Here is a 55,936-nt window from a genome sequence, read left to right as displayed (position 1 = left end):
CTGAAAACAGGACAGAAATGGCCACAAGTAAGACCAATCAGCAGCTACAGTGAGCTCTAGCTGCAAACAGCATGCACTGCCCTGCAGCTTACTAGCTAAGCCCCACGCAGCATCATGAACGTGACAAGTCCAGGAAGATTCAGGCTAAACTTATCAAAAATCAACATCAAAGTTATTTCCAGAGTGCAAGCATGCAGACAGAGGTGAGCAATCTGGTGTGAAACACGCAGTGTAGGAGATAGAGAACCCCCAGCATTCTTCATAGACACTAGCCAGAGCCTCATGCATCACATTTTTTTTGGTAAGCATTTTTCCTCCTAGTCTTTGTAACTGTTAATTATGGCTCACCAAGTGAAAAAGGAGTCCAAGCCAATCTTTCGAATCATGAAGTCCAGTTTCTGGCCTTACATGAAATGGTACCACTGATACTAAGAAAGCTGCATCTGTTTTTACCAGATCTGAATCTGATAGGCAATCTTAGGTACAAAAGCCATTTTCCTGTTCTTTATGTAGCCATAAAGACATTTATATTCTGGAACCAGTTTTCTTTCCTTTTTGCACAGCCATTAATACATTTTTTTTTTCCTTTTTTTTTTGTTTCATCACTGCCAAGTCTTGCACTGCTCCATGTGTGAATTTATGCAAATTTCAGAATGCGCTAATTCACATATTTGCAAATTGGCAAGTGATTGGCAAACATGTAAATGAGCTCATTTAGTCATTTTCCTCTTACTCTAAACTTCAACTTGAGATCACGATACCCTTCCCCAAGTTACAACAATGAGGGATCACGCAACTGCCCCAAACCTGGTAGGTGCAGTCGGGATTTGAGATGGCATGTCCATGTGCCAGGCCAAGTATGGGAAAGATGGACCAAGAAGATGTCCAGATGTGACAGGTGCCCAACAGCTGCAGAAGTATCAGCAGTAAATGGCCGTGGGAATGGCTGTGTTTAGTACACTCAGGCTAGGGCTGGTAGATGAGCTATCTGATGGCGTGAAGCAACCAGAGTTATGAGGGATGCTTATGGTTGGTTTCAATGCAGGGAACAGCAGTTTGGAACTTAGCTATTTTCTCTGGAGGGGAGAGAGGTGGCGTGATAGAAGCAGCCTTTGGGATCAGGGTGTACAGTGAATGGGGCCATCTCTTGACACTATTCTGGTATAGCCCAAGATTTTGCCAGAAAATAGGCTCAGCACTGGCAAGCAGAACATTAAGCTGTGTTACCTCTGGAGCTTCCACTGGCTGGAGTTTCTCTCCTTACCCTCCAAGCTCCGTAGCCCCACAGTCATTCACCACAAATGATTCTGTTTTTCTGTCTTCATCTACCTAATATTTCTAACATATTAGAAGCCCTATCATACCATATGCTGAATTTGCCTGAATTTGTGGGCTGAGGAGTTTCCAATGACAAATGGTTCAGTTTTGCTGCTTCTCCTCAAAAGCAACCTACTTGTACTTCTGGGTGGCAAAACTAGCAGACAGTAGGCTCATAAGGTTAAACAAACCAAGGTTGAGAAACTCAGGTAAATAATAAACAAACAGACAAAACAAAACACCACCACCAACAACAAAAAAACAGAATACATACAATTCATCTTCAAGTTATCTAGGGCAGCTTGCCTTAGAATTAGCTTAATTAGCTTCATTACCTTGTTTCATATGGAAATATTGTAGGAACGGTATTCTTTCTGTGGCACTCAGGTAGTTAAATCCACACAATTTGCTTTTTGAAGCTTGGATTCTGCTGACTTTATTTCAAGCAATCAAAAGTATCTAATTTGCATTCACATTCACATTAGTGGTCCATATGTTAGCCCTGTTTAAAAGCTATATGCTGCATTCATTATGAAATACTTGGCTTCCTAGCTTTATCCTTTTGCTTTGAAATTATTGTGATAATATTGCAACTCTTCTATTTAGACTATTCTCAAATACAAGGATTTTCTGTGTGATTTGATTCTTTTTCAAAGTCTTCCAAGGGTAGGGCTTTTTAATTTTTGTTTACAGTGTTATGAGAACTTGCAAATTGGCAAAATAACTCACTACTGACATTTAATATGACAGTGTATTATTCCTCATACCTAAAGCTTCATTAAAATATCAGGATTTCAATCTGTCTCTGCATAAGATTTCAGACCACACACAGCTTCATGAAGTACATGCCCTTCAGAGTTCATCATGCTACTCACTGAATTGAGTCAGCCTCTTCGAAATGATAAAACCGTGTAGTGTCACATGATTGTTTTCAAAGTTTCTTCTTTGTGCAGCGTAGAGAAAGGCACTTTCTTCTTACAGAGTTCATAATACAAGTGAAACAGGAGATACCACGGACAAAAGAAAAAAAAAAAAAGAAGTAACTGCCATATACAATGCACTGCTTATGGTCATATAAAAAGACTCTGAGCCAAAATTTAAATCAAGCTCTTCTAGGATGTCCTCTGTCTGGAACAGAAGACCACACACCCTCCCTTTACTGTGACCAACATCATCATGTCATCACTTTGCCAGTATATACTCGTATAATGCATGTGTTAAAGTTATCATCAAAGCACTACTTCCAGAGTTTAATGTATATCACAGCTTGTTAGTATTCACCAGCTTAAACGTTGTACATCTAATGCTTGTAGTTGGGGAAAATAATAATAATATTTCTTCCCTCAGAGAAGACTGATGTGTGTTACACCCTTGCAGATTCATTAGTACATCCCTAAAAACATCCCTTCTTCCTCACTCATATATTCAATGCTGATTCTTACATCTGGAAAATTTTTTCTCATTTCAACATTTGGGAGCTCTCTGAAGATCCTACGAAGTGTAGAATACTGACATGTCTCCCACGAGATGAAATCACAAAAGGGTATCTGCTTTAGGACAAATATCCTAAAATTAATGCCTCAAAAACATTCAGAAAACCTCAATTAAAAATATAATGATCAGAAAAAAATATATACAGTTTGTTGGCCTTGCATTTTTACAAGCTATCTATTAATGGAATAGGTGGAAAAGAAATGGAAGGTTTGTTAGACAAATTGTTTCAATGTTGTGGAGTTTTAAATTATTAAGTTTTTGTTTGGAGCCATCTCAAGTGATTCCATTAAAAAATTTTTATGGGATTCTTGAAAATGGGTTGTCATTAAGGGTCAGAGTGTTCATTTACTGTTGATTCCAGAGTGCTAGAGCTATATCTTTCATAACTGCAGCAGACAGAAACAATTAGTAGCCATTCAACATTAACATGAAGGAACTCAATACATCAGTACCACAGTCATGAAAATAAGGCACTGAATTTTTGAAGAAGAAAGGTTGTATATGGGAGGAGCATAAACAAAAGCAATTGGGTTGTGATGGCATCCATTGTGAAATAAACTCAAAGAATAAGCTCCAAATCCCACCTGGATGTTAAGAAATTTTTGAACATGCACTCATTGTCCTATATTGACCACATTGAAATTTACTATGAGATGTCCAGGCATAAAACCTGTGGTACAGAAAGTAATGTGAAAACTACAGAGCTTATTTCTGGCACACATGTTTTTGGACTAAATGCTATCTTTTATCAGTGGACTACCTCCCTGCATTTTTTAAGAACTGATTAAGAACTGAGCACTTCACAGTGCCTTCGTAGTATAACACACAGTAGCTTGCAGTTCACTTTCTAGAGGATGCTGGGTGAGGTAATAACAAACAGTGATCCACAACTCACAAGTAAGTTGTTTTTTTAATAGTTCTTTCTGGCTTTTGTTTTAAGCACAGCAGGCCAAGTTTTATGCAGTGTCAAAGAAGTTAGGAAAAAGTAAACAGGCATAATAAATTCATTGACTTTTTCTAAGTCTAAAAGAATTTAGATGGATGCTTAGTATGGGAAGGGAAGGGAAGGGAAGGGAAGGGAAGGGAAGGGAAGGGAAGGGAAGGGAAGGGAAGGGAAGGGAAGGGAAGGGAAGGGAAGGGAAGGGAAGGGAAGGGAAGGGAAGGGAAGGGAAGGGAAGGGAAGGGAAGGGAAGGGAAGGGAAGGGAAGGGAAGGGAAGGGAAGGGAAGGGAAGGTTCAGAGAGTACAGGCAGAAATCCAAAACTTGAGTGTCAAAATCAAAATGAAGCATGTGGATCTTCAACTTCTAGTGTCAAGGGCTGAAGTAGTACCCTGAAGTACCTTGAATTTGTTAAATAAGAGTGATATAGCAGGAAATGAGAATAAAATCACACACTGATATGTCAAAAATGTACTCTATCTGCATTCCATTTCTGCCTATGTAATGCCTTGCTCGATTACAGCTGTACTATCTATATCACGCACAATCACTCTCGAGAGAGAGTCACTTGAGGAGAACAAAAGATGTTTCAATAACACAAATGAAAAGACACAGATACACTATGCCCAAGATGCTTCCCACTGTGCTGACTCACTGGCAGGATACGGTTTTGAACATCTTGAAGTAATTTGTCCATAAAAATGTGGGGTCACATCCTCAGCCGTGATAAGTCAGTTCTACCAAAGGGAGCAACAACTATAATTGCTAGAGTCCCCTGAAGATAGCAGAGCAACAATGATTTAGTCCAGATGTGATTCTGGGTCAATTTGTCCAGTTTTCTGGACAGGCATAAGTGAAACATGGTAAGAAATTAAAGAGAGCTGAATATTTGCTACAGTTGGGGTCTTGCTTTTCTCTTAGCATGCACTTGCAACTCCCATATTAAATAAAAAAAAAATGGCTGGGGGAAAAAAATCTCCAAACAAGAAAGCCAAAAGATTCTTCTCTCCAGCCTACACAGTCATTTGTTTCATGCATTTGTGTCTTAGCCAGAGGCAATGTCAATGTACAGGGAAAAGAAATGAATATTTAGGTTAGGGGAGCCACTTACACACAGTAAGAAATTTTTTTTCAAAAACAGGTATAATAGGGAAGAAAAGGATAAGAATATGCAAACTAGAAGATTGTAATGTAAATTAATCTTCAAAAACAGTGTGGCAATTTTGGATCCATGTTTACAGTGTTTTGTTTGTGTGGTAACTGGAATATCCCAGCTACTGACATCAAACCAGCTCAGGTCATATATAATAATTGACAATAACTTTCAAGAAAATCTATATGTAGTCTCTTGTGAGCCTTGAAAAAAATTCACAAAATCATTTAATTTTCTGTATGCATGTGAGGATGAAGTGGAAATAGTAATGATTTCATTTCTTCACTGTGAAGCACCCAGTTAGACAAAATCAAAGAGCTCAGGTTACTAGCTAGGATTCCGTTAACGTGGATTGAGGTAAATGCTCAAAGGTTGGACCATCTCAAAGAAATTTGCACCGAGGTGTTTCATTTTTTTCTCACAGTTCTAAGCCAATATACTGTCTTAAAATTGACCAGTTTTAAGCCATGGTCAAAGACCCAACTGTATGGTTGGCATGTGCTTAGTAGAGTACAGTTTCCAGTGGTTGACTGACTATCCTCATGATCTCAACAAATCTAATTCCTAATCTGATATCATCTAATTTCTGGAACGCATACACTATTCTTGGATGCCTTTAAACACTTTTCATTTGAACAAAAAAAAAAATCTACATCTGCTTTAGGAATATTGTAAAACATTCCCATGAAGTGGGACCTTCTCCATTCACAGTACTTGAGCTAAGAGTGTATGAATTTCTCCCCTCTGTCGGTGAATTTCAGTAGTTAGGTGAACTTAAAAGGGGAATATGCTGTTATCTCTCATGAGTCAGGCTGCATGGTTCTCCATCACTCAGTGAGCACATCAGATAAATCAGTTTGTTGTTGCCAGTTGGCAGGTAATACATAGGCAGGTTAGGAGTGTTAATAATTTAAAAGATCTAGTCCTGTTCCTGTTGCTAGCAAATCCTCCCCAATGATAGGAAGCCAAAATTGACTCTGAAAAGCTAAACTGTGTGGCAGCTCCTGTCATATATATATATTTTTTTTTCCTGAAAGTTTCCTTCATACTGCAGCATAATATCAATCCTCCCTTTTCTAACCCATGTGAAAGCTATGCAGTATGCTACTGCTTCTACTGAAGTCTATAGCCATGATGATGTGGAGGTTCTGGACCATGGGTTACATATACTGTCTGGACAGTATGAGAGAGTTAGTTTCCAATTTTAATGGTTCCTTTCTCCTTAAGTAGAAGTGACTTACAAAAGATAATAATAGTAATGATCAATGTTTCTCTCAACACTATATCAGAACTTTCCACAACAGACAACAGTCAACACAACAGACAATTCTTTCAGGGCTTTCCAAACACCATCATTAATCTAGACTGAATTCTTCAAAGAGTACCAACTTTCATTAGACAATTTGGGTTTTAGTTTTTCAGCTCTCTGTCATTAGTAATTGCTCAAACAGTTCACAGCTAAGACAAAAAAAAACAAACTATACATTCAATAAGTATGTTCTCTGTGGTTAAAAGGAAGTTTACTGCAGGAATAAAGCCAAAGGATCTACTCTTAAGCTATTTTATTTTTCCCTATGGACAGCATCATCTATTTGCACCGTTTGTAATGCTGAGACCAGGGTAGGAAGGACAGTGACATGACCACCAAGACAGCTGTATTTAAGATAGCGTCTTTGACAGATAATTACATTCCATCTTTAAGGATTGTCGTGTGAAACAGACAATTTATTTTCAGGGTTGCCTGAGTGCTGCATCATGTACACTCATTTTTCATTGGAAATGTGCATTATGGACAGCTTGTACATGCTATATTGTAGATAGGGCTCATTTTTCTTCATTAAATGGGATGATTCCTGTGTTTCTATTGACAACTTCTGAATCACTTTAAAGCACCAAGTCAAACCATCATCGTGACAAAGCCACACTAGAGAACCAATGATCTTCTCAGCAACAATCACAGACATTGGGAAAGCAGTATTATCCCATGGTGACAAACTGGGACAAACAAAGCAAGACAACCTAAAACAGCCTTCATTGTGCACCATTCTATGACTGAGGAAGTTCAAATATGGCTTCAAATCATGCCTATCCTTCCTGAACTTGAACTTCTTTAATGAAGCGCAGAGCCAACAGACAAGGTTTGGAGTGGATTCTCCAGAGCACTGAGTTGATGTATTGTGTGAGATGTTTTTCTTTGTTTTCATGTCTGGCTACAGCTGCAGCAAGCTCTATTTATTGAAAAACTTCTACTAGGAACCAGTTGCTAGCTGCCTGATGTCACTCCCACTCCATCTACTACAATACCTTCCCTGGAGAAGGGCCTAGGTGAGCTCTGAAGGACTCCCACAACCACCACAAATCCCCAGAAACTGGGACTAGATGCTTCATATGGGAGAGGAAAGGTGGGAAATGCAATGGATGCAAAGTCTGAATTCTTAAATTTTGCAGTTTCTTACTTGATATTTGAACTGTGTATGTAAACTTGCAGCCTTCAGGTACTTATGGTATAAATCAATTCATTCTGTCATCACATCACCTTCTATAATATCTGTATAGTATCATATACAATCCTCAGCTTACATTCAAATAAATAAACATTGCCTTAATATAAATGGTTCTCTTACCATATCAGAACATTGGGTAATTAAATCATCTCACTGGTAGTGTGTACAGATGGCTTAATTTTCTGCAATACTCACTAAAGCTCAATTGACTTAAAAGGGACTACTAATCTATTCAAAGTTAAATCCACAATGGATAAATCTGTAGCTCAGAAAAAAAACTGGTGCCTCCAGTAGACCACCATTTTCTTAAAATCAGTTTGGAGGAAAAAAAAAAAAGAAAAAACAAAAAAAGCTGTTTAGAATTTCTAGTCACTTTAGAAAAACGAAATAAAAAATTAAGAGCCAACCCTGTGGCTATTAATGAAGCAACAATGCTGGCAGATGATCTCTCTCTCCCTCCATAATCTTTCACTGTGAAACATTTCTTACAGAATGGAAACCACCACTGAGAGCAAAAAGCAAAAATTAGGCTTCTTTCAGACACTTCTGCATATTTACACACTTCCATATCACAACACAAGAAGAGAAAAGAAGAAAAATATGCTACAAACTGAAGTGAATTTCAAACCAACACATTGTTCAAAGGTTTAAAGATTTTTCTTAAAGTGAAATTTAACATCTCCAGGACCTGTGCACTGAGTTCGTTTTCTATTTTTATTGTATTGCAGCTTTAAAAAATTGCCAATTAAGTCAAATTAAGCTGTTGTGCAGTAGTCTTCTATAATTACTAGCAATAGTTTATGTTAGGTTCAAGCAAACAGAGGGTGTTTGGGTCTTTGGTTTTTGTTTTGTCCTTTTTTTTTTTTTTTTTTTTTTGCCAGAGTAGTAGTTTCTTTTTGTAGAAACAATTATCATGGCAGTGCTTCTCAGCAAAGAAACACATAGCCTGCAGCCATCCTATATTTCATTTTCAGTCCAGCAGTTTTAGAGAGGCTTTTTGCTTTTCTAGCGAACATACAATAAGAAGAAAACAATCAAAGGTGACGAATAAAATGCGGGGCATCGTAAAGCAGGCAAAGAGACAAACAAGGCAGAATGGAGAGGAAACAGTGCTCATCTGAATAGCTCCTTCTGCTTATGCTCAGAATTACAGCAGCAGTGTTTGTCCTATCGCACATCGTCAGGATATCATTGATTCGCACGTTCCTCCTCACAGAAACAATATTATTCCCACAAATGAAATAGCTGCATTGCAAGCCCACAGGTGACAGAATTGTCACAGAAAACAAAATGAAGACACGAGTATAAATCCAGAATTTGCTGGTCTTAGGCAGCTCCTGTCCCACCGCCCTTTAAAAGAACGCAGAACTAAAAAGTTAAATGGAATGGTGGGAAGTATAGTCAAATATAGGACATAGATTTCATACAACAGTTTTTTTCATAAGAGCAATGTCTAAATAGACTAGGACTTTTCCAGAGAAGCATGGGACGATGGCATGTGTACCTAATATACAGCCACGAATGCTGTTCTGATATCAGGAGTGATTATCTGCCACATCTTCCAGTGTAAGAAGCAGGGGACATACAATACAACTAGCAATGGCCAGTTCAAAATTAACTGAAATAAATACCTCAACATGCAAGATGTGGTTATGCTGCGGATCTCTATATTGGTGGGTATTGCAGATGCAGCAAGTCAGCATAAGTTCAAAAAGGAGACAGAAATACACAGAGAAAATTTTTCTTTTTATCACATTTGTACTATCTTGGAGTACCGTGTCCAGGCCTGGGACCCACAGTACAGGACCTGTTGGAGTGGGTCCAGAGTAGGGCCACTAAGATGATCAGAGGGCTGGAGCACCTCTCCTTTGAAGATTGAGGGAACTGGCCTTGTTTAGTTCATTCTACTTCAGAAAAATTAGCAGCTTCCCAACAACTTCCTTCCTGGTACTGAGGTATTATGCAGACTGGCAGCAGATAGAACTCTGAAATACACAAACACTGAGATCACCCTTCTTTTGCAGAAGGAGAAAGCAGAATATGCAGATGTTAAGTACCTAGCCCAAAGTTACCTATCAGCATAGCCAAAACATCAACCACTGCATCTACCTCCCAGCCCTTAAGTCTCTTGACTGATCTGCTCTCCAGCTGACAAGCTCAACGCAGATCTCTGCATCACACTTCCATCCAGTGCCTGCTAAGTGGCATATCTATCACCAACAAAGAGGTACAGAATGCAGCATGAAGAGTCAGTGCCTGCCTGGATTCTAGCTCCAAGCAGCCCTTTCATCATACACCTTATGGGTTTTCCCCACCAAGAATGAGTAATTTGTTTAATTAGCAAATGCAGAAAACAGTGCTGAACTAGTCAGTGCCATGTTAGGGGCTATTTCAATGAACCCAGGTAGGCTGAGTCCTCCACAATGCATGGCGTGTTTCAAGGATCTGTACAGCAGTCCTTCCTCCATCTCCTTGGGAGGCAACTTAAAAGAAATTGCTTCTGCCCCAGTCCTGCTGCTGGCCAGGAGGATGCTTTGGTTTGTACCCGTATGCAACGTCTGCCAGAATTTGTTTTTTATGCAATAAGATTTACTGAAGGGTTGTGGAAGTTTTTTCCTTCCTCCAGGTCTTTGTTTAAATTACCCTAAGAAATGCATAATTACAGATTAATTGCAAGGGAGAAGAGAAAGGAGCAACAAGAAGTCCATTTTTATTCTCCTTGAATTAGAAACATGAATTTTCTTCCCCTCCCACTGATTCACTGCTCAGCATTCAGCTAAGATGATCACCGAAAAAGGAAAAGCAAATGAACATTGATGTTTCTTAGGGTATGAAATACTTTACAATTAAATAAGGTGCTGTGGAGTATTGCACTGATCACAAGTGATTGGTGGCTCTCCACTAAGCTGCAAATGAATTCAGCACAGGACAGCTTTCCAAATTGCTCTTACAAGCTTTTCTTTATTATTTTTATTTGGTTATGCTCTGACTCTCATCCAGAATTGTACTTAATGCCCTCGTCTGAAGTTGTTGAAATGGCACCCCATGGCATAGTGTGACAGAGAAAGGATATTGCCTTTGGAAGCTGCTAATGGTCCATGAAAAGAAAACAGCAGAAAACTGGAGAGCAGTTGTTCCAAAATAATAAGAACAAAAGTCTTTACATTTTTATCTCACTGTCTTCCCATCATAAGTGGATTGAGAATGGGCAGAACAACGTAGGTAGCTAGTGAGGAGTTGCAGATCCAGGGAGGTTGCAAGTCAAAGCTACAGGTAAAGAAAAAATAGTACAGTGCATTTAACAAAATAATATTTTTATCTATCATTTGTCACTCAAAATTAATATTTACTATGTATTGTTGTTCACAAGGTATTGTTATTCCCTGGAATGGGAGAGCCAGACTAATAAAGTGCTGTAGAGATGAGGGGTAAGGTTTGCAAAGGTCGGGCTGTTCAGTGGAACCCTCAGTTCTGATAACTCAGTTCTAGACAAAAATATTTCAGTCAATCCTAAGTCTAAGCTCTACTGAAGATAAAAGGAATTCTCTCCTTCAACTTTTCTAAAACTAGGAATATAAAACAGAGTGGCCTAACTCTGCAGTGTCTTCAGTCCAGGCTTAAATGCACACTGCTCCACTGGAAACATTTTAATCTGTGTTGTAAAAGTGGAGCAAGAACCACTTGGATAAAATAATGCAAATAAGCAAACTATGAGCATATCTGTGACTAACATACCTGTTTGTCTTAATTTCCTCAAGTGATCCATTTCCCCTGCTTTTGAACACACTTAACAAAGAAAAAAATTATAAAAGACATTACAAGATCAGCTCATTCCTTTAATACCTCAAAGTTAAGAAACATCAGTAAGGATAATAAAGTTTACTCGCATGACCTTTGTCTCCACTGTTAGACTATTTCTGTAGTAATAGCTGCCTTAGCAGAAGCTTTGGCATCTGCCTCTGCATCCCACAGATGAAAACTACAAGGCAGCAGCCAGACATTTTATGTCTCCTACCATTTACCAACTGAATGTACTGATGTAGGAGAAACAAGGAAACGCCAATCTCTATGTCCAAGCACAGCAACATCAAAGTGGAGTACGTGAGCTCTGGATCACTTGACAGCTGTCTGGCTTACAGTGCATTTCACTCCAAAGTGAAGTACTGCATTTTTTTTAAGAAATATAACCATTACTTAAATGACTTACTACCACAAAAATGTGCTATTTTCTCCCCTCTCCAAGTGACAATATGATAAAATAATAATAATAATAATAGGAAAGAAAAAACATCACCCTAAGAGACTGTTATGTTTACTGTGTAGTGATTTCCCAACAGAAATTAATTTAAAACAAATTTACATTCTACATTTAAAGAAGATATAAATAATTCATGTTCTCATATCATAAGCACTCTGCATGACATACACCGGGGTACCTGTAATTTTTCAGTTTACCCATTTAAAATCTTCATTCAGGAACTCATTATTATGGTTTTTTGCACTTCTATTCCATCGTGGTAATTTAATAGTCTTCAGCAGAATTATGTTCAATACAAATGTATTCAGTTTTACTATTCCAGATCTTTTTAGCTTTTAATTTAACTGCTGTAGGTTTCGATTTTACTCATCTATATTAACTTATTACTATTAACCTGTTCATGGATTCTGCTCTCAGAACTACAGAGAGACTAACACAGTAAAGTCTGCAGAGCAGGGTTGCATTCCTTTTAAGCCACTTTCCTGTAACTGTCACTTGCTTTACTCCAAGCCAGTGATTCCTATCATCTCCAAGAACAGAGTTGGGCCCCATTGCTTCACTATTTTAGCAACCACTCTTCTTCCTTCCAATCCTTCACCTGCTAGTGCACCCCGCCATCCTCTGAAACGCCATTCCTACATCAGCACGTGCTCCTCTGAGTTTCTATTTGTCCAGCTCCTGAATGGGATTATTGAGTATATGAATTCCTGCAAGAGCCCCTAAACTACTGATATGCTCAAAGCCCAGCATGTAAGCAGTTGCTTTGGTGAAGACAGAAGAAAACACTTGACTTTGTGTAGGCTCATAGAGGTAACATGGAAATGGACATCTTTCCAATCACTAGAGGCTTGCTATCTCAAAATTTATAAAGAACATGAATTATTTACACATGGAAAGGTAAAAACTGTAATTCAGGCTTTCTTCTTGACTTACACAATTTTGTATGCTCACAGGCATGGGAGTGGTATACCATGAGGATCCCCACTAGCTTCCATGTGTCTGCAACCAGGAGTAGATGATGTCCTAGGAAGTGCTAACATACAAACATATTTACAAATACAATACCTATCTGAAGGGAGAAAATTAGCTCTGCATCTTCTTCACTGAGCCAGCTCTGATCCTGTGCTGCAGGTAAGAAGCCACACCAATGCATACAGTAACATTACCAGGCTACTGATCTGTACCGCAGTTGATCAATATAATTTTGTAGTTCAGTTTCTAATGGTAGCATCTGCCTACTTCAGAGCTACTCTTATAAACTGACTGACTTGTGTTCAGTGGTATCAGTACCTTCCCTGCATATTAAAAACTAACTCTGAGTTCATAAATATATAGGTTATTTCAAATTATCTTTTCAAGTATACGTGGACTTGCATTTGTCAACACTCAGTTTCCTCTGCCATTGTGTCACATCCTATTTTCATTCTGGTTTTCCTTATGACTCTTCACCGTCTTTAATGACTAGAAGTTCTTCTACTCAATAGTTTACTTAAATGTCAGTCATTACAACCACAGCTCCAAAAAACTTGGAATGCTCTTTTTCTCATGATGCAAAACTATTTTTCTTCTTTATTTCTACCAAAAGGAACTTTTCTAAGAGGCATCTTATAGGAATAGATATATTTGTCTTTAAAACACTTCTTTTTTTTTTTTTTAATGTGCAAAGACATCTCAAAAGATGAATAAAAATAAAATGAGGAGAAAAATTTTGTAAAGAAACACTCTCTGATTTTTTTGGTAAAGATCCTAGGAAAGCATGCCGCAGAAATGGCTTGAAAATAACGTGGCACAAAGTTTGCTGAAAAGTTAGGTATATAGCCTTGTTGCACAGATATTTGTTGGCCCTGGCTGTGGAAGACATGCTAGATTCAAACTCTTTGTGTTCTCATGTTACAGTAGACTTAACTTCTCCCCCCAAATATCCGTATATATTGTTCATCAAAAGATAAGAGAACAACTCAAATCCAACTGGGTTATTCCAACATGCTTTCCATAGTCAGTAGCACAGGAACAGGCAGTGTACTCAGTAGCACATCTGGCTGGCTTCATTAACCTTGAAATAACTATAGATGAAAGACTGGTGGCTTTGCCCCGGCCCTTTCAGAAACATGAGGGACTTCCACTTAGGCAGGGGAACAGAGGCAATACCTTTCAAGGAAAAATATCACTTTTTCTTTGTGTGCAGTAATTGTCCATCCAGAATTACCTGTCATGAATATAGGATTTTCCCTCATTCAGCAATACTTAATTTATAAAATAATTTATAAAATACTGCCAGCAACATTTTTAATATTAGAAAGACATCAAGATCTTCAATCACCCCACAAGAAGCGATACAAGGAACTACAGGTGTTGCATTCCAAAGCAACTTGAACAATGGAAAACAAAGTTTTGTGTTTTAAGTTTCAAGCAGCGATGAAATTTAGCAAAGATTTTGCACGCCAAGCTTCAGCTTAAAGGGATTATTTTCTTTTTTTTTTTGGCTACAGTATAAGCCCTGGAGAATAGGAGGTATTCTAGAGGAAGCATCAAATCACACTTAACTACTGCATGGCAGAGCAAGTGGCTGTGTTACAACACAATCACTCAGTAAGATAATTTCTTATGTTAGCATTTTAATTAAAATAAAGAATACTTGCTTCCATCTTACACTCTACAATTCTCTTCTGAAATTACACAGACAGACAAAATGTACAAAGCAAACAGAAAATAGGATCACAAATCCTAGCAGACTTGAAGGCATGACTCAGAAGCTTTGTGAGAAATATGGCCAATAAAACCAGAGTTAATGATTCCATAAACATTTATTTCTAGGAAATATTAACAACGGTCCCTAAAATGTTTCTGGGCGATGAAGGATAAATAACACCTATTATTAATGTAACGGTAAAAAGTGTCATTTACCACACATATGCAGTGCTTTAGTTAAATACATTATTAAACAGCATCCCAGTATGGATTAACACTGAACAGAAGCTCCAGATGTAGAGATGTTTCCCTGTGGCTTTATCAGCAGCAGCATGGATGTTACTAGCCCAATCCTGATCCCAGTGTGGACAGGGCCTTTGGCTTGCTCTGTTTGTTTTTTGGATGAATAATAACACTTGTGTAGACTTTGCACTGGGCTCGGTGCTTTGATCAAAACCACTTCCCAGTGGGCACAGAATCTCTTTCTAGTGTTTGCACCTAAGCTTTCATTTTTAAAGTAAATCAATGGGCTGGGACTTTGTCAATCCAGCATTGCCTACCACCCTCTCCAGCCAAACAGATTTGTAACCTGTAGGTCCTGCACAGAGGCGAAACCAGGTCTTCTCCTACCTGTTCAGGAGCCTTCCCTACACCTCCTCCCCACCCACCTCTCCCCCAGTAGTGCCCTTGCTCAGCCACAAGGCAGCAGTGGGGAAACAGAGGATTATTGGGAAGTGTGTGGCAAGAGCTGATAACGTATGCCAGCCCACTTCTTACAACACAAGATCTCTTGGGGACAGGCAGGGCTTTCTGTGGCAACCTTCTGCTCTTCACTACCAGCCAAAGCTCTTAGAAAAGGTGCCTTACCCTGAAGCTTTTTTGAGGAAGATGAGCAGTGTGGCATGGCCAGCACTGGCTGAAGACGTGGTGAAAATTTATTCCACTGTATTCAAAGTGCATCTTCTTGGAACCCAACTTGGATATGTTTGGTGGAACAACTTATCTTGGAACAAAACCATCTTAGAGAACCAGGAAGGTCCGTGAAATCTTGTACTCACTGCAACTGCTTAGCCCCAGGTGCTTCACATAGCAGTAGGCCTTTCATTTGGGCAGCAGCACTCCAACTTGGTTGACACCTGTCTTCCCACAATGGGGATTTTCCACGAATCTCATTGTGGTGGAAGACGTGCTCTGGGTTACACGAGATCATGTCTCCCTCTAGTGACTGAACGTCTGCACTTTTGAAAGTCATGACCCCAGATTTACAGAAATGATTTTTAAATGGGGTGTAAATCACACATCTACAAACTTATCTGTAGATGAAATTCATTTTTCTTTTTACTCCTGCGTAGGAACTAAAATATGGTTTAGGTTTTTCTTAATACCACCCAATTATCTGTAGTACCTCTCAGTAAGCATTGTGTCTCCATTAAATTGGGCTTTAAAAGAAAAAAGGCTATAGCTGACCAGGAGGAATGATCTCAATTAAACAATTCAAGCTATTTACTTTGTACTTGCAGCTAATCTTTGCCCAAACATTTAAATCCAGACAGTGATATTTAACAGCATCTCTACTAAAACTGTCGCTTGTGCTTAATACAGATATGAGGATCTCTTTGTCTTATTTGGCAAGCTAGAAGACATCTACTTATCATCACCAGCAAAACTGTAGCTCAACTTCTTTTTAGAAAACATAGAAAAACATGGAAAATAACATCCAGAGTTTCATCTGCTGGAGACAAGAGCGAAGAAACGATCAGAGAAAAGACTGGAGGCTTTAAGCCTCACAAAATGTCTGCTCTCACTTACTCCAAGGGCAATAATTCACTTCACACTGTTAATAAAATGCAATGACACGCAAAGCATAGGACAGGGAAGATGCCCTGAGATTTAGAAAAATGTTTTTCTCTTCAGTTCTGGTAATACAAAGCATAGTACAGACCCTGCAGGTGTACATCAACAAATGTAAACAGAACATCAGATCATAAGACTGACCAAAAAAAATAGCATCATTTAACATACTAAGGATAAGCAACACAAAAATCCCATGGGAAGTTATGTTACATTCCTCACAGAGGGACAGAAGGAAGCAACAATGAAAATAGCAATACACCTGAGCTATATTAGAAGAAAAACAACACAAAATGATTTTTATGATTACTGGAAGCTGCTAAAAAAAGCAACCTCTGACAAAAATCAGCTCCAGACTCCTGTTTCCACATAACATTTTTAAAACTTTTTTTTTTTAAATAAATAGGATTGAAAAAAAAAAAGAGAGTTGAAATCAATGTATTCTATACGTTTTCCCTATTGAATGATTTTTTCCATGCATACAATCAATTTAATTTTCCTTGATTTTCCATCTGGCAGCACTTTTGTTCTCATTTCTGGTGGCACTGAGCTTGCCTAGCTCCATATGTAACCTGTGGGAACACTGAGAACTCGACAATTGTATTATTTCTCCTGACTTGGAAATCAAACCCTGGTTCCACAATTGCCAATGTGTTTGGCCTCAAAATTGATAGGACCCCATGAAGAGCGAGCAAGGAACCTCTGTATTCAACTCTTATTATGTTCTGAGTTTCATGTTATCCCACTTGATACAATCAATATTTTTCAGGGGGGGAAAGAGGCAGGACAATATGTTTTAAGAACTAGAGAAAATGTTAAAACTTGGAAGCAGGAATAGTGCCAAGGACGAGGTGTCAAGTCTGTGGTGTTCCTCAAATTATTCCCAGCTTATTGCAAGAGACCATGTTCTACCTGTATTTTATATGGTCGAAAGCTTCCTTTTTAAATAGCAATTAAAAAAATGGAGTAGGAATACAAAGCTAGAGAATTCCTTGAAATGCTCCTTAAAATTCACTGTTTTGTTTTCAAGGATGGTTTCAGTTTTCTTTCTTAGTGAACTTGTCGTTCAGTTTCTTCTCACAGCCCTCTTCTGGTCCTGCTGCAAAGGACTAATTAAATACAAATTCATGCACCTCATTGCAGGATGTTTCCCAGCTTCCTTCAGCTGAAGTGTAAAAACGTGAAATGATGGACAAATGTTTTTGTTTGCTAAGATAAATCATTTTCCGTGATGCTTCCCTTGTAATTATCTCCATCCCGTCGTTCACTTCCTCATAATCAAGTCACCAGATAAAGTAACAGCACGTCTGTGCCAGAAAACCCCAAAAAGAGTAAAGAAACAACCCGGCTAACAAATCATGCAAATATTAAAAGCGACCATCCCTGCTTCCCAATTCCAGAAGCTGTTCCAATGCTCCTTCAAAGCAAAGCAGAGCTCCACCGGTTCCTTCTCTTTTACCTATAGGTGGCACTAGCTGTGTTCGCAACATCTCAGCCCAAGCTTTCCTTTGTATTTGTGGACCTCGACCATAGCTTCTCGTCTGATTTCTTCCTTGCTGTCAGTAGAGGTGTTAATCACAGACTTTAAATACACTCAGAAACAGTTTCAGCCGCACTACGCATGTATTTAGAAAGCAGAAACAAGCTCTCCCCACGTCTGCCAGTTTGCACATCTCTACCGCCTGGGCATCTGCCAGCGTTCTCTGAATGTCCTCAGAGGTTAGGGCCAAATGGTGGCAGATAGCAATCGCAGTCACACAGCTCACGAGAGATCTCTTAAGATGGTAGGGGATGTTTGCCATTATTCTCCCAGCCCTGCCTTTGGTAAAGGCAAGAAGCAAGCAAACCCACCGGGCTCCCACTGAAAGCAACATCAACACACTGTTCACACAAAATTTGACAGTGCAATATTGAATCCTATTTGAGCCAAAGATTTTTCTAGATTATAACCAGCAAATGATTTTCCTATCATGAGGAATTTCTGAATTCTGGCAAAAAGCACAAAACCTGAAAAATAATGCTGTTCAAAAAGGCAAATGAATAGAAGCTCTAAAGATTAAATCCTTTTTTTTTTTTTTTTCCTTCTGTGAGCCTTGCTATTGCTTTTTTTTTTTTTAAATCCTTAAACTATAAATTAACTACAGTACTAAAATGAAAGCATTGGTTTGAAATATAAAACTGCAAAACGTCCTCAAAAAATTACAAGAGTGATAATTTCAAGAAAACATTCTTCCTTGTCTCAGAAATGCTTCAGATTCAGCCAGAGCAATCAAAGCTGATCTGCTCATACAAGCAAGTCTTATTCATATAAGAATGAACGTACATCATCCAAAACAGAAAACAAAGAATTGAAAAGCTTCAGACATAGTCATCATGTGTCCTTTTTCCTTCCCTTGCAGTCTGCTATATTGTTTATCGTTCTGTTCTCCCGTATTTTGTGCTTCAGAGCTTTTTCATTTGTTTATTCTAATTCTGAGATCCAAAATGTTTGAGAATCACCTAGATTTTTTTTGGCCCTGATCCTGGTCATTCTAAACAGGTGTTACCCCTACACCTTGCTCCTTCCAGAGAGAGCTATGAAGCAGACTTCTCACCAGGATGCACAAAATTCCTCCAAGCAGCCCAAGAACTCGCTCAGCTTGCTCTGTCTTCACCTGCATGCCCAGTGTACAAGAAGAATTAGAGAAGAAACAGACAAGTCATATATTGAGGGAAGGACTGTAGCTACTACCATCTATGCATAGATAGCCATTTGAAAACACCTTTTTAGTGCCTGTCAGCACTCAGTAGAGAGTGTTGACTCATCTCAGCCAGAAGCAATTCCCTGTGGGATGAACTACCCTTCAGAAATATCACTTAAAGACCTACCGATAGGTCCTAGGGGACAAGCTTATATTCACAATGTCACATGGCATGGTTGACCAGAGGGCAAAGATTCCATGCATATACCCTAAACACAAATGCTGCTTTGGAGATACAACACTATAATAAGATAGAAAGCAATAACAGCAGGATAGCAGAGTCCCAAACTACAGCAAGTGAGGATAAACCCAAGTGCAAGAACCACAAAAATAAAGGGGAGGAAGAAAAAAAAACAAAACCCAACCAAACAAAAAAACTACTTACCACCAGAAGACCTCAGGTAGGCAGGTATCTCAAGCCAGATGCCTTTACCTTCACTGCCAACTCTTAAATGAGGTCTGGTCACTCAAGTACATTGTTTGCACCTGAGCTCCCCTGGGTTGGCCCTGCCTTCCCACCAGGTGCTCAATCATTGCTTCAGGCTGTGACTCAGCATCACCGTTACAGGAGGATAAAACAAATATAGATGGGTGCTAGTCTCCTAAGCACTCTGTTCTCACTAGCCAGCTACTATCTGTGCTACAATGCTGTTAAAGTTCAGGACATCTTTGTGTTATTGTTTAGGTGTCTTGTTAGGTACTGTGTTATCCTGTCCTTCACTTTTCTCCTCAACCCACAGAGCAAAGATGAAGATTATGTACTACAATTACTACATTTTCCTTTATAAAAACAGACTAAGAAATATTCAGAATGTAAAACACTATCTTATACCATAGCACAGGGGCTAAAGAATTCATTCTTATAGCAATATTATTTTAGTCCACGTCCCAGTGGCATTATTTAAATGATTAGTTATTTGCAACTTAGTTTTTTCAAAAAGAAAAATCTGTTTTGACATATCTCAGTTTTGTTAAACTATCTTTTACACATGAATTAGTGTGAATTTTATTGCTGTATTTTCCCAATTTATTAAAAGGGCTGTACTTTACAAATAAAACTGCAGGATGGATTTATTATTTACAGTCCTAGTCCTAGCCTTCATATCTACTTAATATGTGTAAAGTGTTTAGTTTTCCGATGTAGTCCAGTTGCATCACTGGAATCAAACTTGTAATTGCCTCTTTGGGATTTAAAACCATTATAGTTGTGCTTTTATGTTCTCTTTTGTTTTGCTTGAATCACTTTTTCAGGTCTATGAAGTACAGCTGGCACAATAAAAGTTTGATCAATGCATAACCAATGCAGTGTATATTTCTTCCAGATATATAAAACCCAGGTGAAAAATGTTAATCTATGAAAATTATCTTTGTCAGCTACTTATTCTTGGAATTTAAATTGGTTTCAATCTAGAGGTATATGGTTTGGCCTGGGGTTTTCCAGTCTGGGTTTTTCAAGAGTTTCTTGTAATGTGTACATTTGACATATTAAAATGAAAAACTGCATGATGTAAAGTTTCAATTACCAGGGCAGATTTTTTTTCTCATACTGCGATATTTGAATAAAATTATCCTAGAACCACAGAAGTTAGCATTGGAGAAAGCCTGCACGAGCAGCCTTTATTTCCTCAGCAATTTAGGATCCTCTCATGCATCATTGACATTGATGCTACTGGATCATCTACTCAAATCCTTTAGGCTTAAAAGTCATGCCTTGGGCATATGGGAAATAACCAAAGCTCTGCCAAAATATTGAAAAATTAAATCATTCAGCTTTGGCAACATAAGCTGGTCTTCAAGTTCTGGAGTGCCTTAACCTGGTAAACAATTAATCCTCGTTCCCTCACACTGGTTTTAGTGGCTTTTACTACCTAAAGTCTGACTCTCCTGGAACGACTGATGGAAAAAGATGTACTTCAGTATGAGCCAGGATTTTAGACTCTGAACTTTATATTTATTACACAATATCATTTCAAAATTCATATGTAAAATAACGTAGAAAATGGGAAAAATAGTGATGTATGCCTTTTTGATGGTAGGTTTTATAGATAATGGTGTATAAAACATCACTTGTATGAAAATTAAACTGTAGTGTCAGTTTAAAGGTGGCATTGCCAGTGATCATGGCTTCAGCAAGTTTCACAGTATATGATATTTGTCTCTGAAAGCTTAGTTTCACAAAATAAATGATTACATCAGACTCAGAAGCAAGACCATGAATAAAACGGACCAGATTTGTAAATAAATTTTAAAGCCAACTTCACAGTGAGAACACTTTCAACAACCCAGACCCCAGACCCCTCCATTCTGTTCATGTCTTACGTAGTACATAAAAAAGCCTTGTGTAGTTCCTGCACGATTGACCTTGTTCTCAAGCACAATAAGGTGTGTGAGCTGTCCATACACTCTAGCAGAAAGTCTCTCTCTCCAATGGCAACGTGATAAGGAATGAGTCCAATTTATAGAGGTATCACAGCTTGATTGGTGAGCAAGACTGGCCTTCCTACACTGTCTACACAGTAGGTCTACTCTGACAACTGCTTTGTGAAGGTATGCATAAGGTCAGAGTCTCCAGTAGTTAAAAGAAAGTTCTCCTAGACCCTGTTCAGACAGGTTTAATAATCACATATATAGGAACAGAACTTGCATCAAAACATGTATGTGACTTGGCTGAATGTGTGAAGGGAAACAGCTGTTTGTACGGTGGCTGTGACTCAAATCTGATACACTGCAGACTCTTATACCATCCAGAACAATGATGATTTTTCTGGAAAACTTGCACGTTTCGTCTTCCTGTCTAAATCAAGCTAACTCTGAGATTCAGATTCTGGAGCTTTTATTCATAAATTCAAGGCTCACAGTCTCTGAGTGTGTTTAAATAAATACTTCAAATCCATAGGAATGCCAGTGCGTCCTCACTGTGTCTTTTCTCATGCAATGAGGATGTTGTGCGTATGCAAATACAGTCATATAAATTTAAATTAATACTCACTAGAATTATATTGCAGTTCTTTTGTAACCTGCTGCTGTAAATGGTTCTAACTAGAACAGATACACAAGTGCAATATGTCCTACCTATTTTCAAGAGCAAAAAATATGCACAAGATAATGAAGACTATTAAGATGCTGCTCACTGATGTCACTAATCTAAGAGAAACCCCCCCAGACATATTCTGGGATGTTCACTTTCAATATACATTAAATAGATAACCTTTTTTTTTTTTTTCTTTTATCTAACAGACATTTCAGACATTTTTTGCTACACTACGCACCACTCATACACTGTTCCTTAAATTGAGACTCTTAACTGCATTTAGCTGGGAAGATGTGACAGTATTTATCTGCAAGAAAACAGCCAAGCCACTAGGATAAACTTCTTTTTCCCTTTAATCACCACCTAGCTGTCACCTTTCTCCCCATTCATGAGCTGTTTTCCTACCTTTTCTGTGCAATTCCCACCTGCTGTTTGGGACAGACACTAGTAGTAACTTTTCTAAAATGCATCAGTGATTGAAGAAGTTATTCTGGTTTGGCAAATCTCATGGAGCTTTCCATTTTATTTTATTTATTTATTTATTTATTTATTTATTTATTCAACTAATTTCAGGCACATCCAGTTGCAGAGGGTCATGTTCTGATCACCTTCTCCAGGCAACCTGCATAGTCACAGCTGCTCCTGTTCTGCACTGACTGTAAACAGAGCTCAGATCTTGCAACTGTAAACTGCAAATGCCCTGACTGCTTCTTTCTAGGACTTAAGCCGTACCAATTCACCTTAAATCAGCCTTCAGACATATTTTAAAATCTAATGTCAGGTTTTTCTTAAACTGTTTTCTACATAGACAAAGGTTGTGTTTGTTTTGTTTTGTTTTTTAATAATAAAATAAAAAATAAAAACAAAAGCCATTCAAATCTCCCCCCCAAAAAAAACAATCACAAATGTGTCTTTAATGGAAAACATAACAAAATTTAAAAAATAAACAAACTAAAAATCCCACCACAAACAATAAAAAAAATAAAAATCTGCCTAATTGAGAGTCAGTGGGCCTCAGGCTCTTACAATTCTTATATTCCTGTTCTCAGGCTCCCTTATATTCCTGTCAGTCTTGAGGGATTTAGAAAGTGCAAGTCTATGCTATTAATCCTTCTTTATCAGACCTGGCGTCTCCAAGCACCTTCTCAACAAATTCCCATTCCTACTTCTTCTTTATCAAAGATTACAGACCCTCAGATTTATAATGTGTATATAGTTATACTCAAGATGAGATTTTATTCCTTCCCCTTCCCCTTCCCCTTCCCCTTCCCCTTCCCCTTCCCTTCCCTTCCCTTCCCTTCCCTTCCCTTCCCTTCCCTTCCCTTCCCTTCCCTTCCCTTCCCTTCCCTTCCCTTCCCTTCCCTTCCCTTCCCTTCCCTTCCCTTCCCCCCTTTCCTCTTCCTTCTTTTCCATTTTTTCCTTTTTCTTCTCCCATCTTCAGTATCCCATATCACCACAACATCCCAGCATGGGAGAATGGAAGCTAAAGAATCAAATGCTGCTGTTACTGACATATCTCACTGCCTTTATAAATATATCTTTACCGCAGCTGTCTGTTGCAGTCATACTGAGACTTGGTTTGTCATGTTGTAGGTTGTTTGCAAAACAGCTCCATATTTTTGACTGTAGAGATTATGATCTGAAAAACAAACTTCAGCAACACAACTGCAGGCACCACTCCCATGACGCGGATGGTATGAGGTGCCTGTGAAACTCAGATCATCCTTCTAACACAGTATTCAGGTAGGGTAGCTGCACTATGTTTTCTAAATTGCGCTGTTTTAAAGTAAAGCACGTTATTTTCTTTCACAGCACAATAATTGTTCACTGTGAATATCTGCACAGCCGCTACAGGGGTACACATATGAGGCAGAGTAACAGAAGTCTAGTTAATTTATTTTACTGGTTGGGTTATAATGATTCTTCAGCTCCTTTCATTTTTTCTTTTAGAAGAAAGAGGCATGAGGAAAAAAATGTACAGTACATCTTTCAAACTCTCACTTTTTTTATTAATTAAGTTAGTTATTTGTGTGAAGACCTACAACAACATGTGTTATGCTGCCCTCTCTAGATCTGCTGCTTCACTCGTGTGATAAAGGCAACAAGATACACCAAGCAGGAAGAAAAATACACGTTCATCCATACTTGGTCTCAAATCTGCTGGCTCTGATGAGAAAGATCTTAAATCAGGCTCTGGAGGCTGAAAGTCATATGCTTAGCTACCACCACAGCTTCCTTAAAACCTGTTTGTTTGTTTGTTTGTTTTTGCCATTCTCATGTTATCATTTGGATGAAATCGAAAACTTTGTGTTAGGAAAGCCTCTTTATCACACCACCAGTATTTGAACCCTTACATTTTTTATCCCCTGCACATGCCACCCAGGAATGGGGGGGTGCAGCTCTGGCCTGCTCAGCCTCAGCAGGCCCACAGAGACATGTGCTGGAGCAATTCTGATGGGAAGCATCCTTCCAGCCTGCCCATGTACCCCTATTTTAACGTGATTTCTCTTTCAACAACTGGGCGTGTCACATTGGCAGATGACAGTTCAAGAGGGAAACCACAATACTGCATATGCATGAGCACAAGGCCTAATTGTGAGAGAACAAGATGCGTAAGTTGCACCAAATACATTAGCCTTGGCTACCTGCACTCTTCTCTCTGAGCATATCTTCATTCAGATGCCTTCCTTGCCTCATGAAGCACTGTGGTGTTTGGTGGTGTGGTTAAAAGGAAATTTCTTGGGGTTTCCCCTTTGCTGGAAGTCCCCTGCTTAAGGCTGTTGTTGCTGGGGAACTCATTGCAGCCTTTCCTCCAAACACTGCAGTCTCAGCCTTTAATTAAATTTCCCATGACCCCTCTGCAAGGCTGGCCACTGGAATGCTTCTCCCTGGGGTGAGGAAGACACCTACTTGCGTAAGTAAGACATTTTGATGAATCTCTTTATAAGTGATTGGGCTGGGTAAGCTGCCAGGACCTGTAGAGTGCCCTATTCTATCGTCAAGATAATGTGGTTTTCTGCAGAGTGGTCACCATTTTAGGTGACTTCAGCTTTTTCAATCAGTCTCCGTGACGTTGGATGGGTTCAGGCCGTTTCCAGACCTGAAGATTTTACACATGAGAGAAGAGAACAAGAATGGCTGATTTGATAAGGCTTTTCACAAGAAGACCCCTGCACTCTGCAACCCATCTAACCACCCAAATGCATGAAGACTTTGTCCTCATTAAAGTGACATCAGCTGTCACTGAATAGACATAAGGCAGCATAGACATAAGGCATTCTCCACCAAGAAATCAGTGAAGCTTGGCGAGGTCGTTACTTCACTTTTAGCAGGAAACTCCTTCAGTCTGGTGCAAGTATTTTTTTATGAATGCAAAGTCATGGTTAAAAGATTTATTGCAACACCTATCACGAGGCAGCTTCCTATGGAGCCACCACAGAGCTGCATTCCTTGGTCCTTCCTCCACAGTTAGCAAAATGAAACAGCAACCTACAGAGAAAGAGAAATCCAGGCCTCTAATTTAAAGGCTCAGGAGTGCTCTGTCTCTCCTCATTGGCATAGATTATAACTTGGAAGACGAGGCTATCGTTTTGCAGTTACAGAAAGCTGGGTGTCTGAGTGTGTGCTGGTAGAGTCATCTGCTGATTGTGCTTATGAGGGCTATCATTGTGCTCTCTCTTTCCTCTTCAGAGTGGGCTTCTATGCTTGCTACTAGCAATCTCATTCACAGTTATTCACAGTTAATCTTCATAGCAGCCTGAGTCTTCATGATTGAAGCAATTGCACAAGTATTAGTTAATTCCCTGGAGCCTGAAGCTTCACCTCAATAGCTACATTTTCTAACTGAATGTTTTGCATTTCATCTGGGTGACTACCATATCAGCCCGGTACTGTCCAATAGGGGTTTCCTCTATTAGAATGGAGATTTTCTTCCACCTTATTGTGTTTAGTCATAGAAGGATTTCCTCTTCATTCCTCCAGTCAGAAAGCTGTACTGATTTGCTAAGCTTAATAGCACTGGCCCATGAGATGGGCAGCGTCTTCACAGCCAGAGTCTTGCTTATAGTTATTGTCAGGGGTAACCCTCATCTGGTATGTTGAAGTCCCTCAGTAACAGTCTGAGGTTGGTCTGGCTTCTCCTTGGGGTTAACTGTCCCTGGGAGAGCGTGGCATGTAAACCATTACCCATTTGTGCATCAGACACCCAGCCTTCAGAAATCTTTAAGATTCCTTCCGCAGAATTTCTTCTCTGCTGTCAGCAATTAGTTTGGTAGTAATACCATATCCACCTGTCTTGCTTTTATTTAAATGACTTTTAAAAGAATCTGTTTCCTTCACTTGCCATCCTACAGTTTTTTCCTCTCTATCAGACAAGATCAGGTGCTGCCTCACTTTTCTAGGTCCAGCATGTACAGCAATAGCCCTGCAACATGGAGCAAACTCAGTCTTTTCTTCCTTAGCATGGGATTGTCACTGCATTAATGCTGAAATGGGAGAATATGTTTCCATTTCCAAACCATGTATTGGATAGTGCCGTATAAAGGTCTCTACCAGGAGTATTTTGGATAGTGATAGGACAAGGGGGAATGGTTTTAAACTGAGACAGGGGAGGTTTAGGTTGGATATGAGGAGGAAGTTTTTCACCCAGAGGGTGGTGAGGCACTGGAACAGGTTGCCCAAGGAGGCTGTGGATGCCCCATCCCTGGAGGCATTCAAAGCCAGGCTGGATGTGGCTCCAGGCAGCCTGGTCTGCTGGTTGGTGACCCTGCACATAGCAGAAAGGTTGAAGCTCAATGATCGCTGCAGTCCTTTTCAACCCAGGCCATTCTATGATTCTGTGATTCTATGATTCTGGCTCTGGCTGCATCTTCTTTGGACTCAACTTGCTGCGCTTTCCATAATCCACTGTATTTTCTATCTAGGGCAAGAAGTACAAGAAGTAATTCATGTACAGACCACCCTCTTTACATGATCCCTTCTTTGAAGAGATTATCTCATCACTTTCTGTTTCTCTCCTGGTAAGCACTGCTGCAGCACGTCTGCTCCTTTACTTCTTCCTACTCTTTTGCAACGTGCTGTTCAACACAACTGCAGTGAAGAAAATACTCCTAAAGGATTTTTTCTTCTGGGCTTTCATTGTGTTTCCAAGGCGTACCTTCAAAATTTTAAATGCTACGCTGAGATCTTGGCCGTGCAAATGCTGGAGATTTGTCAAGAACGTCCTCTGGGAGCCTGTGATCTGTTTCAGTGGTAAGAGGACAGCTATGTGCTGATTAAGCTCCTGATATCAGAGACAACAGCAACAGTCCAGCTTTTCCATCTGAACATCATTTTGCTGTTTTGACATCTGTGCTCTCAGTGCTTGCATTGTGGAGATTCTTGCAGTAGCACTGTTCCAACTGCTGCTTGCAAAGCACCTCCTTATGGTGAGACTTCCTTTGTTTTCATGAAGTATTTTATTTCTTTCCTAAGGCAACAGCATCCATCAAGTTCCAGTTTGCTGCCCCTTCCTGGCTGTTATGGATGCGCTGTGAATTCTGCAGTCTTTGGTACCCAACACAAACAGGTAAGCAGTCACCCAACACACTGCTTCCACTTTATTGGAGGAGGTTGTTTTACAGCATTCACTTCAGTCACGATACCTCTTGACTGAAGTCCTTCATTTGCTATGCGGTCATTTACATTCTGTTGTGATCTAGGTTTAGTTTATGCTTCCTGAATTTCGTCTGAGTGGCGGTATTCCCTCTTGACTCAGTCACATACCTCTAAGTTGTCATATATGTTTTCACCTCCTGTCAACATTCATGTTTCACGCACCCTTTTCCCAGGAAATCTCATGTGCTGATAACAGGCCAGCAGGTGTTTCCTACCAAATGTTGTGGCTGCTCATCTCCTCTTCCAGCCTCACCTGCCTTTCCCAGAACAGACAGATTATATTCAGAATATCTTGCAGAGTCCTGAGAAATAATATCCTATAGCACAGGAAAGCACAGACAGTCATTTTCTTTCCTGTTGTACTCATTTTAGAGATTTGGCTACCTTTAAATCATGCTCTTGTTTCAGAAGTTCCTTTGCCTCCTTATGCCTCACTTGTAGAAGCAGCTGCTGAAATACCTGAACAGCCTTCGGAAGTAGCTTCTTTTGGCTGTTCACAGAGTAAAGCCCATACCTGCAAGCAAAAAATTCTTAGCTATTAGAAAAATCCCATTTTATTTTCATTGTGAAATGGCCTACACAGATATCAAGGTGGTTTTCTTTTGTTTGCTTGTTTTTGTTTTTAAATCAAATGAAATAATTTTCTTTGTCAGGACTGATTTGTTAGCATGTCAAATGCATAGAAACAGAGCTTCTGATCATTCCCCTTGCACTTATATTTAGTCTGTGTTTCTCCAATTCTTCAGGAGGAAGACCTCCATATTTTGCTAGTCTTACCGATACAGGCAATGTCAGAATCCAAATGGAAGCTGGCTTTTGTCCATCTTCTGTCTCACAAATACGGATTACTTTTTCTCCCATATCAGTTTTGAATGTCACAGGTTTTTTCTTTGGCCCCATGCAGTTAATTAGACCTAGGAAGCTAGCTGCATTGTGATCCTTTGTGCTGTACGGTAGCCAAGAAGAGTGCTGTGTCACTGCTGCTGCTCTATTCTCTTTGGGGGTGCTCTCCAACTGCAGGCACTGTACACCCTGTACTTTTCTATTTGCTTGTGCGTCATGCTTTTGCAAAATAGTTTACTTTGTGGCTGGAATCAAAAAGCCTTATCCAAATGCAGCTCTTCAGTAAAGCTGAAATGAAGCATTTGGACCTCATGAAAACAGACTGTTTTGTTATTTTGAATGGGGAAGTTTAAGGAAAAAAAGTGAAAAGCTTCTCAGTTGTAGAGTCTGAGAATTTCAGAGAGGAAAATACAGTCTTAAATGGGCACAGTATTGATTTCTTTTAACAGTTTCAATGGCCAGAATTGGAGACAATGTCAGAACAAAGAGCTGTAAATATGGAAGGTGGTATTTCCATCTAGATCCAAAAGCAAATTCACAGCTGTCTAAAATTAAAAGAACAGCTTGGTGACTTGGGAGCTTACAGGCATGTAGAGCTGTGCATCTGCCTGCACTTTTGGCTCGTGAATACCAAGTGGTACTAACCTGCAAGGAGGATGGCTGCATGCACTGGGTGCAGAGAATCAGCTGTCTTATGTCAGGACCAACACCGAAATGACATGGTGCCATGGCTTCCAGGTCACAGCCACCTCATAGAGGTATGTTCATCCATCTCCAAAATGACACTCACCTGCCCACGAGGCTGGGTTTTTAGAGTGCAGGACTGTAATGATGCAGATGGAAACCTCAGTGGGAGCGGGGTGCTGAAAACAGTAGTAGGAACAGATTTACCTCTTCAAGTCCAAAGAGTGTTTGGATATCTGTTTGCATATCAAGCATGACTTTGGTCGAGCAGCTTTGGTTACACGGTCCTACAGATTACTGTTCAGTTTTTACCTGAGGATGATATTCATGCAGGAGATACTTTATTTTAAAAATGTTTTCTCCTAATGCAGTTGACTGTGACTAAATATGTGAAAAATATTTTTATCAAAAAAAATAACCGTAAAATCTATATATGCTCCTGTAGTAATTAAAAACATCATTTAACATAACATCATTTACCCATATTAGTTTTTATGACAGGTGCTTATTCACAAGTTCTTTCATATTAATATAGATCTAGCAGATATAATATTACTAGAAAATCATATTTATTCATGTTGCACCTATTTTCAAATGGAGTTGTAATTTATTCCTAATTTTTGAGTTAAACGTAGAATTAAAATTTACTGATTTATATAAAATTTTAAAGGTTTCTTTTCTTTTTTTTTTTTTTTTTGGTAATCCCCACACATTCCTTATAATAACAAATTATTGCACCTGGCTGTAGATATATAAAGGAAATATAGGGATTTCCTCATTTCATAGGGATGATTACATTTTTAGTTATCTTGCATTTATTTAATATGTCAAGGGCATCTTGATAGCTAATCAGCACCTGCGAATCTCACAGAAATGAGTAGATTCAAGTTTATAAGATATTCCTTTTGACTCAGGCCTAGTTTACACTTAGATTTTACAGTCTAATGAAGGTATACCAGCAGAATCCCATAGGAAACAGAGTTTATACCTATAGCTTAAAGTCATTCCTTGAACAGAATTTAAAAACACTATATTACAAATATAACTTATGATATGGAATCTTCTGCAACAACCAAACAGGTGTCAAAATTTCACCAACTGGTAAAATGTGTTCAAAGCTTTTGGACAAAGACCCAATGGGCTCTATGTATGAGCTGTCTTGGGGCCAACACCTCATAATATCCTATCCCCATTCTCTTGTTTTGCTGAAGGAGCACAGGAGCATTCCCCCAACTGTAGAGAGAGAGCAGTGCAAGATGTCACAGAGCATCCTCCATAGATTCCACATGAAAATTATCTCTATTCTGCTCTACCACTTTGAGAAGAGCATTAGTAAGCATCCTACAGACTTTATGGCATTTGGATCTATGACCCCACAGATGGACATACCTCTCTTCAGTATTTTTCCAAATGTCACAAAAACTTGGGGGAATTACTCTCCCCTTGTATGCGCATTATGCACAATCTGAGAACACAGAGCAGGACTGTTTAGATACATACAAGGCACACTTACAAGAGCGTCCAAGGAGGAAAATATCACAGCACAGCACAAGCTGGAAAGCTAATCTGTTACCCTGAGTTTTTATGGGCTCCACTGAGTTTGACTTTCCAGCATTAGCAATTGGTTAGTCAGTAGGATGAGCAGAAACATCCCCGTCCCATTTATCACATGGCAAGGAGACTCTTTACAGCTCCCCTTCCACACCTAAATCAGGAGATCTGCAGCTACTTTCCCTTAAAGACTTCACTGTTAGAAGCGTTACTGGGTTTCACGGTTGCAGTGGCTCATTGCAGGAAAGGAAAAATAGTTAAAAAAAAAATAATAATAATCTTTTTTTTTTTTTTTTTTTTAATAGCAGTCTTAGTATCTTGGTCCACATATTTGCTCCCCATTCTTCCAACAAAAGACATGATGAGCTCGCGCACGCGCGCGCACTTGTGCTTATTCTATGCTTTTTCGCCTCATCTGGCAGCCGCTTTCCGGTCCAGCAGACACTAACATCTAATGAGTCAAACTTCCCATTTTCAGACTAATCAGTCGGCTGCACTAATTGCAAATGCAAATATGCAAATTTATATTAATTAATTACTCTGCTAATTAGTTCTGCGGTCTTTTTGGGGTAATAAATCATTGTGCAGTGGAAGGGAAACACGTCCTGTACCATTTCACTCCACATAAAAATTTAATGTACTCATTGAAGAAAATATATTAAAAAAAAATCTATTCTGATAGCTCTGCTTCTACTGATGAGTTCCCTACAGAAAGGTATGATTGTAAGAAGGCTTTCACATCTTCAGCAAATGCCATCACTAAGGTGCCTGTTAGCAATTTAATTATCACATTATGAGCTCCAGGAAAAGCCAGTTTGCTGTGCTGCAGGCTGTGACTCTGAGCTCTGTAGTTCACACATTTTGCAGCAAATGCTGTTTATACATACATGAAAGATAATCTGGAGAAAAGTGCTTGGTTTGCTCTACCTGAATGAGCTGCTAGAACTTGCTTACAAATCCCAGAAAGCCAGATCTGCTAAAGACCTTCTGAGTACATACGCTTCATTCCTCCAATCTCACTAACTCAAATCTGAATGGGTTGCCAAGAAGAAGGAAGAGTGGCCTAAGAAGGGACTTGCAGAGCCTTTCCATGGCCTTGAACTGTACTTTGGCTACAATCCACTTCAACAGGGGAGTTTGGTGTCTTCTGCCTGTGCCGTTGCTCCCTCCCTCCCCTGCACAGCCTGGGCAAAGGGATGCTCACAGCACTGCCCTCCTGCTGGAGGAGTAATTCATATGAAGTTACACTAATCCACAGCAAAGCTACAGTGCACAGTTCAGCCCAAGCATCCCAGGAGCCAAATTCTTTCCTAAGAGTTTTGGAAAGGCATTAAGGAAGGTGCGTTATCTCATCTCACACAAACTAAGGCTAAGCAGAAATGCAGTATCTACCACAGCCCTCAGACGGTTTTCTCATCCTCTACTTTCTTATTTTTTACTTCTACGAGCAATTGTTTCTACTTTTACAGTGCGCTTTCTTGAGAGTTTAAACGTGATCAAGTGTGATAATCTCATACAGACAGGCTAAAAGCCAGATAAAGATGTTACAAAAGTCAACAGTGCTGTTCTTCTGTGTAGTTATGAGATTCAGACATCTGACGTGCAAAATCTCTTCTGAAATAACAGGAAAGAAAAAACATTAGCAAAGGTTTTCCTTTATGCTTTAAATTGCTGTGTTTAAACTGAATCAATAAATATCTGGCAGGTAATTAAATTCCAAAGGTCTTTATCGTGATATGTTTAACTAGAACTTGAGCTGTCTATTTTTCTTCTTATAATGTATAAGGTTTGCTTCCTTCTTATTTATTTACCCTCCTTATCCAAACGCAGGAATAAATTGCTGTTGAACTGCTAATCCGAGCCCAGTGACTGGGAATCAGAGGAAATAAAAGAAAAAAAAAAAAAACTGAAACAACTTACATTGACCAGGCAATTTTTGGAACACAAACGAAAATTTGCTTACAAAAAGTTTCCACCTTTGGTTAAAATTCTCAAGTGAACTAATGGCTTTCCCTTTTAACATCATGCAAATCAAAGTCTTTATTTAAAAGGCAACTGCCTTTGTGCTTTTTCTAAGTTTACAGGAGCCTGGATTCACCTGAGATCCAAATTGTTTATTACGCATTACAGCTCCTCACCACCTGCCATCAGTTTTGCCTGGTATTAAAAAAAACCAGGTTTTGTTATTTTCTTTTTATTCTTTTTTTTTTTTTTTTTTTTCCCCCCACAACCCTATAAAACTTTCAGAGATTAATATGTAAAGATTTTGACCAAACTCCACGGGTAACTCTTTAATAATAAATAGATACGAGAAGGTAATGGGACTTTGTTCTTACTGTCTGTAGTGTTCTTTAAATAATTACATTTAAATCATAATTGCGTTGGAACATAAGATATAACTTGTGACATTTGACAAAGTCTCTGGATCCTTTGATGGGCTGGCTTCAATTAGAAAGCTTTAGCAGCACATGCGTCTTTTGCAAATTGCATTGGGCTTCCTCACTCCAGGCACTGTGAGCAGAATTATCTTTTGGGTTTTTTTGATCGTGCTCATAAAATTGCCAAGAAATTTTTGTCAATACTTACCGCTGGCGAATATTGTCTCGATTCATAAGACTTACGTATAGCCAGAAAAAAAAGCAATGCTAATAAAAATTCCAGCATGATAGTCTATGTTTATTCCTTTCCACATACTTCTGGCTGATATTTATTCTCCTGTCAGGGTTGTGAAATTAAGACTTTTCTTAACATATAGGACTGCAAGACCCATTTGGCAACCAAGATGAAACCCAGATGAGTGCTAAGATTGACAGTGTTTTCACCCTTATAATTAGGCATTCACACAAACGGGGTTTTAGTTTGCACTTATGCTTGGAACATGGCACTTCTTCATACAGGGAGCAGCATTCACATGTTAACATTTTCACTTTTGTTTTTTTGTTGGCAAGTAAACCAGTGTACTCGCTATTGACTTCTGTTAGCATTTTGCTATATATTATTCACTAGTTATTAGTGCCATATTTAAAATGAATTGAATGAGAGCGAGGAAGGAACGTGTACCGCAGCCACAGCCCCTTCCTTTGCTCTGCTTTGGAGTAGGATGGCACTGCTTAGAGCCATCCTGCTGCCTTCAAGTGAATGCTTTCCAAATGCACAGCACCAGGGCAACACTTTCCAGCATGATTTTTTTTTTTTTTAATTTTCTATTTTGTTCTTAAGTGTGAAAGAACCCCCATTTGTTCCCGAGGGAGGGGCTGGTGATCCCAGTGTAGCAGAGCACCTACTGCACTGAGCTAATTTGTAGCCTTGCCTTCAGTTGCACACTGACTCAGTGATGTCTGGAGGAAGAGCACCAAAGTGAGGAACCTTATGGTAGTGTAGGAACCACTGCCAGAAATTCATCAAGGATTGTGATGGATTCAGAACAGGGTCCTGCTTATTTTAAATTGAGGGGGAAAAAATGCTCTGTGCTAGAAGAGAAGGCAATAGGACAGCTAAAGCCTTGCTGTTTCACTAGATCTGAAATGTGGCTGATTTGCTCATACACAGCAAGAAATTTAAAAGAAAAAAAGAAAAAGCCACAAAATAAAGCACCCTTGATGGACTTTATTTTGTGTGTACTTAGTCTGGAGAGCTCCTTGTCACAAGAAGAGGCATTCAGAAATGTATGTTTGCAAAAGGAATTGATATGCATATCAGAGTTACCATAATTAATTACAATAACGTTTTTGGGTCATGCTTCAGGGCTCACAGAATTCAGCAACTGTTAGAGAACAGGCTGAGACTTCACAAGGGTAATCTCTTTTTAACCTTCATGTACACATTTTAGGGCTCTCTCTTTGGCAAAGACTATTGCCAGAAAACAAATGCAAGGTCTAAACAAATGTGAGAATTCCTGTCCCCCCAGCTGTGGACTGTAACCCTTTGAAATCTTTCCTGTTCTGGGCATGGATGACTTTTGACAATAGATTTAATCTCTCTCCTAAATTTTCATATGGCTAGAATAAAAAGGAAAGGAAATACAAAAGATAAGGAAAACTTGATCACTTGTGTAAAAGTGGTGGCATGATATACAGGTCTTTTGTGCCAAACTGAAATTAATTAATATTGTTCATCACTTTAGAAACAATTGCATCTGCAATGGACAAGAGGACAACTAACTGTCTAGATTAAAATTAAGATTACATATAAAATCACTGGGGGAAAAAAAAAAAAAGAATGGACTAATGGTGGAGAAAGGCACAGAGAAGCCCTAAAGGCAAACAATAGAATGAATAAGCATGGAAACTGCGAACCACCTAAGCAAAAAATAAAAACAACGATTGGGGAAATAGCAGTAAAATGCAAAAATCATTTGTCTGTACCAGAGATCCACAACCACGGTTCTTTGCCTCCAGGCACTCTGAGCACAAGGATGCCTTCTTACCCAAGTGGTATGTTACCCAGAGAAGCAAGTCGAGATTGCTGCTCATCTATTCTGAAAGAAGGGAGTGATTCCTCCCCGTCTGTTCCCACATCACTGCAGCATCTCTGCTGTAATTCAGAGAGGGCAGTTGCATGGGGAAACACACCGAGGCTGCAAAGGGAAACTTTGGTACTGTCCCAGAATCAAAGGAGCCTACCAAGGTGCGAAGCAGATCAGTGCATCAGGGTCAGGGGCTTCCACCAGCGCAGGTCACAAAGGTGGAACTCATCCAACATATCCCCGCCTTCGGCAAAATGTCAGCCTTGCTCCCTCTGATTGCACTGTGAAGATCACCTTCGTTTGGGCATACTTCACTAGGCAGAGATGCTGATCCCGCTGTGTGAGAGGTTAACAAGGAGTTGTGATTGCAAAGCACCTTGAGCTAGTTAAAGCTAAACCAAAGCCAGAGTATTCTCCTAGTGAATTCTCCCAAAATTTCAGCGTTTGTTTTGAATCCCAGCCATGATGAAAGGTTGCAACATTTGTTTGATATACCCCCTACTGTATTTTCAACTGAAAAAAAAAAAAAAACCAACAAAAAAAAACATTTAAGTTTTAGAAACTGAACCTTTTCAGCTTTGATGTACAAAGTGGGAAATAACAGCTCATTGCCAGACACTTAAAACAGAAAAACGCCTGCTTCTCTGAAAACAGTTCATACTGTGGGAGTTTTCCTCAGGAGAACGATCTCCCCTCCAAACCAGGCTCTCTGCCTAGGCTGGATGTCTTGTTACCAAGTAATGGTCATTCAGAGCCGGGATTACAGTGCACCCATAATTTGGAAAACAAATTATGGCCACAGAACAAAATCCATAATGAACTGAGGCTCACACCATTACCAAAAGCCAAGACACATAACCATATGCAACCGACTAGAGGAATATACATGTTGGGTCTGTCCTTTGTGTTGCACACAAAGTTAGTTCAATACCTCATTGCACCTAGCGTGGATAGCCAGAAGATGAAGTTTACTCTTTCTGTTCTCTAAAAACAAGCTTAGACCTGTGGCTTTCACTTAGACAGCGGCTGAAGAGGAAGCTGAGGGTACATGAGTCCTTGCACAACTTCATGCATAATGCAGGCTTGTTATTCATCATGTGTCTGACATGGTGCGAGCGAATCCCACCTGGAGCTGAGCTCAGTGAAAAGCCCCTACTATCATTCTTAGCATCGCCGTGTATGCATGCGTCTGCCAAGACAAAACAAAAATAATAATATCTGGGGCTCTGTATGACTAAGTGCCAAAGTCTTGAAAATATGGCATAAAATAGGATGCTGAGAACGTAGGTTGTAGCAGCCGAAGATGACAGAAAACATTTTTCCTTCACCAATTCTAAAAAGTCTTGCTGAAAGTGGGACTGGTGAATTTGGAGTAAACTTCAGGCAGGATTTTAAATGTATAGGGTCTAAAGTAAGTTGGCCTGTTCATAGTGTTTAGGCAGATTCAAACCACAGGCTTGAAATGAGCGTGTAGTAGTGCTTAAAGAAAAAAAGACCCACAGCCAATAAAAATCCCTTAAAAATGACAACTACAGTTTGAGGAGAGTTGTTACATCTTCAAAACACTTTGTTTTGGAAGAAAAAGCTGCTTTTTCTTGCAAGCCAATTACCTATATTTAGTTCCTCTTTAAATTTCTCATGTAAATTAGCTTGTAATGTAAAGAGCAAAGAGGAAAAGTACCGTGTACAGTTCTTTAATAATCATTACTCAACCTACTTAGGGAAGAAAACTGAATTAAAATGCTGACTTTTAGTCAAGTCATCTTTTTGCATTGTTTTGTTTACTGTATCTTAATTTTTACTTTTTTTTTTTTTCCTTTTTTTTTAGAGTTTTACTGATCCAGGAACAAAATTTAGTTTGTGAAGTAAAAAGATAGGAACTATGCAGGATGATTTTGTATCTGGTTCTTAAATCTCTCTCTCTCTCTTTTTTTTAATAGAAGGCATACAAATTCACATTTATTTTTGCAAGAGCCAAGGCACATTTACTTGTCATATTCTACTTTACATAAACAGAGGTTAAATAAAGCCTTAGTGTGCAAGATACCATTGGAGCAAGGCAACAGTTTCTTGACCATAAACAAGTTGCAATTTAAACATCTGAATTCTCTGAAACTGAGTTATAGGTTTCTCTGCAATAGAAAAGGCAGCATGAGTGAGTTTGGATGTGTTTGATCAAACTGTGGACAAGCTGTGCTGTAAACAGGGAGATATTTAAGCTAAATCAGGCTAGAGAGGAACAGAAAAATGTTTAGTGCTGTGTGGCATAACCAACAGGATATCCACATGCTCCAGAGAGAACAGTTTCACTGACCTTGCCTTTTTCTACCATGCTCTCTGACCATCCTCTACTAGCTCATGCCACCACTCACTGCCCCAGGTAAATAATAATCAGCACCATCACTTTTGCCTCACTGACCAGTATGAGATTTCAGGAGGTAATTCATACCAGATGGAAAAAAAAAATTAAAGTGAAAAGTAATGGTACTTGCTCACATCAGACTATTGTGTGCTGCTCTAGCCACCTTAACACTCTTTTTTTTTTTCCTAAGTATTTGAGGATATAAATTGGATTCTGTGTGAGGATAGTGGTGCTCATGGACTTCACAGCAATATTTGCAGTATTCACCTTTGGGAACTTGTCTCGTATGGTTTCAGCCAGGAACAGATGTTGCAAGTACGTAGTTTGAATAGAAGTATCCTTATTTTCATTTGAGATTGAAGAATAAAATTGTTTCGCTCTTTTCTTTTCTTAGAAGTTAGAATTAGGTCGATGGGAAGGGCAGATGTGCGTGTGGGTAAGATCTGAAGAATGAAAGTTGCTGAGCTCTCAGCATATTTCCCATTGTATGTCTGACTGACTGTGGGAATTTGAGTGATAGCTCTGGCTATGAAATGCTGCTATGAACTTGCTGATCCAGTAGGTACCAAAGCCTGATTTCACTTTGTACAGTGCTGAAAGATCTTTATTTGCCATGTGCTGTACAATATTCCAAGCAATTTTAACGGTACCAAAAGTAAATGGGTTTCTTTGCACGTTTCTGATAAAGAGTCCTGAGTACCCAAGCATCTTTTCCAACCACTGATGGGATTTTGCCATTTTAGTAGCAGTACTCACGGAGAAGTTCAGTTCTTATTTGGAAACGCTACTGTTGTGCGTAAACAGTTGTTAACTTTGCATCAACGTCTCCATGGATTCAACAGTCCCTAAGTACACATTGACAGCACAGATCATTATGATTATGGACCCTTAACATTTAAAATGGGAGGGGAGGGAGGTTGCATGTGTGTGCATTCATCTCCTTGCTCCCTCTCTCTCTCACAAACTATAAGGTTTAATAGTGATTAACACTAGACCACAGCACTTCTAAATTAACGATAGCCCTGCCAATTCTAATTGGTATTCTAATTAGTCCGACAATTCTACTAATTAAGAACATTAAACTTTTTAACAAAGGCTATCTTTTTGTGTTGCGTTTGGCAAAATGGAATTGAGGGTATAGGGGAGTCAGAACTGCTACTTTAGAGAATTGTTGACGATTGAAGAAAAAGAAGAGACAGATTTGGAGATAATGTAGACACACATATTGGTGGCAGTTCAGTAACAATAATAGGATATCTTAATTATATGATATAGTAAGTGAATGACAGAGAAATGGATTATTATAGTGAAAACTCTAAATACAGAATATATGCCTAAAGGTATGCCTAAAAACCATTTGCTTTTTCAAACACTGATTTATCCCGAGTGCGATAAGGATTTCAGCACAGAACACTGAAATTCACTGAAACTTTCCTTTGTTTGTAGATTTTTGATGTTTCTAAATTTGCTTTCTTTTTGATATTTTAAAAAAAAGTTGCTCCAATATGGAACATTTTTAGTAAATATTTGTTCCACATCAATTGAAATGTCTCATATTGAGGGAAAAAAAAGCTCATGCAATGCACATACAGTATATTGTATGTGATTTTGAAAATAACTGTCCTTTTTGATTCCTCGAAAATCAACTAAGTTCATTCTCTGTCCTGTTCTCAAAATGAAACTTCATTAGAAGACACTTATACATAAAGTTTTATGCTGAAAACAATATGCAATTTCCTGAAGGAAAATAACTTCCATGTTTTGCCAATTTGTGTTTCAAGATTAAACTGTAAATATCTTTTTCATAATCCAGATTTCAGTTTCCACAAGAGTTGGAGCATTTGCAGTCTTTGCAAAAAGCTCACTGATGCTCACTTGTGCCCCAAGAAGGGAACGAATAACACGTAAAATTGATATCCAAGTGTAGCACTGCTAAAGTATTTGCTCCAAACCTCACCTCAGAATTCTGAACCTCACAGATTGTACTCTTCTCCGCACCCTAACTTGAAGTCCTCTTCCTTGGATCTCTGAATCACAGAATGGTTGAAGTTGGAAGGGATCTCTGGAGGCTGGAAGGTCTGAAGATCACCCTGATTCTATCCAAGTCTCCTTTTCAATCAGGACTATGCAGAGCCCAAGACCACATCCAGGCAACATATGAACATCTCCCATGATCTGGTCCAGTGCTACAAAGACCAGACTGTAACACCAAGTATATTTCTTGATCATTTTACCAATTCTATGTCACTATGGCCGTATTTACACTGTTCAAGGGCTTAGAGATACAGGGAGAGGCTATTCCAGTCACCATCTGCTGGAGACAGCAAATGTTCTCTACATGGCTATCTTCAAAATTCATAGCAAAGTACCTTTTTGAGATGAATTTTACCTAGATGACTTTACCTAGTGAGATGCTTTACAGGTCCAAATGCAGAACACAGAATCAAGCATGGCTCTCTGGACACTTCAAATTTCAACCCAAGCCACACATAAAACTTTTGAACTCAAGAATAAGCCCCTGCACATATTATAATTCATTATTCAGAATGTACATCTCTGAATACTTTGTAAAACTCATAGTTTCCTCTCCCATTTACATTGCAGTAATATAGAATTGAACTGAAGAAACAGCAGCTTAATTGAAGATGATCACAAAGAAACTGAAATAAGGCCAGGTACATACTGGCTGACTTTCCAAGCCATACCACTGAGGAAAAATAAAGGAAGGAAAGGGATGGGGAGATTCCCAATTTGCAAAAAATATATGCATATTCAGTAGTGTTTCTGCTAATAGCTGTTTTAGCATTTTGCAAGCAACCTATATCCAGTACGACCTTTCCCCAGCACTTAAGAGTGTAAAGAGTCATACCCCAGTAAGGCCACAGAAGCCAGGTAGGAAGTCAGCTTATATGGCAACTAGAACAACAGAGGGAAAATGCAAGCAAGCATTGGGCTCAGCAGGACACACTCCATTTTTTGAGAGGGGAACCTGGCCAGAAAGAGGGGCTTTTTGCCAACCTTTCAGGTGCCTTCTGGCCATGGCTGCTTCAAAGTATTCAGGGATTCAAACCAGTTCTCAGCCAGCCCAAGGACAGAAAGGAAAACTCAGGGCTGCCAAAAGATACAACTTGATTTCCTTTGAACACCATGTAAGGTGAAATGGCTTTGGAGAGTAGTTACCTCCAAAAACAACACCATGTGCTCAAGACTATTGCATGAAGCACTGATTTTGATGATTCCTGGTGGCTGAGGAAGCTGGCAAACCAAAAGGCTTACACAACTCCTCAGAGATTATGTAGACAGAAGAGATGCAAAGAGATGAAAATTACTGAAACTACAGTTTAATTCATCTTGTACTTACATCTGTGATAACCTCACCTCTTTTTATGGCAAAAGCATACCTTTACAATGATTTTGGCCTGGGGAGGGAGTATTTATAACAACAGGACGAGGGGAAATGGTTTTAAAATGGAAGAGGGTAGATTAAGGTTAGATACCAGGAAGAAATTCTTCACTGTGAGGATAGTGAAACACTAGAACAGGTTGTCCAGCCACGCTGTGGATGCTCCCTCCCTGGAAGCATTCAAGGCCAGGATGAATGGGGCATCGAGCAACCTGGTCTAGTGGGAGGTGTCCTGCCTGTATCAGGGGTGTTGGAACCAGGTGATCTTAAAGGTCCCTTCTAACGCAAACCATTCTATGATTCTGTGATTGTTAAACAATGCCACTTCCTGGAAGATGTCCACAGATCTTATAAAAAACATCTGCACGGGTAGAAGAGCAGAAATTTGTTGAGAGAAATAAAACATTAAAATGGGTTTTTATAAAAATAAGAAACATCAGTAACTTACAGATAGTTCTCAGCTAGAAGTAATAGAAATGCTCATTCATTATTGGAAAAAAAAATGTATTTAAAACATCAAATGGGCAACTGTTATCAGGAAAAAAAATCATTGCAGCCCAATCTGAATTCAACATTGCTTTATAGTTGAGCTGAATTTGGCCGTGCCTCTCACTTTCTCAGAAGCTTGGGAAATGAATCCAGAAAACTGTTTTATATATATATATGAAAATAACAACAACTTTTCTACTTGCAGTCAAATCCTGACACCAAGTTTCTAGTACTGTCAGGGAAAAATGGCTTAAATGATCCAGCTTCTGTTGTGAAATAATCACTCTATGTCTTGAGGTTATGATCCTTCAAAGTATATTGCCATCCATTTTCCAGTGTCTTCAAGTCAGTGAAGATTTTTTCAGATTTCTGCAACAGGAAAAGGCAGCAAAATTAGAGTGTCTGGTGATGCTACACTTCATCTAACTGCTCTTGAAAAGTAAGTTGTACAGTGTTTATAATACAGACACTACATTCTTGAATATTCTTAGCATTTCCTTAGGGCACTGTAAGTAACTAGAGCAAGATCTGTGTCATAAGAGATCTCCCTTTTTCCTCTGGAAAGTAGCATTTCCTAGCTTTAAAGGAGTGCTATCGTGACAAACATCAAATTCTGACAGTGGCTTAGATTTTTATTTTTTTTTTTTAGATCTCAAAACTCTCATCTTTTTGATAAGGAAAGATCTCCACTAAGATCCTCAAATCCTTGCATCGTCACATTGCATTTGCTGGTTGGAAAATACGAGAAGTCAAAAGCATAATATGGATCTAGGAAACGTAAGGCAGGCCACAGTTCTAGGACAGCTTCAAATGCCTGATCCCACACTTTTCCCGCTTTTTGAACGAAAAATTTAACTATCTGGTATCTCAGAATGAGTTCTATCCAGCAAGGGTTATGAATTCAGAAGGAAAACCAAAAGTATATTCCCATTACAGTGAGTCTGAGTCATCCTCCCCCCACTTAAAACGTTTCATAAGAACAAGCACCTCGAGTGAGCTCTGCTGTTAAGAAACTACCTGTATATTTGTACATTTAGAGAGAATTGAGGTTTCCTAGGTAGAAATGGTATTTGCTACTCTACTCTACTCAACTTCTCAACTTGACTAATACGCTTTCAAAACAGGTTTAAAGGAATTGTTATTTCTAAAGTCTTTTTCTCCTAAGGCATTCAGTTATTACTTCAGCATGCTGCTAAAATTTGCCTGAGGAGCGTACACAGGACAAAAGAAATTATGATTCTTAAGAGCTTACAGCTCTCCTGAACCTGGGTAAAAGTTTTACGGGGGTAAAGAAAAGTCATTTCTATAGCCTGAGGGCTTTCTCCCTGCTGAGTTTCAGAGGTCTGCTCCAAATAATGCAAATGTCAGAGTTTCTCAGAACTTTGCAAGAATCTTTCACAAAACACCCTCTCGTCTCCTGGGAGCAAAATGTCCACCAAAAGTTCACATTATTCTAAGGTTCTGGTTTGTGCTTCCCTCAAGTTCATTAAACTTCTTTAGTTCCTACTATCTTGCATTTCATTTAGAGCAGGCTGTGTGGTCTTAATCAAACTACTCATCACAGTGTGTGCTTTCTGGAAGGCCCTTTTGCTCTTCTAGTTGAATTGGTGCTTCCAAGATGGGCTTTGCATCAGTAACAGCACAGAGTTTCCAATCAAGCATTTCTTATGGGGGGTCTTTTCTGCTATTGTGCACACCCGCACCACCTCTTCTGGGAGGTTCTGGCTGCAAGGTATGTCTTGAAAATCAAGCTTTACTGGGACAAAGACATCCTCAAAATGGAAACACAGAGGACGCTTGAAAGTGAGTCACTGCAGGCAGCAGCAGAAGAAAGAGAAGAAAAAAAGCAGCATTGCTAACTAGCTGTTTGACAGAGATTGCAACTAAAGAGTCAGCACTGATCGGCAGCATCAGGCTGCTTACTATAGCCAAATATCCCAGCCTCAAAGCATCCTCAAGGTAGAGCAGCAGAAAGCATGACAACCTCAACCACCAAGCATGAATGAAAAACAAACAAACAAAACACCAATCTGTTTCTCAGAGGTACCCCTCACACCACAAAGCAATAGGATTGACCTTAACACCCTGCAGTTTCAAAAAGTGACGCATTTGACTGAGTTGACTGGAGCATCTTTCCCCAAGGAGTGAGTTACCTTAAATCCCATACTACTGCAAGGTGCACGTCACGTCTTGACCTGGTCAAAAAGCTTTCAGGCTGTACACTGGCATTGTTTTGCTATGTGGAATGCAGTAAAGTTAACTACATTTGTCTCAATTTTTATAATTTACATTTTCCATCTTAAAATTATTTGGCTCAATTCTCACTCTACTCATTTATAATAGCGTAAGCTAGGAGTAGATCAAAGTTAATAGGAATATGCTAAATGTATGTCATATCTAAATCAGATCCATTCTATTCATGTCTTTCAGAAATCTTGGAACAATTTCTGGTCACAAACAGAGCTTTGGTTAACCATAAGCAGTTAGCATTAGACTCAGCTTTCAGATTCTAAATTCAAGTAACTCCTATTAAAATAGAGAAACTAACCCCTCTACAACTCTTTCATACTTATCAGTAACAGCCTATTCAAAATCTAAAACTAAGGATGTCTGATTAGAGCAAGAAATACATCCTCATTATGGAGGGCTTAAGGAGTGCAAAGCACGAGTATAACATTCTGCAGAATTAGCGGATGGGTTAAAATCACATTTTCATACTGAACCGAATCCTCTTGGACAAATGTAGGTTAGTTCCCTGAATCTGGGGGTCCTGATTAGTGTCTCCTTTAATCTCTCCTGGGAGAAGTACGTATATCCCCGTACATCATCTTAGTGGTGGTGGGAGAGGGCTTAGCTGAATTGATGGAAACAGCCCTACAGAAAGCCATCCGTAACCTACAGTGCTGTATTGGGGATGTGGGGTTGGGTCACCCCTGGATCACGATGCACGTTGCTCCAGTCCTACAAAGCTCTGTAGTTCTCTGAAGCCACGATTGTTATTAGTGTCTTCATTAATCTCTCCTGAGAGGAGAAAGCATATCCCTATGCACCATCTCAGGGACAGTTCTGGTCCTCTCTAGATGAGTGGGATGTTCTGGAAGGGATTCCAGGCTGAGAGTGAGGAAGAGAAAGCTTTTCATTGCAGGATGTCACTGGGACTTTACATACCTGGGGTGCAGGGTTGTTGTCACTCTTGGTGCTTTCATTGGAAAGAAGAAGAGAGAAAACAAGGGGAAGAAAAAGATTTGGTTAACTCTTGCTCCTGAACAGCCTCCCACTACCCGTGAGGTCTCACAAGTATCAGCGAATTGCATGGACTACAGCACACCAAACCTAGCAGCAGTGTTATCAGAAACTGGTCCTGAGCAAACACCATTAGAATTCCATAATCCAGATGGAGTCCTGGTACAGTGTGACTGGGAGGTCAGAAGGGATGGTAAAGCATCTTTCTTGCCTTTTTCTAGAGGAAAAAAATAACAATAATAGAGACATTCCCTGGTGGTAGGGTGATAACAGATTGAAGTTACTGGAAAGACTCCCATGGACTGCAGTGCAGTTGGGTCAGTCCCCCTGATGCTCTGTGGAGGTTCTGCAGTCCTTTGAACTCAGTCTTATTTCAGTGGTTCTGTTAATGCTGTGTTTCATGTATTGACGTGAAATGACGCATTGCATTTGAAAGAGTCACTTTTAATTCATAACCATACAGCTCAGGCACAGGAAAAATATTGTGGTATGCGTTCAGCAACATATTTGGTGCTGTGCAGCCATTCTACAGAGTGCATTTAACTGTGTTTTGTGTATTATTCTTAACATGCATTCACACTAGACAGCAAAGCAGCAGTTATGGGGTCTGCTATGAATGCATATTAACAGCAGTACACATTTGCATATCATGGATCCATAATACAAAATGTGTAGTAAAATCCTTATGAAAAGTTATTATGCATGCACAGTAAAAGCTTTTTAAACCTTGATATCTCCGTTATTTTGTTTCCCCACTATTTATTTGAAAATATTAAAAAGGTCAAATGATGGATTAGGAATCTGCAAAAATGTAATGTTACTACTACAGAGGGAATCCTCCAACACAAGCTAATTTTTTTTTTTTTTTGGTAGCAGTATCAACCATTCAAAAATGGATTTTTAAAGAGAATTTGAGTGGTTAATAAAAGGACATTGAGAAGGTATTTTTTATAAAAGTATTTTTCGGAGATTGCTATAAATTTTTACAGCTCTTCCCTTAACACAGAGGCACCACAATGTCAACCTTTCCTTCAATTTGTTCTAATATTTTTAGTATGCATTGAAACAAGGTTCAGATCCTCAGGACTTTGCATATTTAGATTATGGTGCATTGTATAATACTCTGAATATGCAAAATCCTTGAAAAGGTTGACAACCCTTAGGACCTTGCACAATGTAAATCTTAATGCATAAATTCCTATTGAGAGTAACAGGATTCTACCCTCTCTGTAACACAGATTGCAGTATTTAGGATAAAATGAAATGAATGCTGTGAGTACTACCATTCTTGCTCCTTTTGAACAGGTGCCACTGAAGTTTTAGAATCTTTCTCGCTTTAAAAGCATTTAAAAATTAAAATCGCAGCAAGAAATAAAAATAATCTTTAAAAAGGGGTCTGGGCTCTGTAGAAAGTGAATGATCTGATACTCCTGGCTTCTGTTAAAAATAAGTAAATACACAAACACAAAGTTTGGAGGAGGGATTTTTTTCTAGTGCGGGTCCCTAGAATTATTGAGCGCATACACATGGATGTACTCAGCACACCTTATCCTGCTGCTGCTTCTTTTCTTTCTTTTTTTTCTTTTTTCTTTTTTTTTTCCCGTGTTAAAAAAAAAAATGCCCGGATTTAAATGAAACTTTGTGAAAACAAAATAATTGGATCAGGACCGAGAACATTAACGCCAAGCTTGGGCCCAACGTGAATTAAAGCAGATGAGTTATAAACCCTTCAAAAACAGGATTTATAACGGAAACGCTGACACAGACCCATAACAATAGCAGCTCTGCCAGGGATTATTTTAATACTAAAAGCATACTCAGGCTCTCACTTTTTAAAATAGAGATTACTTAGTCGCTACAGAGCGGCGATACACGATAATAAAAGCAAACTTTCAGAAAACGCTCCCAAGATGACACGCTCTCCCCCCTGCAACTCGCTTGACATCGCCTCTGTGCAGCACAGCACACCTAAGGAAATAAAACGCAACAATAAAACCCAAATCAAAGTAGAGTTTGCCATCGGCTGCGTGGCCGGGCTGAGCCGAGTGGCTCTGTCAGCTCCGCTTATCAGCTTCTCATCCGAGGGAACAGACAAAAGAGTTAAGGGAGCCGAAACGAGAGGCGAGGAAGGAGAAAAGAGCACGAGGACAGAGCCGCAAAGGGGCACATGGATGCAGCGATCAGGAGGCAGGATGCTCCCAAAGATCAGCCCTGGGGCTTAAGATCACAGGGGGACGCTGCAAGCACCCCGAATCCTCACCCACACCAGGGTGGGAAGGGGTGCGAGGAATGAATTGCTGCGGTTGCAGCACGTCACTGGAAAAAGCAACACTTCTGAAACCTTGGCATCGTGTGTCTAGTCATCCTCTGTTGCTTCTTTTTTTTTGGGGGGGTGGGGGGGAGGGATGAGGAAGGTCAAAAAATGATGAAGGTCATGATTTCTTAGAGGCAGGGGGGGATTTGCCGCTATTAGCCTGCATTCTGGGGCAACACGGTGTATTTCAATGGCAAATACATGAACAAATAAATAAACAGAAAGACAGGCGGAAAGAAAGAAAGAAAGACAGAAGGAAAGAAAGAAAACGAGAAAAAAGAAAGAAAGGACATTAAAACAGCAAAACAAAACAAACAAAAAGAACAAAAAACTCACGCCCCAAATTTGCTTGTAATAGCATCACTTTTTGTGACCCTGCCATAGCACCAATATTACATCCTGATTCCTTCCTTCTCCCCCCCCCCTTTTTTTTTTTCCTGGGTACCAGGTGCACCAGAGAGATCCGATCAGTACAAGACAGCACTTTTTGTATAAACAATGCCACATTAACATCTACAGGGCAGCCGTACCTGTAGGCAGGGATAGCACCAAATGTTGGCACATCTATCCGTGCAGCTAGACTGCTAGAAAGAAGCAGCTCCAGTGGAAAAGCACCTACTGTATGTGCAACGCTGGTGCAGATTTTTTTTTTTTTTCTATCAGTCTAACCTTCTGTGTTGATACATGAATGCTGGTACCCACTTAGAGGGATGCCAGATGATCAGTGCAGAATGAAGGTCCCAGGAGAAAGGCTCACGTGGTTTTCTCTGCCCCGTGACGTCACTAGCAGATGGCATGGGTACCAGCTCTGGCAGTTGGCATCAATGTCACTTTTTAGAGATCAATGAGATAGTGCAGATATACACAGATCTAGGCTCCAGGAGACGATGCGACACTCAGACTGAAAAGATTTGGAAGGCAAAAAATGAAAACTGATTGTTGAATGAAATAAAAAGCTAAGGTAATGCAAATAAAGATATATTTCAGTTGGTGCTGGGTGTGCATGCAAGTGTTTAAAGATACAGTATCATTGTCTTGTATTTTGTGTGTGCTATTAACTGTCTGATAACTCCTGCTAACATTTTATCCTTCTGATGCAATTGCTTACTTTTGTTGGTGTTATGTAATGTTGCAAGTGTGTAGACAATACTGCTGGACTTAGTCTTTCACTGGGGTTTTTTGTTTAGTTTTATTCTATTTAAAAAGTCCGTGTATTCGTTTTGTTTGTCTCTTGGAGGACAGTGGGTCCAAGCATTTGCGGCTCCCAAACTGAAAACAAAAGCAGAAATAATCAGAAGGGGGGGGGAATTATTTCCCTGTTTCAGCTTGGGTTGCGAGCACACGTGCACGACTGCAGCCTGAGCCCAGAGCCCGCTGCTGTCAGCCAGGGGCTGGGGAGACGCCTGAGCCTCACTGAACATAAACACTGCTACAGCGTGCAGGGAAATATTTCCCCCTCTAATTGGTGGGGCAGGGGGGGGGGAAAAAAAAAAAAAAAAAAAAAAAGGACTAAATTAAAAAAGAAAAACAAAAGCAGATAAGTTCAACCAAGGTAAATGCAAAATAAGATTTAGAATTTTTGCTGGGAAAAAGGAAAAAAAAAAAAAAAAAAAGGTAGGGAGATTTTATTTCCTAACTCTAACCTGGGTACGTTCAGGGTTTGATCCTTTCTGATTTTTGTCTTGTTGTAAAATGTGTGTGATTTTCATAGAAATTGTTAGAAATAAAAAATACTTCATTTTTTTTAATGTTACTAGCTGAGAAATTTGGGGGGAGTTCCATTAATATTTTTTCCACCCGGTCTAACTTGCGAGAGTTTAATATCTTGATTCAGAAAGAGGGAAATGCGGAGGGACAAAAACTCGGAAATCTAAGTCAAAAAGTGATTTCGAAATGTTTAGTATAATGGAGATATGGTGCAGTTTTAGGGCTGCACTCGCTCTTATTTTTTTTTTCACCCAGGGGAATTTGTATTAATTAAATTTATGTATTGCTTTATCATGTCTTGCATTTCTTTGAGTTCGATGGTGGTGAGGGTTCAAAGGGCTTGTTTAAAAATAAGATAAATGAGCAGGGAGCTAATCATACGTTTTAAATATTGATTTACTCTGTATTAACTGTAGGAGATGTGGCTTTTTAGTTGTGAGATCCTGAGCGTTTCGAGTGATTTTAAAATTCTGGACAGCACTTGATTTTTAATAAGCGAGCATTTGCGATTGATATGCGATGAGGAAAAAAAAATATAGATAGTTCATTTATACACACGCAGTCCTGTATGTACAGAGCACACACAGACAAGGTGCATGAGAATGGGTGTGTAATTCAGCAAACTTTGTAAATGGAAATATTTAAATATTGTGCTGGCCCTCTTTCAGGTAACTTAAGATTATAGAACCATGCTAACACTACCGTTTGATGAGTCTGTTGTAATGCCAGAATCCCAGATGTGCAGAAAGTTTTCCAGAGAAAGCGATGACCAAAAGCAAATAAAGAACCCGGAAAGCTTTTCGAAGCAGATCATACTCCGAGGGAAGAATATTAAAAGGTCTCCTGGAGAAGATACAGAGAAAGAGGAGGAAGAGGAGGAGAGGGAGGAGGAGGATGAGAACGGCTTGCCCAGGAGAAGAGGCCTTCGGAAAAAAAAGACGAGCAAGATCAGGATGGAAAGGATCAAATTCAGGCGACAAGAAGCCAACGCGCGTGAGAGGAACCGGATGCACGGCCTTAACGACGCCCTGGACAATTTAAGGAAAGTGGTCCCTTGCTATTCTAAAACACAAAAACTGTCAAAAATCGAAACGTTGAGACTAGCCAAGAACTACATTTGGGCTCTTTCCGAAATCCTGCGAATTGGCAAGAGGCCTGACCTGCTCACCTTTGTCCAGAACTTGTGCAAGGGTCTGTCCCAGCCAACGACAAACTTGGTGGCAGGATGCCTGCAGCTGAATGCCCGAAGCTTCCTGATGGGCCAGGCAGGTGAAGGTGCCCACCACGCCCGCTCGCCTTACTCTACCTTCTACCCCCCCTACCACAGCCCTGAGCTTGGCACCCCCCCGGGGCATGGGACTCTCGACAACTCCAAGTCCATGAAACCCTACAACTACTGCAGTGCGTATGAGTCCTTCTATGAGAGTACTTCCCCCGAGTGCGCCAGCCCACAGTTTGAAGGTCCCTTAAGTCCTCCCCCAATTAACTATAATGGGATATTTTCCCTGAAGCAAGAAGAAAGCTTGGACTATGGCAAAAATTACAATTACGGCATGCATTACTGTGCAGTGCCACCCAGGGGTCCCCTTGGGCAGAGCTCGATGTTCAGGTTGCCTACAGAGAGCCACTTCCCTTACGACTTACATCTGCGCAGCCAGTCTCTCACCATGCAAGATGAATTAAATGCAGTTTTTCATAATTAATGAGGAAAATGAAAATAAACAGTGGTCATTCACCTCCCCATCTAATTAAGAGCGAGCAGATGCTTGGGCACTGCGTAATTGGCACAACTCTATTTAACGTGTTTACTAGTTTCTAAAGTGTGTTTCAACTATTGTGGGGATTTTCTATGTATTAATAAATCCCTTTTCCAATAAGCATTTTTCCTTTTTTTTTTGTTTTTTTTTTTTTTAGTTTTTTTTTTTGTCTGTAAACACTGTGAAATTATGTTCCTTCTCAGAGTTTATTTCCTCCTTCCTTTTTTTTTCTTATTCCCCTACTTGCTTGATTTGTTGAGCAGTGTGTCTGAACAGCACCGCTGAAATAAAAGCATACACACTGTGTAAAGTCAATGTCTATTTTGATTGTACAGTAATTATACAAATGCATGTTATTGAAATCAGATGAATAAAAATGATGTATTTATAATTGGTAGAAATTATATATTATGTATTTGAAGGGTTTAAAAATATTCAGAACTTTAAAGAAATTCTCAGAACTGAGATGGGCTTGCAATATGCAGAGGTGAGAGAGCAGCAATATTGAAAGCTATGCAAAAAAAAATACAAAAAAAAAACACAAAACAGATATTCTGGTGGTTGTTTTTGGGTAAGATAACAAAAAAAAAAAGCACTGACTGTCACTGAAATTATTCAACCTGGCCTTTAGAGTGTTGTTGGCAGGGGCCACATGCTAATATTTTAGAAGATGTTGTTGAAATTTTGCCTCAGTTATTTTGACCATATAATCAGCACTTTTTTGTATTATTCTGACTTCAGATGTAAAGGTTTGTTATAACAATGTATAACTGTGGTTTCTCACTACGTATTTTAAATGCAATTAAACATAGATGTTTCCACTTTTAAAATACATCTATTAGCTGTGATGCTGTATTTTGCCTGATACTTATTATTTCACAGTATACAGTTGCCTTTGGTCTTGTCTACACAGCTTTCTGCCCTGCTCCCCTATAGCGCCTGAGCCTGGAGATGGAAATCATGATTTATCAAGGCAAACTTCACTCTACTTTACATCAGCCCCACAGCAAACCAGACCCAAAATAGCACAACTGTATGCTGTGTGTTAAATGAAACACAGATAAGGGGAAGAAGGTAACTTTACAGCTCAACGAAACATAGATTCTGCATTTCATATGGGCAAGGCTGAGTGCACACGTAGGTCACAGGCTGCCGTGAACACAGCCAAACTCAGCCTTTGCTAATAAAGAGCAAAAAGCACCAAAGTGCTACACTGTGACAGAGTAGGGAATCCCTCTTTAAAAATACTTGAAAAGTATAGGTTCCTCTTTCAAGTTAGAGACCCTGGGTTGCATCACAGCTGGGGCCTCAACATGTTTGCATCACACGAGCCTCAGACCCTCATTCGAGTGACAGCTTGACAAAGAGGGGACATTATAACTCGTCTAACTTCACATGTGTCTTATCACACATTACTTCTCCTTCAGGAGAACAGCCATCTGGAGTCTCTCTGTTCTCAAAAGACCAGAGCCAAAGTTCCAACGCTTGGATCGTGGTCTAAATGTTCTCATGCAGGAGAAACACTGGACATGTAGTTTTGCTCAGCCATCATCTTCTCTAGATATAAATGTCAAGCCCCAAACAGAACTTCTGAAAGCACAGTTTTGAGCCATGGTTCACAAGATTGGCTCAGGATTATCCCATCATTTAGCAGTATCAGGGCTGGGCAAGAACTAAGCAGCAGTTCTTTATCTGTTGATGGGTATGAGCGTTGGGTTGAAAATATCCTGGGCTCCAAATAGAAGAGAGGCTTGGGGAAAGAGAGTAGGGTAAAGCATGAGGGAGGAGGGGGATATGTCCTCCTGCCAAACAGCAGGGTGTATCTCAAGCCCTACTCCAGCAGGCCATAACTTTGCCTGGCATCTCAGGGCTGCGGTGCTGGGCTGGAGCAGGGTGCCTCCACATGAGCAGCAGGCAAAGCAAGGAGGCAGCTGTAAAGTTCTGCACTGAGGGAAGGAGATGCCTGTCAGGGTACATTTAGCAGGCAACCAAGGGGGGTGCAAACACTTTGAGCTCTGCAATCTGGGGATCTCCAGCTCCGTGGCCCTATATTAACTTCATAACTCATGGGCCACTTCCAGTTTTCCCTGCTGGCAGCAGAACCAAGAGGAAGGGGGAGGAAAAATACCCCTCCCTGCCAGTCTGGATCCTTCTCGCTCAATCCATGACAGATGGGGAGGCAATTCACAGCCAGATTCCCCCTCTGGTAGCTCAAGGCAGGCACCACACTTGCTCAGGGCATTGCAAATTGAAAAGCCAGTCCAGAATAAATAATGGAGCGAGTCATAGAAAAATATTGAGTTTGAATTTAAAAAAAAAAGAAAAAAAGAAAAAAAAAAAAAGACATTCCCTGTCTGGAAGGATATGGATTATTTAGAGATACCGAGATAGGGAATTCCCTGGAAGGCAGGTTCTCTCACACACCTTCCCTGTCACAAACACGACAGATATTCCTGCGTGCCTTAGCTGGCCCATTGCAGAATACAAGGGCTCTGAAGCAATTTATAAAAGCCTTTGAAGTCGCCTTGTTTTAGAGACCAAATTCAAGCATGGAGAATGCCAGAGTGCTTTCAACCTACAGGAATAAAAGCCAGTGGGTTTCTTTACCCTGTCTGAACATTATAGGGTTTGCCTCCTCCCAGACCCATTCATACAGTAAAACAAAGCTGTTCATTTCTGCCTGCCTTGTTCTCCTCTTAACTACCTTCCCCTCTTTGAGGACAGGGATATGTAAAACAGTGACTGCTCCAGAAAAATTTGGTCAGAAGTTTCTATTCATCCTTGTCCTTTAGTGTGGAATGAAACCTTCTGACAAATTTAAAATTAAGCAGTGGCTCCAGCTCTGCATCTCTACAAGCCCCAGCACAGTGCCAAGCAGAGAGTGAAGGACATCATCATTTTGCCAGACCCTAGATAAGATTTTAAATCTCCTCTGCCTTACAGTGGGAACACATTCATTTTAGGACACATCCTGGCTGTGCTCCCTTTGGGATCATCTGTGTTCTTTCACTTCATAGCCATTTGCTCAGAGATTTTTAAAATGCACGGATACAAAAGTGGTGGCAGGTTTTTCTAGCAACTCCCTCTCCTATTTTTACCCCTACTTCCCTCTTTTCTTCTCCCCTTTGCCTGTAGGGCTCTCAAACGGCAGCAAATTAAGTGAAATGCCATCAATAAAGATGAATGAAATCCCGGTGAACCACATGGCAGAATCTTTTCTTGCAGAAGCAAACAACACTTGCCTAAATTAAGAGGAGCTGTATGGTTTTGTTTCTCAGATTGTGAATCGAGCCTAACTCAAGCCTATAATTTCTGATCCATAGTCAAGGTCAAACAGGTTTATTCAAGATACCAAAACCCCACAGCTTTTTTTTTTTTTTTTTGGTATGTGTAGCAGTGATGGTAATGCTTTGGGCTGAATTGTTATAAGGAGAACTGCCTTCCTGACATTTCAAACTTCAAAATATATATATATAAATAACAAACAAAAAGCAAACCAACCCCCCCAAACCAACAAAGAAACAACAACAAATCCCCTATAAACCCAGCCGTGGGTCTGACCCAGAGCTGAATCGTGGCAGCAGGTTGTGATTTTGCTCTGGAGAGAAACAGACCAGTGTGGCGAACAGCTGGCACCACGCCACAAGAGAATCTCAAGGGCAGACCTGTCGTGCCTCTCTGATACAAATCTAACTGCCATACGCGGGGCTGCCACGCAGCATCGTGCTCCCAAGCCCTCTTCCCCTGCACCGTGTGACCCGAGCAAGCTGCCCCGCTCAATTCTTTCACGCTATGCCAAGAGGATGGCCTATTTTCCTGCAGAGCCTTCCCTCTTGCCCCAGAGGATGCGCAAGAATGAGCGAGCGAAAGGGAAAGGAAAGCCAGATTCATAGAAGAGATATGGATTATTATCAATTATTATTATTTTTTTTTTTAAACGCATGCGAGGTGGATTTAAAGATGACCTGCGACTTGCTTTGCATTGGCATCAGTTCCAAAGATTCTGAGCTGTAAAGAGGTTTTCTCCCCCTTCTCCCCAAAATGTTTTCTCTTGGCTGCTTTCCTTTGTCACTGGCTCCTCAGGATTTCACATTTATCTCTGTAGCTGCGCTATTCGCACTATTTAATTCTAGGACACCATGTATGTACGCACCATATGGAAACAAGGCATATTCTAGCTTTAGCTGAAATATTGAACTAGTCAAGAAGGATAATAATATATATCCGTATATTCGGAACAGAAAAGCAGCCTTTATGATCTGTTTTTCCAGGATATTCAGCGTGGACCTCCCACCTCCACTAGTGAACATTGTCCTAGTTCTGATATTCTGGGTCTTTTTCCTCATTTCTGCAGGACATTAGTATTCAAGCTGTTTTATTCTTTTCTGGATTGGAGTCGATTAATATCTAAAGTGAGATTTTTCAAACTGATGAAATTTCTTGGTCTAAATGAATACCTGCACATAGAAGGTTATAAATTCTAGGATTCTTAGATATTCTGTTTGCAAAATGAAAATGACGATCACCAACTGAATTGGAGGCCCTCATACAGATAGGAGATCCAGGCTAAATCAGAGATTTTAGTATGAATTCTATACTTGTGAAAGAAGGAACGAGGAGTGTTCAGCCTGCTCTTCTTCCAAAGGAGTTCAGCAGATACCAAACTTGACTCCAAATCATATGGGAAGATAAACGCATCTTTATCCACTGTGTTATTTATTTACAAAAGCAGCTGCATAACACTTAGATGCAACTGAAGTGACATTTCTGTTGGGCAGACAGCTTGCAGACAAAGAAGCTGCAGCAAAATCTTCTTCAGAATGCAGGGGGAAGCCTGCATGAATGCAAGTGCCTATTTGCCCTTTGAACTAGAAGTTCGTGTAGGAAAGAAAAACATTGTTTGGACTCTGAGGACAGCAGATTTTGTTATTTAATTGACATTCCATCACTGAATTCTGAGGAATAGCCCATGCCAGTCACAAAGCAAAGCACTTATTCTCTGGATTCAGAAGAAGGCTGTTCTTGTGCTTGGTATCTTTGTCTTGATAATGGACATCACTTCAGAAAAGTAAGTGTACTCCCCACAGTAGATATAGTAGGCATTTTAGATCAGTTCACAGCCATCAGTACACACAGAGACATACCTGCACACACCAGAAAGCAGTTTCTGCTTCGTCAGTCTCATCAGAAAGTGAAGAAAACACTTAACTAAATGCACATAACTGGACTAATTTGGGTGCCAAAAGAGCATGACAGTGAATGAATGGCAAGTCAATGTGCCTAGCCATCACTCCCCAGGTGTTCAACTACAGACTTTCAATCCATAGATTGAAACTCCAGACTGTACAAACTTCATATTCCCTCCACTCTTGAATTTCATATATCCTTCCTCTTTCTAGACACTAAGTTTTGTTCCTTAAACAACAATATGCTGAAACTCAGCTAAAATAACTCCACCCCAACATATCATTTCACATTTTCTTTTTG

General features: G+C 39.7%; 1 protein-coding gene across 4 annotated transcripts; it reads left to right on the top strand.

The window, feature by feature from the left end:
- The first annotated feature begins 24,763 nt into the window (after window positions 1–24,763).
- NEUROD6 (neuronal differentiation 6) lies at window positions 24,764–50,590 on the top strand. 4 transcript variants are annotated; one of them, XM_031608362.2, is made up of 3 exons: window positions 24,764–24,890; window positions 27,449–27,542; window positions 49,361–50,590. In XM_031608362.2, the coding sequence occupies exon 3, from the start codon at window positions 49,382–49,384 to the stop codon at window positions 50,393–50,395; it is 1,014 nt and encodes a 337-aa protein (XP_031464222.1). In that variant the 5' UTR covers window positions 24,764–24,890; window positions 27,449–27,542; window positions 49,361–49,381; the 3' UTR covers window positions 50,396–50,590. The 4 variants fall into 4 exon arrangements, with proteins under 4 accessions (XP_031464222.1, XP_089998374.1, XP_089998373.1 ...); XM_090142248.1 differs by having other exon boundaries at window positions 24,774–24,894; XM_090142247.1 differs by lacking the exon at window positions 24,764–24,890 and adding an exon at window positions 27,055–27,226.
- The last annotated feature ends 5,346 nt before the right edge of the window (window positions 50,591–55,936 follow it).

Source organism: Phasianus colchicus, chromosome 6, assembly GCF_987193195.1.
Source record: "Phasianus colchicus chromosome 6, bPhaCol1.hap1.1, whole genome shotgun sequence".
NCBI classification, from domain to species: Eukaryota; Metazoa; Chordata; class Aves; order Galliformes; family Phasianidae; genus Phasianus; species Phasianus colchicus.
This window is presented reverse-complemented; position numbering and strand designations above follow the sequence as displayed.

Bases quoted from the DNA above. Each gene is read 5' to 3' on its own strand.
- NEUROD6 (XM_031608362.2), top strand. From the start codon at position 49,382: ATGCTAACACTACCGTTTGATGAGTCTGTTGTAATGCCAGAATCCCAG.